Below are 72089 nucleotides of genomic sequence, written 5' to 3' on the forward strand. Positions count from 1 at the left end.
AACAATAGTTATATCTTTCATTAAGTCTATAAAATTATTTTACAAAGTTTCAAAACTTGGTTTAAGTCAAACATCAAAATTCAAGTATCTCATGTTTTCATGTTTTGGACATATTTGTAAAATGATGATAATTTATAAATGGGAGATGATTTTTAAAAACCATTTTTTGTAACATGTGTATTATCATGTCTACAATCATTTCCCAAAGTTTTATATTTTTCTGATTTTATTTGCTATTTTTAAAAGAGGTTTAAAAATCGGTTTTACTATTTAAATTAAGCTGATATAGTGTTATCAGTCGACTGATGAATGTGTTCAGTCAACAGAAGAAATCGTCTAGAATAACAAAAAGTTTCTGTTTCAATTTGGTCGACTGACCAGTCGACTGATGATCCATCAATCGACTAATAAATGTCGTCAGTCGACTGATGAACTGTAAAATGCCTCTAACGGTCAGCTCATCAGTCGACTGATGAAAGCCGTCAGTCGACTGATGCTGTAACGGCTAGTTTTTTCCAGCCTTGTCCTGTTTTTGGGTTTTTGATCTTTTTTGCTTTGTTTTTCTTGTGTTTTGGGGTCTCTATAAATACCCTTCATACTTCAGACCAAAAACTATCCAAGAAGTGTTTAAAACAAGTTTTACAATGGTTCTAAGTTTGTTTTAGTGTTTGTTTCAAGTTTAGTTTGTGAAGCAATTTTCACAAGAGCAAAGTGGAGATCATCCTTTGGTGTTTGAGCATTCACTCTTCTCCCTCTCTCTTGTTATCTATAGAGAAGTTTCCTTAAACTTAATTCTAGCTATTTTATTGTTATGATTCTAATTTCCATAAGCTAGAGTTCATTATTGAGTTTAAATTATTGATACTCTTTGTTTACACACACAACCATTGAGCTTATTGTATTTCATACATAGTATAATTTGAGTTGTGGGGAGTGTGACATTGAGAGTGAGCTTATATTGTGTTCTCACATTATTTAGAGAACAAATCATTTGTTGTTAGCGAGCTTAATTATGAGGTTCACTTTGTATTACACTAGTACACCGAGAGGAGTGTGTGGTGAGAGACGGGGTCTTCCCAAGAGGAGTGGGGTAGGTGGTAATGCCTAGAGAGAGGTTGTAATTCCTAACGCTTGAGGGAGACACAAGCTAGAGACCAACACTTGATGTGGTAGTTAGTATGTTTATATTGTGAGTGATTGTAAAGTTTTCGTTGAGCTAGAAAACCGAGTGTGAAGTATAAACGTTATTCGGGTGAGCGTAGAAAACCCAATTGTGATACTGGAGATCTCCTCGAGGTGAGGAGCGGAGACGTAGGTCGTGGGGACCGAACTCCGTGATCATATCGCTTGTTTGAGTTTGCATTGACGCACTTATTTTTGTGTTCATCTTATACCGTCTTTGTTAATTGCTCATTGTTTATATTGCTTACTATCTTATTTTATGTTTATTTCACCATTGTGTTTACTAGTATATCTTTGCATATATATTGTCATATCTCATTTGCTAGGATATATTTGTTAATAAGTTTTAATTTGACATAAATCGGATTAGATTAGCATAAACCCAATTCACCCTCCTCTAGAGTTACGTCCTAGTGATATGAGGTTGTTTTCACAATGTGGGAGTCAGTTTTGGGAGTCGGTCTTAGGAGTGGGATAGGATAAGAGAGAGTTGTGAGAGAAGGGGAAGAGGAGGAGGGGGGAGGAGGAGATTACGGGGAAATCTTTGGGGAGAGTTCGCCCACCAAGTTTTTCATAGTGGGTTCAAAAAATATCCTTCACTGGCCGCTTGTCAAGGACATGACTAGCCTGTCAAGGAAGCAAAACATCCTTGACTATAATTATACTAGTGTATTCTCGTATTCTGTTTCTTTTTTTTTTTCACTATCATTATCAGTTCTCCCTAATTCTACTATTGATACACCTCAAAATTCATATCTAATCAAACAAAAATTGAAAAGATTCATTCATGCAATTTATAAACTATATCCATTCCAAATAAAACAAGACTTTGTAAGTAATTTTCGAAATGCAATTCGCAGACCAACGGTCATTACGTGATTTTTTTTTCATTTATTGCCACCTCATAAGCAACCGATGATGACACGTTCCCAACTCTATAAACACCCACATTAACGAGATCCTATCCTACAGTTAAAAAAGACCGATATTCACCAGCTCCCCTTTCTAAACAGCCTACGGTACTCTAAACACTTGTCATCAGCTTAATAGCGGGTATAATCGCTAATTAACTGAAAAATCAACACCTGTTAAACCAAGTCATTAAATTAAACAATCGTAATTAGGCCTAAAGATATTTGTCAAGGGACAACAACGAGGCTAGAGCATAAATCCGCCACGTATACAGCTACACTTATTTAATTGCACATTCCAGAAGATCTCATTTTTTTATTCGCTGCTAAGAATTAGGTCAAGTAACCAGATCTCGTATCTCCCTCAATTATATGATCTCTGTTTTTGCTCAATTTTGATCTCAATTCTCTTCTTTCTTCTCGATTTGTTATTCGATTGTGATGCTGAAGAGGCCATGCTTGCGATCTGAGTTCTGAAAGGTGAGTGAAATTTTATAGAATTCTGCTTCGATTGCGGCTTTTTACGTATGATCGCTTGCACTTTTTTTTGTCGATTGAGGAGCATGTATAATTTTGATGGGTTTGCTTGAATCTAATTCACTAGCGCTACGAACCCTAATTTGGGATGATTAGGTATTGAAAGATCGTGTATTTTTAATTAAATTTGATATTTTGTTAAAGTGAGATGAATGCACCTTGTATTAGTTGTAGTAGACTGATAACCTCACTTTGAAGTAATTTGAGGTTGCTCCATAACTATTGTGACTTGGAAGTGTCAGAACCAGTGGCCTGATTGTGTCCACGCCTTCAACCTTCCAATGTCAAGGATATCAGGAAAAGGGTTAGAAGGAAGAGAGATGGAGGAGAAGCATTGGGGAAGAGAGAAGAAATAGAGATTTGATTGCTTACTTCCAAGTTCGTTACATCCTCTCGCATACCCTCTGCTGGAAATGCTGGAAATTCGTGCTAAATACATGCAAAATACGCAACGGAAGACTGTATGTATAATAATGCTAAGCATGTAGAGAGCATGAAAAAACAAGCTAGGACCATCCTAATTAAATCTAACTTGATCCCTATATTAAAGAGCATATAAGAATTAGAAAGTTATACTTTCGAAGCGTGATTTGGTGCAAGATCGAACAACCCGTAGCCCTTGATCCTTGTTGTTGTGAACCTCATTATAGTGGATCTCTAAGTCTTCAAGTGAGCTTGATAAAATCAGAGTTTTCTTGAGACACAAGACAAGATATCCACCCCAGGGTACTATAAAATCCTACTACTTACTCTTACTCAAAGATTGAGTTTAGGAAGAGGTAGAGCTTTCTTTTTTATTCTCTTATGAAAAAAATCAATTAGCCAATTTTTCATTAATTTTTTCATAAGAGAGAACGCTCATATATATAGAGTGAGATATGTCATGACCCATCTCATGAGTCATGCCATGAGTCATCTAAATGTAATGATTCCTTTCATGAGTCATGTAATGACTCATCTCATGAGTCATGCAAAGAGTCATGAAGAATCAAAACTATATGCTTAAAACCATGTTCCCAAACCATACCACCTTAATGACTCATCTCATGACTCATTAATCAAGGTATAATAAAGTGTGTATTTTATAAATAAAAATACCACATTAATACGGTATTTCATAAATACGATATTTCGTAATTTTCCAATCATTGACTAATAAGTCATCATGTGACCAAAAAGTCAATGAGTTGACCAAAAGTCAACTGTTGACAAAAAAATCAACTAGTTTACTAAAAGTTAACTTTATGGAAAATACTGGAATTCATTTCCTAAGCACATAGCACTTTGATTTTACCGATATACATAACCGTTTGTGTATCCGGTAAAATCATATATGCGTATCAATCATACGCGTTACTCTATAAATTGTGTTTCATAGGATTCAAGTACGCACTTGGTGTGACTCTAGGGCCCAACTTAAAAACTTGACAGTGGATGATATCCACAAGTACAACAGAGGTGCTAGCTACACATGAAGACTACCCGGGTATAAGTTGTGATAAATGTCTGCAAAATGCTAACACAATTTTATCAGGATCACTCAGTGATAATATTATACAGTCCGGTCTTTTCGTCAAATCATGTCAAACTATCGAGCCGAGGATATGAAAAACTGTCTAACCCTAATAGCTCGATTAATGTTTGTTGATATTAAACTCATAACCTATAAGATCAAACTGACACTCAGTTTATCTTATTTACGTCGACCAATGATTTCCTGGTTATAGTTATATCAAACAATCTTATAACATCAACCCCTTATACTGGAAAAGACGAATCTCATCTTAGCATCTCAATATCTACTTATGTCTCGGGATGCATCCAACAAGAACCGTTATGCACAACTCAATGATAATTGTGGTTAGGTAAAAGTCTAAGTACACCTATACTGACATGTAAGATATTACACTCATGTCTCAGGTCAAGAGACTACTATGTACTATATCACTTGAGAACTTCTATTTGACAGTTAAGTTTAATTACCAACTAGATGTTCTCAGTGAGTCATTCAGTCAACTCATTCACTAATGAGTCACCTGTATACTATATCTTGATGTCTCACATCAATAATCCAAGAGATGGATCATCATCCTATCAAATGAGAAATAGAGTATACACTAGTCTTTCTAAAGTGATGATGTCCTATTTCAACACTTCATCGATTAGGAACATTTTAGAATATACGTTAGCGATAAATCAAATATCTTCATTACGATCATATACGAAATATCTGATAGTATAGTATCATTCTAAGGACTTTATCTGTATTAAAATACCAGATAAATCTGACCAAAATAGCATACTATCTTTTTAAACATGGATGTTATATTCATATAGGTCCTGTTACAATATACAATTATTACCTGCAGGGCACCTATATCTAACAAACTCCCATTTGTACTAAGGCCAATCATTGTAGTATCTAATACCCAATAGCTCAAAAAGTTTTTCAAATTGTATACGAGCAATTGCTTTTGTGAATGGATCTGCTATATTACCTTTTGTGTTAACTCTTTCAATCTTGATCTCTTGGCGATCAACTATCTCACTGATCAAGTGATACTTCCTCTGAATGTGTCTGGACTTATGGTGAGGTCGGGGTTCTTTTGTCAGAGCTATTGCAACATTACTATCACAGTATAAAGGTACTGGATCTTTAGCGGTGGGAATAACGTCCAGCTCTGAAAGAAACTTCCTCATCCAGACAGCTCATTGGCTGTATTATTTGCCCAATGTATTCGGCTTTCATAGTAGAGTCTGCTATTGTGTCCTGTTTGGAACTTTTTCAACTGACAGCCCCTCTATTGAGGGTAAAAACATATCCTAAAACAGATTTACTATCATCGATATCGCTCTGAAAGCTAGAGTCGGAAAAAACCTCCATTTGGAGGTCACATTTACTATCATCGATATCGCTCTGAAAGCTAGAGTCGGAAAAAACCTCCATTTGGAGGTCACTTTTACCGTATATCAAAAATAACTCTTTAGTCCTTTTTAGGTACTTAAGTATATTTTTGATTGCTTTTCAGTGCTCTTCTTCATGATTAGATTGATATCTACTTACCAAACTGAGTGAATAAGCGATATCCGATCTAGTACATAACATGACATACATGATTGATCCTACTATCGAGGCATAAGGAATTAGACTCATGCGTTTCCTCTATTCATCAGTCTGGGGAGATATCTTTTTAGAGAGGAAGATTCTAGGAGATGCAGGTACAAAAACCTTTCTTAGAATTTTTCATGCTAAACCGTTTTAGCACTTTGCCAATGTATCTAGATTAGGATAATCCTAATATCCTTCTAGATCTATCTCTATAGATCTGAATACCCAGTATACAGGATGCTTCACCCAAATCTTTCATGAAAAATCTTTTTGATAGCCAAATTTTAAATGCTTATAATGATGGTATATCATTACCGATTAAGAGTATATCGTATACATACAAAATAAGAAACGATACTATACTCCCAATTATCCTTTTATACACACATGGTTCATCTGGATTTTTGATGAAACCAAACTCTTTGATAGCATCATCAAAACAGATGTTTCATCTCCGTGATGCTTGCTTCGGTCCATAAATGGTTTTAAGCAACTTACATGCTTTTTCACTGCTCCCACTGACTATAAATCCTTCTGGTTGAAACATATATATGCACTCTTCTAAATCACCATTTAGAAATGCAGTTTTGACGTTCATTTGCTAGATCTCGTAGTCATAGTGAGCAGTTATAGCAAGTAAGATCTGAATAGATTTTAGTATAGCCATTGGAGAAAAGGTTTCATCGTAGTCCAAACCAGGTCTTTGACGAAAACCTTTAGCTACTAGTCTAGCTTTAAAAGTCTTTACTTTTCCATCTACACCCAATTTTTTCTTAAACAACCATTTACAACCTATGAGTATCAACCCTGTAGGAGCATTGTCTAAGATCTATACTTTGTTGGTGTACATAGAGTCTATTTCGGATTTCATTACATCATGCCAAGCAACAAAGTTCCTACTCTTAGATGCTTGCTGATAACTCAAAGGTTCGTCATCATCTATGACGTGATCTAACATGCTACCTTTAACGAGAAAATCATATTGTCTCTTAGGTGCATGAGATCGCCTTGGATATCTGCGGAGTGGTTGAGGTTCTAGGTGCATGAGATCGCCTTGGATATCTGCGGAGTGGTTGAGGTTCTTCTGGTACAACTGAATTTTCTGGTTCTACTAAATTATCAGTAAGTGGTTGAGGTTCTTCTGGTACAACTGAATTTTCTGGTTCTACTAAATTATCAGTATTGATTTGTATCTTTGAAATTTCTTCCAGTTCTATCATGCTCCCACTAATTTCTTTTTTAAAAAATTCCTTCTCCAAGATGTAGCATACCGAGAAACAATTATATTTTGTTCATCGATATGGTAGAATTGATATCCCTGAGAATTCCTTGGATATCCTATAAATTTACACAATACTGAGCGTGCCTCTAACTTTTTGGGATCTTGTTTTTTTACATAAGCATGACATCCCCAAATCTTAATATAATTAAGATGTGGTTTCATCACATATTATATCTCATATGGAGGTTTAGGCACTGCTTTAGTTGGAATCCTATTCAGTAAGTGTGCTGCTGTTTCCAACGATACCCCAGAATGAAAAAGATAACTCAACGTTACTCATCATGGAACATACCATATCTAATAGGGTACGATTCCTCCTTTCAGACACGCCGTTAAGCTGTGGTGTAAATGGTGGAGTAACCTGAGAGAGAATCCAATTCTTTTTTAAAAATCCTAAGAATTCTGAGCTCAAGTATTCGCCTCCTCGATCTGATCGAAGAATTTTAACTTTCTTGCTCGTTGATTCTCTATTTCATTTTTATACTCGATAAATTTCTCAAATGTTTCAGACTTGTGTTTCTTCAAAAACACATGTTCGAATCTTAAAAAATCATCAGTAAAAGTAATAAAGTAGGAGTAGCCACCTTTGACCATTGTAGACATAGGATCACATACATCACTATGTATCAGTCCTAAGAGTTCTGTAACTCTTGCTCCAGTTCCCGTAAATGGAGTCTAGAGTTCTGTAACTCTTGCTCCAGTTCCCGTAAATGGAGTCTTGGTCATTTTACCTTTAAGACAAGACTTACAAGTATCATAAGACTCAAACAGTTCCCGTAAATGGAGTCTTGGTCATTTTACCTTTAAGACAAGACTTACAAGTATCATAAGACTCAAAATCAAATGGATCTAAATATCCATGCTTATGTAGCTCGCTAAGTCTTTCTTTATTAATATGACCAAGTCTATAATACCATAAGAAAGCGTCGTTCATAACTGAGTGTTTTCTTTTATTAGTGTGATGAGTATTCAAAATTGTGTTTTGATTAAGAATATAGATGCCGTTACACAATGTTCCATAAGCAATCAACTTTTGATTATATACGATATTCATAACATTGTTCTCCAACTTGAACATATATCCATCTTTATCAAATAAAGATATGGATATTATATTACACATCATAGTTGGTACAAAATAGCAGCTATTTAAAATCAAAATATTTTTATTTGGTAAAGCTAGATGAAAATCCCGAACCGTAACTGCTGCAACTATTACTCAATTACCAACTTGTAGGGCCATCTCTCCAGCACCAAGCTTTCTATAACTTCTCAGTCCCTGTAACAAATTACAGTTGTGAGATCCTGATCCGGTATCTAATACCAAATATGTAGGATTTATAGAAAAACAATTCTAAGTAACCAACGCACCTGAAGATGAAGCAACAACTTGCTTCTTCTTGTTAAGTGAGGCTAGGAATTCAGGACAGTTCCTTTTTCAGTGTCCTGACTTGTGATAATGGAAGCATTCTGCAGTCTTTTTGCCTTCCATTTGTCCTTCTTGATAGCCTTCTTAACACATTTTTTTACTTTAGTAGTTTTCTTCATTCCCTTTTTCTTGACAACCAGTTTGCTAGAAGTGGAAGAAGATTTCCCTATAACCAAGGCTGGTGTTTGTCATTTTTCATAGAACTTTCCTCCTGTCTTAACAAATTAAGTAGGACAGGAAGAGTGGGCTCCAGATCCATCATCAAGAACTGTGATATGAATCGGTGATAGGCTGGCGTTAAGGACTGCAGAACGATATCTGTATATCTATTTGCATCTAGACCTGTGTTCAAAAGTTCAAGCTCATTGACATAGGCGATCAATTTGAGGACGTGGTCCCCAACAGAAGATCCCACAGTCATTTTCGTCTGGAATAAATTCCTAGATGCCGCATACTTCATTTGTCACGATTGCTCGTCATACAGTTCTTCTGTATTACTAAATATAGATCTGACATCCATATTCTCATGTTGCTTCTGATGGACCAAATTCTTGGAGGCAATTGTGAGGCATTGAGCAAGTGAACAATCTCTATCCTATTTTATACGGATTTTATTGTCCTCTACAGTGGGTTCTGGGCTTAGAACGGGTTCCGATGTTATGAGGACATATGCTATTTTGTCATAAGTTAGGATAATTTTAACATTCCTCAACCAATCTTTGTAGTTAGGACCGGTTAACTTGTTCTATTCTAGTATGAGTTTTAAGCCAGACATGATGGCCTGAAAGAGAGAAAAAATATTTTAGCAGATGTTCAATACATAAAATAGATTTGATTCATTTTTTTTTATCTAAGTTATGTCTCCTACTATTTTTCGAGTCCCTCAAAACCTTAATAAGAGGTGATCGGAAAACAACTCCTTATTTTCAAGTGGGATCAAGATCCAATTATCATTGAATGTATCAACCTTGACAATGGCCAACAAATTGATATACTTCATAATTGGTAGATAATTTTTATCTTTTACATTCTTGTAATCTTGATTTAATTTTAACCCTAGTCTTTTATGACCTTGACGATGACCAACAAATCATAAAAAGCTAGTCTAGTTTAGACCCATCATTTTTTGACTGGCTTAACTTTAACTGATGCATACTCTTGACGAATGCCAACAAAGTTACATAACCAACTTAAGCTATCCTTATATCTTATATACAAATGAATACTACTTAGCCATAGAATAGTATTGCCTTGACGATGGTCAACAAACAAAGTATTTATAAGCCTAGTAGTATTCAACTGAAATGATGGAGGGTTACGGACGATTTCATAAATCTTTTACCGTAATCAAACTTGATATTGTTTAAAGATGCTCTATATTTATACTTGCACTAAATAAACTAGCCAGGTAAGTACAAGATTGGTGGGAGGGTTCCGAGATATTCACCGGGAATATTCATCGAACCTTAATTAAGTAACCACCGTTCTTTAAGACTATAGCGCGAAAGATTGAGCATCACCCCTAATCTTAAGTTGAGCATCACTCCATGAGTTATATCTCATAATTACTTTCCTTGACACTAGTTAAAAGTTCGTTCTAAATACATTTCTTTTAACTGCTTTAGGTTTATTTATCTTTCACACTAACGCTATGTTAATGTCGGTCTCACCACTCTATGTTAATGTCGGTCTCACCACTCTATGGTCAATAAACTCTTATTGCCATGTCTCATAAAGTTTAAAATGAGTTTTTTATAATAATAATAAAAAATTATTTCTCTAGTGAGATAGTGATATTAACTTTGCAGAATATAACACCCAATTGTATTGACATCTACAATTAGGGCACAACCAACATTGATATATATGTAAAAGAAATATGGAATGGTAGTGGACAACTTAAGGAATACAATGCAACTACACTAATTACATTTTGGTAAGCAATTTGCAACTCATTACAGTGCAAGCTCCCTTACAAATCCTGTGTTATTACAATCACATATTCATAGGATGTGCAAACCCCATTTATTATGGAAAAACCATCTCGTAGGATAGGTAATAATATTGCATTGAATGTAAAATAAAAACTATAAATGAAATAACTTAACTAAACAACCATACCCCCCACCCGAACAAGGGCCTATACCCGTAGGCGTAGCCCATGATCGGTGAGCAAGTGCCTTAACCCGTAGGCGTAGCCCATGCTCGAGGAGGGAAGATTTCATAAATAATATTACATTTCTAGTTATATTACATCAATACAATAAATGCAAGAGAATCATTGTCCACTACCATCCATAAACATAACATCCACGCAAGATAATATAAAATATATAACTTAATCAACATTAAGAAATATGCATCTATCTAGTTATGTAACAAATTGGAAAACTAGATAACATAGAGATTATTCTAACTCAAATAGAACTATCATGCTTCTAACATACAACTACACTAGTTGTAAATAAGTGTTTTGCAATTTATACAAGTGTTTTTACTCTTAAAAACTTATGAGCCAAAAATAATATTTTTGAATCAACAACTAGTATAACTAATTACAAAGCAACTTGTATTAATTAACTAGTTTCATTAAAACATCTTTTAATTAAACTAGTAATTAGAAGCAAGTACATTGTATTAATTAACTAGTTTCATTAAAACATCTTTTAATTAAACTAGTAATTAGAAGCAAGTACAAAGTCGTCTATGAGTTAGATATGCATGTAAAGATTCAATTAGATGGAATCATGGCTCTGATACCATGTTGAAAATTCGTGCTAAATACATGCAAAATACGTAACGGAAAACTGTATGTATAATAATATTAAGCATGTAGAGAGCATGAAAAACAAGCTAGGACCATTCTAATTAAATCTAACATGATCCCTATATTAAAGAGAGCATACAAGAATTAGAAAATCATACTTTCGAAGCGTGATTCGGTGACAACCCCTAGCTCTTGCTCCTTGTTGTTGTAAACCTCCTTGTAGTGGATCTCCAAGTCTTCAAGTGAGACACAAGGCAAGATATCCATCCCGTGGTATTATAAAATCCTACTACTTACTCTTACTCAAAGATTGCTAGAGTTTAGTAAGAGGTAGAGCTCTCTTTTTTATTCTCTTATGGAAAAAATCACTTAGCTAATTTTTCATTAATTTTTTCATAAGAGAGAGAGCTCATATATATAGAGTGAGATATGTCATGACTCATCTCATGAGTCATGCCATGAGTCATCTAAATGTAATGATTCCTTTCATGAGTCATGCAATGACTCATCTCATAAGTCATGCAAAGAGTCATTAAGAATCAAAACTATGTGCTAAAACCATGTTCCCAAACCATACCACCTTAATGACTCATCTCATGACTCATTAATCAAGGTATAATAAAGTGTGTATTTTATAAATAAAAATACCACATTAATACGGTATTTCATAAATACGATATTTCGTAATTTTTTAATCATTGACTAATAAGTCATCATATGATCAAAAAATTAATTAGTTGACCAAAAGTCAACTGTTGACAAAAAAGTCAACTAGTTGACTAAAAGTTAACTTTATGGAAAAATACCGGAATTCATTTCCTAAGCACATAGCACTTCGATTTTACTGATATACATAATTGTTTATGTGTATCCGGTAAAATCATATATGCGTATTAATCATACGCGTTACTCTATAAATTGTGTTTCATAGGATTTAAGTACGCACTTGGTGTGACTCTAGGGCCTAACTTAAGAACTCTACAGTGGATGATATCCACAAGTACAATAGAGGTGCTAGCTACACATGAAGATTACCTGGGTATAAGTTGTGATAAATGTCTGCAATATGCTAACATAATTTTATCAGGACCATTCAGTGATAATATTGTATAGTCTGGTCTCTTCGTCAAACAATGTCAAACTATCGAGGCTAGGGTATGAAAAACTGTCAAATCCTAATAGCTCGATTAGTGTTTGTTGATATTAAAGTCATAACTTATAAGATCAAACTGACACTCAGTTTATCTTATTTACCTCGATCAAGGATTTTCTGGCTATAGTTATATCAAACAATCTTATGACATCAACCCCTTATACTGGGAGAGACGAATCTCATCTTGGCATCTTAATATCTACTTATGTCTCGGGATGCACCCAACAAGAACCGTTATGCACAACTCAATGAGAATTGTGGTTAGGTAAAAGTCTAAGTACACCTATACTGACATGTAAGATATTACACTCATGCCTCAGGTCAAGAGACTACTATGTACTATATCACTTGAGAACTTTTATTTGACAGTTAAGTATAATTATCAACTAGATGTTCTCAGTGAGTCATTCAGTCAACTCATTCACTAATGAGTCACCTGTATACTATATCTTGATGTCTCACATCAATAATCTAAGAGATAGATCATCATCCTATTAAAGGAAAAATAAAGTATACACTAGTCTTCCCAAAGTGATGATGTCCCATTTCAACACTTCATCGACTAGGAACATTTTAGAATATATGTTAGCGACAAATCAGATCTCTTCATTACGATCATATACGAAATGTCTGATAGTCTAGTATCATTCTAAGGACTTTATCTGTATTAAAATACCAGATAAATTTCTAAGGACTTTATCTGTATTAAAATACCAGATAAATCTGACCAAAATAGCATACTATCATTTTGAACATGAATGTTATATTCATATAAGTCCTGTTATAATATACAATTATTGCCTGCAGGGCACCTATATCTAACACCCTCATAATCTCATTATAAACAAACCGAGTAACTAACTGACTAATTCTTCACAAGCCTTAAGAATGCTCGTTATTTCGAACAGCCCTTGCTGTAAAACTAATGAAGGATTGCTACAATGTAAATTGAATTACACTTTTAAGGAGAAGGAGCTTTCATGGTGTGATTGAGACTACCAATACGCCATAGTTAAGAGTAGATCACATCCATTGGAGAATATTTCTTTGTGCAACATTATGATGCCAGCTACTTTCAGAGTCAACAATTGTTAGCCCCTACGAGAGTGCTCTTACAATGCACAGCCTCGTCTGAGTATTCGTGAATACTCTAGAAAACATGTCCATGTTCTTACAGGAAGCGGCTCAACATATCACCCGATAATGGCTGTGGTATCCATTAAGAACTAATGCTTAACCTTTGCAGAGTGCAATTTAGCAACTTAGACCTTAGAAAGGAATTTCTTAATAATAACAGGCATCATAGTGCATCACCTAGGAACTAATTATTTATTTTAACTCATATGAACCTACTCTTGTCCTAGATGCTTCCAGCGCTCCAACTAAATTGAGAATATATATTTCATTTTTAGATTGTTGATTGACAGAATAAAAATACTCTTTTGTCTCTACTTTCAGTTTTAGTTCTTCTTTTACATTGTCTCACATCATACTTTTGCATAGTTTAAAGGCATTTTAAATTTCCCTTTATTTTTTGCGTGCTTCTTAAGTTGGTGATTTTTCTTTTTTTTGAATTTTTATGCCTATTTAAAAAAAAAAGGAATTTGACTTGGTGGTTTTTTTTCTTAAGACCCACTTAAGCACAAAAAAAACCTTAATAGTACCTTATTGCTTCGGTTTGCTTTCTACTTTCCACAACCTTGACCTTTTATACATTGTTTTAAATATCCCCGACATGGCCGCCCAATATATCCCCCGATATATCCTTTCACAGGGCTTGCTGCAACCGATATGATCTTTAAATATCATTTACCGTTTTTTGGCTATTTTGAGTGATAAATCCCCGATATGACCGATATATTTGCCGATATGTGGACCAATATATCTTTTTATATAGCTTGTTGCAAAATAATATAATGTGTTTGGAATTTTTGGGCGAGATATCAAGATTACCCCATTATATCAAATAACATTTTGCCCTAAAAAAAGCAGGTTGGATGTTGTAACGTTGCTTTGTACTTTTGTTGTTTTAGAAGGTTGATTAGTGATCCTAAACATATATTATTCATATTTTGTATGCTTAAATTTCATTACATATGTTTAGATTACATTTTAATGCATTATACTATGTATGCAAATATTTATTATGGCATTCCGATATTTACCACATATCCATGATATTTCTTCGATATCCGCAATCCGATATGAATTTTGGCCATCCGATATTTTCCCGATATCCGATATTTAAAACCTTGCTTTTATGTGAATTAGTATTATTTTAGTTCGAATTAGTCACCCTAGTTAGTTGCAATCTGAAAGTAAGGAGAATATTCCGTTAAACTTTTAGGGTGGATTGACAGTTATACCCCTTTTGTTGCTGTAGACATCATAATGGTCTATGAACATGTTCTTTAAGAAAAATTAAAATCCATCATAGGAGATATTATATTTGGATAGGCTAATCTCCTCTTGACAAAGTTGTGTCACCAATCTCAAAAGAGAGTAGAGCAATCCTTAAATATTTATTGTTTAGATATATATTAGTATTCATCACAAGAAAAATTATATTTAGGCAGACTAATATCCTCCTGACCATGTCGCGTCACACCAATCTCAAAGAGGGTATAACAATCCCTCAAAATTCACTTCGATTATAAAATGGCAGGTTGCATGCTTCTAGGAATCAATTTCTTCTTGTTAATTACTCATATTAAAAGACATCCCTAGTTAGTAGAAAGCAAAGATTAAACAAATATGAAAAGAAAATGCATAAGAGTGTATTGATTGATTTTATTATCTTTCTAATGTATTACAAAATTTTAAGGAAAGGGAGAAAGGGATGGGATCTTAGGTCTCCAGGCTATGTTCTGAAGCCCTTCTATTTCTAAAAAGAAGTACCGAGAATCTTGTTGTCTTCTCTTGCACACTTGTAACTTTCTCTTTCTTTTAAATTTCTCTCAGTATCTCTCTATTTCGTGTCCCCTTGAACGGCAAAAGGCGGCATCTATTTGTAGGGAAGACTAGGGCGAAGTTGTCGCCAAATGTTGAAAAGGAGTTGACGGAGGAGTTATGGTGACTCCCTATGGTAACTCCTTTATCAAAACCATCTCTTGCAATTGCTTATCACAACAAACTTGCCTTTCCTTGCCTTTCATATCACTTGTGCTCATCATATTTGTCTTTTTCTAATTATAAGTGGAGATCTATGTACCCCTCTCAGGTAGAAATTTAATTTGGCTTTTGTGAGGGGTGAATATCTTCAAGTTACATGTTCTTGCCAATGCCTATGATCATACTAATATATTGATTAGATTAATCGAGATGGTTCATATGCCCTCAGAGGAGTTTAAATTATGTGAGGAGTAGTGTTCTCAAGTCAATTTCACTTTCAAGACTTAACTGAGCCAGTGGCAACACCATCAAATTGGAAGACTTTTTAATTAACTTGACTTGTGGCTGGCTGAGGCGTGAATTTTTTGTGTGTCTATAGTTACAAACCCAAACCCACAACTCATTTAACTTGTAGCTGTTAACACCATATAACCATGTCATTAAAGATCAAAGCCAATTAAAACCTTATTTTCTCCGAACCTTTACTAAATCACCACCCTTGCTTCATCACTGTTGGCTACGACAACAATTCTCTCTATCTCCCACCAGTGCCATCGTTGCTTCTTGATTTATTGGCCATCCATCTCTTTTCTCTCTCCGCTCTCTCATTGTGCTCTTGAATGACATCTTTAAGGCATCAACTCCTCATTTTAAATAATGTTTAGGATAAAGGTTAGAGTAAACGTAGGCAAGCAAATCTTTGAAGATGGGTGCAAATAGGGTTGCATGATTCTTGGATCGCTTCCATTGGCTAGTTCCTTATAAAAATCCACTCTTGTAATAGTTGGTCACTTATTGAACGATATAAAGTCCTATTAGTGAGCATATTTTGGTAATTAACCACCCAGGTTAAGCATCAATCTGACCATGTTTAACTTTTTGGATGTTTATCTTGATAGAAAGACTAATTTCAAAACATTTATAAGATTTAAGGGGGCCTGATAGCAATTTAAATGATTTAGGGGACTAATATCAAATTATAAAAAATTCAAAGACAGATATCGAAATGACCTTATTTAAAATTCTGTAACAATCTTACAGTCATATACTAACTATTAAATATAAATTGATAACTTTAAAATTTCATATTAGGCAATACATATGCAAACAAGTATCTTATCGTTGATGAGGTCAACGGCTTTACCATATTGCCTTGCCTAGCAAAAGTCACCTTCAAAAATTGATCTTGAAAAATGCATGATCTAGAAGTGAACTATTCTAAAAAAATAACAATAGAATTACATTAGTACAACTACTCAATAAGTAATCCATCGACTTCCTAAATCCTAAGTTTGTAGAAAACACAATTACAAAATTAGTGAAAACAGCCTAAATCTTTTAATCCAAATAGAAGATGGCTCAAAGAGTAATCATGCAATTAATATAATCAATATAAAATTAATTTAATGTTTACTGTCTATAACCAAAATAACTAAGTTCTAGGTCAAAATCAGATTTACAATAGATCAATGCCAATCAGTTTTATCAAAATACTTCAGTTATTATAGTAAATCATGTAATCCATTGTCTTCTATTGTTATTTTAATAGGTATTATTATGTTATATTAGCCAAGTGTCTAGTAATCCCTGATGGTGTTACCCAACAAATACAGTAGCAGTTCAGTAATGATTCAGTAAATCACATGAGTTTAATAATCTTCACGGACTTCCCAACAAAACCCCTTTGAGCGCCTCCACAGGGTCTTGATAAAACTTCATTGAACTTCACTAAGAGGTCCAAATAAGTAATCCACATTCATATCAATAACCCACTAGTTTCCTGCTTGAGTTCAATGAGTGTAACAACAATCCCTAGTGGCTAGATGTTTTGGTCACACTTATATTTCAATAATATTTATAAATTCCTTTAAATCAATAGAAGCGCCGACATAAACCTTCTAAAATAGTGCCATATTGTTGGTAATTAAATTCCTATAAATAATTGTCATTCATATCTTTGAGAGAAAACCTTATCTAAAATGCTGACATCTACTTGTTATAAAATATTTGATGTACAATTATACTTCAATTATTATTAATTAGAAAGGGTATATAGCAATAATTATCACACAAATTGTCAATTGAATCCATAGTTATTTTCATATAAAGATATCAATAAGAATAATAATAAGCAAATAGTTATTTGATGTATTCTTATTTTGAACAATAAGGTTTATTTCGTACAATCCTAGTTATACTCATCGATTTATTTCATATAAAAATATTTCGTACAAAACTAGTTATACTCATCGATTTATTTCATATAAAAATATTGTGTAACCGTGTTGATTTAATATTTGTAAGAAAACAGTGGAAATTATTTTCTAAGAATTTATCTAGTACTTGAAATCAATATAAACTCATATAGTTAACAAGTACCAAATAAATAAAATTTCTCTACAATATAACAAGGGATGAGAATATTTACCTAAAATGTGAAGTTTTTAAATTGTATGTTTGTCTCTTTTTTGCTTGTCAATGGAGGTATATAAGAATGGAGGTTTATAAGAAGCGACTCAGTAGATAAGCAGAGCACTGCTTCTTACTATCAACCACACTCTTAAATATTATTTTATGAACTCTCTACCCTTTAAATGAAACTCAGTACCACCCTTTCAACAATTTGAAATTCTCACTTTCTAATCACCCTTGCACTATTTAATTCAATACTATTCTCTAAGAACAACTCAAATGACCAAAGTCCAGATGCTAGATAAAATTTAGGTATTCATTTGACTTATTTTTCAAGTATATAACCACTCACCCACTTACAAATTGACACATCGATGTCAGGTGGCTACTGATCTCCTAGAACAGACATCACCTATCCCCTTGAGAAACTTGAGAACTGATTCCGCGAATTGGTTTATTAAGTTGGTAGAACTTAATTTGTCTACATTGGTTATTAAATCAGTGGGAACTAATGTTAGTTGCTAGGCACAATAAAATGCAAGTCGTGTATTATATTGCTACCATTTGATTGGTTGGATATGGCCTACAAGGCTAAAGTTATTGAGATTGAATCAGACGAAGCCCATTAGACATTTCTTTCACAAATTAGTAATCACTATCTATAAAAAGGCCCTAAGAGCTCGTTGATTTTGTGTAAATTGTTGTTTGGACAATTATGCCCCTCCTTTATTCTTTGTTTGCTAACCTTGGAATGAAGTGATGAAGGGGGGTCAGTAATATCCTTGTAATTACATAATGCCCTTGCACTTTGATAAGTAGTCAATGTTGCTTTGGTAGCTTTTGAAGCTAGGTTACCCACACACTTTGTTTTGGATGACTATTCATATTAGGCATGTATCAGACGCAGATTCATGACAGACACATCATGGACTAGCGTGGTTCAAAGAAAAACTCGATTTGCCTATTACCTATAACTTAAACTAGTTTCTTGGATATATCTAGCTCAAAACCAATAGGTCCTTGAACCCGAAAATCAAAACCGTTACTTAAATATTTGAAAAATACCCATTGTATCCCATGCGATCAAAACGAAAGTTTTGTTGTTAAACCTTAATTCTAAGTTTGATTTAAGTTGATTCTTAATTGTTATAGATAGTGAAAGAAAAATATAAATATTTTGGATATTTTAATTCAATATATGATCTAATGTAAATATTGTATATATACATATGTGTGTATCCATGTGGTCGTATCTTGCCTTTTATAAATTTGTCGTGTCCTGTGTTCGCATCCGCACCTGCACCCGTATTCTTGCAACCTAGTTCTGAATAACCATTGTAAAGATACATGGCAATTTCTTCTCACCTCTCTCTCACCCCTCTTTATCTCTCTTCTTTGTAAAAAAAAGGTAAAATTGCTGACAGTGCCTAAATATAGTTACTTGAATGATTTGGGCTAATCCTGCAATCACCTAACTAACAATACAATGTGTATTCTTTTTTGTTCTTTCTTGATTTTATAATCAATGATAGAAACATGAAAATATCTTGTTAAAGGAATCTTCTGTTAAGAAGTACTTTATGCCATTTATTTGGTTGACTAACATTAGTTTCGTTTGGAGAATGATGTAGTAGGATTTAGTACATTTTTGGAAAGAGAATAAGATAGAATTAGATGGTTACATTACTTGATCTAATGTGATTTGGTCGAACATGGGTTAGAGCTCCCTTGGGTGCACATGTTGTCATATATATGGAAGGCATGAACACTATCTCCATTAGCAACCACCTAGTAGGGGCTTAGTTTGGACTTGGCTAGATCTAAGCCAAGGTGGAGATTTGTAGAAAGTGGCTCACATCCATTGAATTAAGTGTGAGTTTGGTTTTAAAAAGGACATGATGTAGGACTTAGTATCACATCTGAAGTAAGATGTAGTAGTTAAATATGCTTGGACTCATGGCTTAAAGTAGGATTGATCCATTTGAATCAATTAGGCCCAAGTAGATTAATCTAGTCCATCTCCGGTATTAGGCCTTACCCGCCCTAAAATTATAATTTTATGCTCTAAAATGTCCAAGTATGTTGAAAGTCCTTTTCACGAATTGAAAATTTGGACTTTGAAATATCTTTTTTAATCTGCCTTCTAAATATGTGCCTAGTGGTGAGCAACTGAAGTGTTCCGATTTCATAATAAAAGACCCTTTCCCGACAATAAAGCTCTGAAGTTTGGTACCATGCATGACAAAGAGTTCTTCCACCACACCAAGATTCCAAAGTTATGATGAGGGTTATAATCTCATTTAATTTCTAACATTTTTATTGAGATGAGCTTAGTGATTAATAAGACGGAAATGCAGTAAGGAGGCAGTAGTAATTCTAATAATAGCAATCATATTCACATTTTTTTTAGTATATACATACCTTGGATGCTTAGAATGTCCTATCGTCTTCTGTCCATATTTCCTCCATTGACAGCCCTCACCAAAGGGAGAATTAGTTACTACAACATTCTTCAAATTTTGTCCCCTTCTATTTTCAAGTAAAATTGAAAAGTAAAAATATAAAACAATTTTATTTCTAGCATAATTTCACTCTAAAATCTCCATATATTTTTATCATTTGGGTTCGGTTCCTCTATCCGCAACTGCTTCGGCCTCTTATTGGGTTTCTGATCCGTATTCATATGACTCCTTTGAAATGTACTCTTCATTCTTTGCATTGTTAGTAAGGAGATTCCAGCCTCAAAAGCTTTCACTACTTCTTCACTCAACTCCATTACACTCTTACACTCTGACAAATCCCTATTAAACTGATTTATCAACTTTTGAGCTTTTGTGAGCTCTTTAACTGTGAACTTCATGAAATTATATGCACTCTTAATTTTTATAACTGCTTTCATTTAATAATCTTAGAACATTTTGAGTTATACACAGGTGTGGAGAAAGATTCTTGGGATTGAAGAGTGCCTGTGTATAGAAAATGACATGATGAAAAAGTAATTGGAACTTTTTATGTAAATACTGAGAGAGATCATTTGTTACTTCCATGTATATACATTGTAATCTCCAGGTGTGTTATTGACTTATTCTTACCATCTGCTTAAGCCCATTTAGTTCTAAGTAACTTGCAAACATTTTGGAGCTCGTACAGATGGAACTACAATGAACAAATATTTTCTAGTAGCTGTTTAGCAGAATATGAGTCCAAAACTCCCAAGTTATAAATATTATGTTTAAATAATCGAATTAGTCCACATTTTTATTCCTAGAAAATGTCAAAAAAATCAAGCATCTTATTAAAAACTTAAATGTTTTGCTACTCATTCCTAATTTTCTGTTACATAATGACTGTAGAAGTGTCAAAATGGTGTAGCAGTTAAACAAAAGAATGCTAATATTGGTTATATTTTATTTTTAATTTTGGTGGTCAAATCTTTATGTTGGATTGTTGGTTCTTGTAATATAGTTTACTGACCTTGTAATAGTGTGGTGGGCTAGAAGTTAAATATTAAGGCTAGGCATGAATCAGGCAGAGTTCGGTCTTCTTACATGTGCTTCAGCCCTGACTTTTGCTCTTAAACTGATCAGTTACCCCTCTATAAAAACTCACGAACCTGCGCCCACACACACACAAGATAACAAGACAACTGTATTGTCAAACAAGGTCACTCCAGATTAGTTAGAATATAATTGTCTTAGGTAATGAAAGAAGGATTTGAATAAGTCACTATCGTTAATAGTTTACATCAAATGTCCATAACTATCGTGAATCGTTTTTCCTTGAAGCATTATTATTGGGAGTTACATAGTCTAGATATTTAACATACTGATATCGAGTACATATTTGATACTTCCAACACTACTCGTGATGGATTACATGTCAGATACTCCTGTTGAGCAGCCAAAGACTGGGCATGTGTCATATATATACCAAAAGTGTATCTTAAATATATTCAATAATCAAAGTTTTAGAAATTACAAATATAGTGATAATGGAATTCTATTCAATTTGCAAATGCATTAAGTTTATGTATTTTTCCAATTTATTAAAAAGGATATGATTGTCCATATTACTAGTTATTTATATTACTTGAGAATATTTCACAACATGGAAGAAATTGTGCTCTTTTAAGAAATTCATGTTACATAAAATGAAAAGTAACTCATAACAAATATGTGAAGTTTATTATAGAGTATGCATAATGCATCTGTATTTGAAAATATTGGTATGTCTGAAATAGTTTTCCCATACATACCAGGTCGAATCCTATTTTTTGAAAGTTACCATATCATCTTGTCTCTGTCTTGTTTTACCTGTACCCTCATTTCTTTTGCCTTGTAGATTGAACTTGTGTAGGGAGTTAATAATGCTCATTTCTTTTGCCTTGTAGTTTGAGTTTAGGAATGAGTGGGCTTTTATCGATCGTGAGGGGGTTAATAATTCTTGTCCGTTGTCTATTCTATCTTCTAAGGATAGTAAGCTACCTTGTGATATCATAATTGTGGTTTGAGTTCGTGGATCAAGCTGCATGGATTTTCGTGGCTATTCCTAGTAGCAAGACATTATATAGTCTAGACATCTTTACAAATTTCCTACAGAGAGGAGTTTTGAGTTTACTTCTCTCGAGGAGAGATTCCATTATAATTTGTAGTTACCTTGTGACTACCAGTTCACGTTGTTTTTATGTTCATTTTCCAGGACTAATTGTCTTTTCAACAATCTGAATAACATATCCTGTTAAGGAGAATTTAGTAATTTGAATAGCTGGCTTCAGCCTGGTGCACGATGTATGAATACTTATATCATAAAAATAAAAGATCTTTTCTTTTAAAATTGCATTTGTATAAAATTTGCACCGTTAAAATAGGCAATTAGAGAAGTAGATCACCTAATGATATTGTGATTAGGTGTCTAAACTGACTGGACTTCTGGTGCAAGGGTCATGATCTTTGATAAAAAAAATAATTGTTTGGATATATAGTATCTCTCACCATTCATCTGCCCCCCCCCCCCCCTCCTCTTTTTGCATGCCAGGTGTTCATGTTTGTGCTTTTTTTGGTGGGTTGGGGGAGGTGGAATGGCAAATGTTGATGCTTTTGCTGCAAATAGAAGATATTGTTCTTTTCTTTGAACAATATAAAATTAGTAACTGACTGGAATGGCAAATGGTGATGCTTTTGCTGCAAATAGAAGATTTTTCTTTTCTCTGAACAATATAAAATTAGTAACAGTCATATTTTTTTCTCCACTTACCAAATAATTATCTGATGTGCATATGTACAATTTCCTTAACCATCAATATTGCACTGCAACATAAATTTCCACTATATAGTTTAGTTTGTCTTTATCGAACCATATTTTAGCTGTTGACTATGTTTCCTGCTCCTGCTCATACATCACATAATGATCAAGTATCATGATTTTGCATTCTTCCAACCTATAGTGCTACTGGAAATCATGAGTGAGCACATGGAATTCGTGAATCATCAGCTTACAATTGAAGTCTGCTGCAATTAAAATTTCATGATGAGAATATGGGATGCAATTACCTATAATGTATGATTTGCAAAACATTACCCTAGTTCTGGAGCTTCTGCTTGTGGCTTTTGTGATTGCTGCTTTGGTGGGCTCAGTTCATGCTGGACTGGCGCTTCCCCGTTCTCAGTGGTGCTAGCATCATTCATAACATGTGAGCTAATAAGAGCTCTTCCATTCAAACCTCTTCGTCCATAAACCTGGATTAACCAAGATTCTATTCTTAGGCCTGATCATTCTTTCAAGTAAGGGTCTGATCTTTTTTTTCCGCCTTTTTCCTTTTTAGGAGTTCTTCATATATGCTAGGATTCTTATGTCTTACCTTATGTAACTCCATATTTTCTTCATGAAGGCACTTAACCTTCTTGTAAAGTTCCAGGTTTTCTTGGTGAATGTGGTTTCCCTGTGATGAAACAGGGTGATGTTAGACGTATTAAGAGTATCTTGGCACGTAGAGTAGGAGCACTGTTTTTGTTCAGACCTTCTGATTTAGTTCCTTAATTTCATCCATGAAAATTTGTTCCTGCAAAATTGAAGTTATATTTAGTAATAGAAAGTGTTTAAGTAAAGAACCACTTCATAGCTCTATGCCAATATACCTTTTTTGTTCGTATACTGCGTAAACTCAGTTCTAGTTTATTCTCTAAAATTTGCAGATCTTTGACACTTAAACTGGATAGCTCTTGTCCCATCAACTGCCTATCATTGTGAAAGCAAGGGTTTATTACACAAATATGCATGATATAAAAAACATGTGAATAGTATTGTTTGTTATCATTTCCCTAATGTTTTCACTGCTTTTAACTGTTATACATTTTATTACACAGAAAGCTAACAGATCTATTCATAGCATGTATTGTTTTAAGTTCCCACTGTTTCATAATTACTGCTTGACAATGAAATACCACACATAGCTGAATTCACAAATTATCATTAACCTGAGCATCACAAAAGATATAGGCTAAAACTATACAATAACCTTGCAGAAGTTTTACTGACACTTAAAATATATGTTATACTATGAAGTTTATATGACTTCACATGTTTATATCTATTGATCATTCAGTCTCAGATTCACATGTCCTTGCATGTGGTTGACATGGGAGCAATTTCACTCTCCAAGCAAGAAACAACCTCCTGATTTAAATTTTTTCCCCTCCTAATTCTTCCATCAGCTCTTACGGAATCCTCAACCTATCAAATTTGTGCATTACTGCTGCTACTTTCACCTAGCCACCTTTTCCTCTTTTATGGCTGTCACTCCGTGTTTTTCCATCTTCCACATTTGATCACCTCCTCCCTCCCGCCACCACCACTATTTACTACCACATCCTTGACTATCTATTGTTTTCCTATTCTCAGCACGTACATAGCTGTTCTCTCTTTGCCACAATTACTTTCTATATTTTTAATAGTATTAGATAAATATATAAATTTTCTATGAGTAATCAGGGATTGTGTGTGACTGATGTGACACATAATACCTATGAAGCACGGACACAGACACGGCAACACGGACACGGACACGGCAAAACCCAAAAAAATAGGACACGACGACACAACTAGATTTTTTTAATATTATTATTATATATAGATCAATATTGAATTAAATTCCTATTACATTTTCATATTTTTTGTTATGTAAAGTGAGGATTATAAATAAGAAACTAATGGAAAGTGTGTCTGTGTGTGTTGCAGGTGTGAATTAAGATGTCGGGATGACAACAGTTAACATTCAAATTAAACAACCCTAGTTAAACAATCCTAGTTAAAACAGTAAACAAAAATTATCACCCTAATTAACACACAAAAGTAAAGCAGTAAACAGAAATTATCACCCTAATTAACTCACAACAGCAAAACATTAAACAAAAAATACAACAGTAAAAAATTACTAACCCAACTAGCATTCAACAGTAACGAGAATACCACCCCAACCAGCAACCAACAGTAAACGTGACCATCTCTAGTAACATTCAACAGTAAAACAGTAAACAAAAATTAATAATTTTAAAATATTAAATTATCGTGGTGGGGGGAAGCGGGACTTTGAAATTTGTGGGGGTGTGTGTGATTTTTGAGAGAGAGAGAGAACAGTGATTTGTCGGGTGAGTGGAGAGTTCGTGGGGTTTTTTTTTGTGAAGTGGAAAGTTCGCGGGGGTTTTGTGCGGTGAGAGAGAGAAAGAGATAAAAGAGGGAGAGAAAGAGATAAGAGAGAGAAAAAGAGAGAGAGATTGATTGGAGAGAGAGAGAGAGAGAGCGACTGAGAGAGAGATCGGAGAGACTGACCTTGGATGATCGATGACGACGAAGCTGACGGGGATGATCGACGAGGACGAGGACGAGAGAGAGAGCTGGCGGCTGTTCTTCGGGTAAGTTTGGGTTTGAGAGCTGACGAGTGACGACTAGGGTTAGGGTTTCAAGTTTGAGTTTGGGTTTCGGGTTTGGGTTTCAGATCTTATTTTTAGGGTTCATTCTCAGCCGTGTCGGGAAAGAAATCGTGTGTTTGGCCCGTGTCTGCGACGAGTCGAAGCGTTGACCCGTGTCGGCGCCGTTGACCGCGTGTCCGAGGCGTGTTGAACGCATGTCGAACGCGTGTCCGCGTCCGACGCGCGTCGGAGACGGACTCGCCAGCGGTTTTGAAGAGTCGGTGCTTCATAGCATAATACGACCGTCAGTTACGGTGTGGGTGGGTTTGGCTATGTGGATGTATGGATGAGTGCTGCATCAGTAACATGCCAGCTAAGTGTGTGGAGGGATGCACTGACCCCGTTTACTCGTTTCTTGTAGAGGGTACCTATTATTAATCAAAGTGATGTACGCTACATATGTGGAAGTGATGGGTGAATGGAAAGAATTTAGAGGATTAAATATGACCATTGTTGATCATGCAAATCAGTTCTTGCTCTGATTGGTGGATGTGGTTGTGGCAGGAGGATAAACACAAACTGGCGTAGAAGAAAAAGAAGAGATCCATTTAAAAACGTGATTGTTATTGGAAGAAACTAGAATTATGGTCTAATAACGAGTGAGTTACTCTAGTACTTATGATAATAGTAAACCAATGGGATATATCTACTGTATGCTGTTGGTTGGAAGGGTCACTGATTATGGATGTACAGAAATCAAAATGTCCTTGCAGAAAAGAGTGTTTACATGGACTACATTTTAGTCATTCTCCCATGCAGCAGTCTAGTGAGTGATGGGAAGAACTTATGTTTCATGTGTGGGTATGGGAAGGATATCTGAATAATTACATCTTACAATGTTAGGTGGATGACATATACTTTATTGTGTTTGGAGTTATGGACAATTTTTGTGCTAATGCTTGAAGTTTGCAGGTTTTATGCTGTTTTTTGGAATGTATAACATACTGGTTCACCTCATGCGAATATGTCGTAAGCATTTATATTCATTGTGTTTATTGTAGTCAAATTATTGTGTCATATCATATGATTGATGGCTTTATGCCTGAATCAAATAGTTCATTCTTGGATCAATGACTTCAGGCCAATTATGGTCTTACAGCTTTAAATATGACAACTTCACACCCAAGTTTGCATCACATAATCCAAACAAATCTAATTAACATGAATATTTCCATTCCTTTTATGAGGTTAAGTAGCCTTTTACATGCTCAAAAACTGCGAACATACAAACCTAATTCTTAATAAGAGAATTCTAAATCATACTGGGTGTTCGTAAAACTTATTTTTAGAAGCTTATAAGGTACGTTAACTTTTGGTGGCTTTTGGCTTTTACTTGGTAAAACCTAGCTTATTCTAGTGAGCTTATACGCTAGTCTTTCAAAAGTGGTGAACGCCAACTTTTCTAAATTGGAGATAAAAGCTAGCTTATTGGGGATTTTAACAAACATGTAGATATGAAAAAGTTAGCTTAAAAGCGCCTTTCACCAAAAAATAAGCTCCCTCAAACATCCTCAAAGTAAAACTTTCCTGACAATTAGATCTGAATGATCTTAAATTAATTAAAATTTCTGATTAAGTATTTGTGTTCTATAGATAAGGCTACAAGAGAAATTTTACTAAAATCAACATTTAATATTAAAAGAAAATTTAGCTTTCTTTTTTTCCACTTTGTTCTTATCTGTTTTGTGATTTTCCAATAGAAAGTTGTCCTACATCAGTATGGGTATGGAACCGTATGTCCTATACATATCCAAATCCTGGAGAAAATGTAAACGCTTTCACTATCTTTATACCCTTTCAGATGTGTAAACAATTTCGATGTTTGATTAAGTTTGATGTTGGATTTTTTCTTTCTGTCGACACTTCTATATCCTTGTGTCTGCAAATGTTTCCCACCACCTTTTTATAGGTTCCACATTTCAGTCTTATCCATATTCCATCCTTGAACTTGTTAGTTTTTTTAAATAAATTTTTTGTTTGTAAGTGCATTAGGTTCTGCGTTGAACGTCCACTAGCTCTGCTATTTTCAGTTTCCACAGATCTATGCCACTACTGCTTAAAAGTTGAAATTAGTTACTTGGTTATTATCTTAAAGTTACAATTGTGACGCCAATACAATTAAAGCAGGGTTAAAATAGCTGAACATTACAAACTGGTAAGCATACTAATTTTAATCCTTCATCTGTAGTCTACTTTCTATGTGAAGACATTTCCCAACACTTCAATGATAGCTATTCTGTATTTTCATAAATCATGGTACCTGGTACGAAAATAATGTATCCTACCACCACTGGAGTAACTTCCATGATCTTGATATCTATGTTTTTTGCACTTCCTTTTCAGAATCACATGTAATATATATCTGACACTATACTATTTTACATAATAGGGAGAAGAATGATACCGGTGATGGTCTTTTAAGCTTTGAAGTTGCTGTCTCAAGCTAGATGCCTCCCCCTGCCAGAACTAGTGAGTATAGAGAAAACCATTTAGTTTATACAATATACGTACATATTATGCTAGCTAATTAATTTCAAGTAAGATTTTGAACTAAACCTGAAAAGAATAGTAGTGGAACATTCTTTAATGATTACTATTATCAGAAGTATCAAGCACTTGTAAGGCTAATGCTTTAGCTACAGACCTCAGTTATGAAATTTCAGTTATGTTGAACCTCCAGGCGATCACAAATGAAGTCAAGATCCAGTGGGATAAGTATGTATACAAATATACAGACTGGTCTAGGTTTTTAATATGACATACTTCTTGTCAAGCCTTTTTATTTCTCTCTGGTATATTGGATCAGTTTTTCGTAAATGTATCAGGTATATTGGGACCTTCCTTCTGGTATAGAAACTGGTGTATTTAAGGCCTTCAGGAAATAAAAAATGCATGTTATTGGTATATGGAAGTACCTTCATAAATTTATACACAGCGTTTCTAATAACCAAGCTTGGCTTCTTGACCTGTTATTATTTGCACGGTGAAACAAATGTTAAGAGAAAAGGATAACCATTAGCATTTTCATTGTATACTCGCGATCATGGTTTTATCTGACATAATCGAGACTAGCACATTGTGAAGAGTATCTAGGTATGTATCTCTTATTTGTAAAAGAGTTTAATTTCTTCCCGTAGTATTTCATTTCCTGTTCTGAAACTATTTCCTAGTTAAAACTTATAATGTGTGATAGGGTCGTGAGCTTCCTGTTGTTTCCTTTGTTTTATATCCTATAGATAATTTATTAAGATATATAACATAGCTTGAGTTTGTCGAGTAGTAAAAATTCAATGCTTTGCATAAAGCATAACCAGTGGTGCTGTAAACATTGTCCAAAATCTGAATATAAATTATATACCTTAACCTCTGAGTTGGCATTCACTGATTGTTGTTGCTGCTCGTCCTTCATGTTGCTGTATCTATCCATCACTGACTTCATACTGAAATTACAAATATGAAAAAAAACAAGAATAAACATATGGTTTTTATACATTAGAGGTATCCATATTCATCCATGATTGTGTGTCTGCATGCATGCACTTATCTTATATGTACACTGTCTGTGTGGATGCCTTTGTGTGCATTTGTGTGTGCATGTGTTATATGCATGCATGAGATTTTACATGTTGAAAATGTTATAAAAAAGATTAATTCAGAACACATCTAGTTTTGATTCAGAAGAACAGGATGTAACAACAATTGTATGATGGAAAACTTTAACCTCTCCTTCTTTATCAAATATTATATAATGCATGTGGAAATCCTAGTTCACCAATCACAAGAGAAGGAGCTGATACCTATATAAACCAATCAGAAACATAAACCTGTATTTGGCTTTGTAAAGAGTCGAATATCAGAAAATTCTCATCAGAATTTTAGAAAGGTTCATTAGCATTTATACAAGTCAATTAACAGATAAAACAAAAAGATCTTAAAGATGCAGATTTGCTAAATGTCATACACCGCCTATAGTTGTAGTTATCTAATGAGAGATGCTCATTACGTAGAGCTTCTACCTTCATGAGATTATACCATTCTTTTACAGCTAAATAGCACTTAAACACCTTCATGACGTTGCCCTTACATAGCCTAAGTTTTTTTTTTTACATATAAATGCCCTATTTTTTAAGTTGACGGGTCAAGCAGTTGACGGGTCGCTTTGAGCATGCGACCTCGCTGCCTCATCGATCGGCTCGTGTTGGCGAACCTCGTCGACGCCTTCTCCATCATCAGCAAGTTACCGGTGATAGTCCCGGCCCAAGTCACCCTGGAGATCGTACGAGGAGAGTGGTCTCTAAGACCCACGCCTACCATCATGCCTCTCCAACTCTCTCCCACTGTAGGAGCTTCTGGGTACGATCGGGTGTACAAACCGATTGTAGAAGCCATCGGGGGGAACACCCCTCTCTCAGATGATCTTATGAGAGCTCAATGTGAGAAGTTCAAGATGCCTCATATGTAGAAGTATAATGACAAGGGAGATCCCTCCGAGCATGTTCAGATCTACTATGACGTAATGAGCATGCTCCAAGCATCGAAAGCAGTCATTTGTTGATGCTTCCCCATCACTCTTTCAGGGAGTGCCAAGCTTTGGTGAATCGCTCTTGAGAAGAAGTTCATCAGTAGTTTCCAACAACTCAGACGGAAGTTCACCCACCACTTCCTGGCTGACACTAAGCAGAACCTGCCCCCTCATTTGTTGATTTAGATGAGGCAGGGGCCCAGAGAGAGCCTTCGAGCCTACTTGAAAAGATTCCAGGCGAAGAGGCAGGAGGTCAACGAGCCTAGGAGTGTAGTTTCCATGTCCGCCCTCGTGGTCGGCTTACAGAGTAATGAGTTGGCTGACTCGCTTTCTAAGAAGCCTGTCGCCAACTATGAGCAACTAATGGCCAAAGCTCATATGTATATGGACATGGAGGATGCCTGAGCTTACAAGGCGTCATCCAAGGCTGAAGAGACTTCCATAGCCACAGCTTCGACAGCGTTAGCCGCCGAGCACATAGCACCCAGCTCGGGACAGGTCTGGAGCCCAGGCAGCACCAGCGGTGGCACCGACACCAGAGTCGGCCAGAGGCCTCCTTGCAAGGCAGTAGTGGCTAAGAGACCCACCGAGAGTTGACTCCTGTTCCAATCGGTCCAACAGGAGAGACCGACAGGGGGACCAACCGCCAAGACCAGCTCTCACAGTCCTCAATACCTCCCTCGCAACAGCTCTCACCATGGTTTAGAAGGAGGGACACCTCAAGGAGCCTACTCCTAAGATGACGTCGAATCCCAAGAACCGCAAGGATCACGGCTATCTCACCAATGAAAGCCATATCCTTAAAAGGGATATCGATGATTTGATTGACAGAGGGTACTTGAAGAACCTCATCTCTCGCCTCTAGCTTATGATCGAGAGACAACTTTATCGAAGGTTATACTTCAGCAACGGTATAAGACCCTATCTGCGGTGCCTTCGGCCACCAAAGGCTAACTATGTGCTCAGGGAGATTCATGAGGGCACATGTGAAAACCATCCAGGGGCCCGAACCCTTGCACAGAAAGTCATTCGAAAATGGTACTATTGGCCTACTATATTGGCTGAGTCAAAGCGACTCGTCTCTCAATGCAAGAAGTGTCAGTTTTACTCAACCATCCCACGAGCAGCGGCTATCGAGCTCACTTTCCTCTCGAATCCCATACCATTTGCTCAATGGGGGTTAGATCTACTGGGTCCTCTCCCCTAGTTTCGGGATAGAGGAAGTTTCTTATTGTGGCGATCGACTACTTCACCAAATGAATCGAAGCCGAACCATGAGCTAAGATTGGTGAGAGTAACGTCACAAGAATTGTATGGAAGTCCATTGTCTGCCGTTTTGGCGTGCCCTGGTCCTTTGTGACTGACAATGGCACCCAGTTCGATAGCGGAGGTTTCCACAACTTTTGCGAGGCATAGAACATTCACCTCAAGTTCTTCTCCGTCGCCTAGCCCAAATCCAACAGACTTACAGAGGCTGCCAACAAGTGCATCCTCCAAACATTGAAGAAGAAGGAGGACGCCGTAGTAGGGAACTGGGTTGAAGAGTTGCCTAGTATCATCTGGTCGTACCACACGACCGACAAGAACTCAACCTGGGAGACTCCATTTTAGTTTAGCTTATGACGCCGAGGCAGTCACTCTAGTTGAAGTAGGTCTGCCGACCATTCGACTATAACACTTTGACGAGGATGTGAACTCAGTAGGGCTTCGGATCGGACTTGATCTCCTAGATGAGACCCGAGAGAAAGCGTCCCGGGCCCAGGTCACCAATTAGCAACGAATCGCCCGTTACTACAACAACAAAATCTAACTTAGGAGATTCAACGTTGGCAACCTAGTCCTCCGCAAAGCTTCTTCTGAAAAGCACCCAAAGAGGCAAGCTAGCCCCAAATTTAGAAGACCCATACACAGTTCTTGAAGAGCTGCGACCAGACACCTATCGACGAAGGGCCCTACACGGGTGAGTCCTCCAACATCCCTGGAATATTGAGCACCTAGGGAGATATTTTCAATAAATTATGTAAATTGCATTCAATATTAATGGAATTATTATCGAAACTGACTTGACTCATGTTTCGCACTCCCGTAGTGCCAAATCTATGCAAGAACTTTTAAGCCATTGGTACCTTTTCAGGGTAAACCCAAGGCACACTCGTCATTCAGTTGGCTCTAGCACTAACCATTTTGCCATTAGGGCGGCCCTCAGTAGGGCGAAAGAACAAGACGTCCCTCAGTAGGACCTAGGCATTCAACCTCGGTTGAATTTTAAGCCCTTGGTGTCTTCTCAGGATAAACTCAAGGCACTCACCATATGGTCGAATCTCACATTCACCTCTCGATCATTATGGCAGTCTAAAAGCCCCCGGCGTCTACTTAAGTCCTGGGCACTCAACCTCAGGGTTGTCATTTTGTCATTTTGCCATCAGGACGGTCCTTAGTAGGGCGAAATACCTAGAAGTCCTCAGGAGGACCTAGGCATTCAAGGAGGACCTAGGCATTCAACCTCGGTTGAATTTTAAGCCCTTGGTGCCTTCTCAGGATAAACCCAATGCACTCACCATATGGTTGACTCCTATATTCACCTCTCGACCATTATGGCAGTCCAAAAGCCCTAGGCGTCTACATAAGTCTTGAGCACCCAACCTCAGGATTGCCAATCTACCAAAGCTCCAGGCATCTACGTAAGTCCTGGGCACCCAACCTCAATGTTATTATAAATAAACCCAAGGCATGAAGTTCAATCGTTCGGTCATCTTCGACAAAAAGACTTGGACGCTTCAATTTGCCAGTCTTTGTCGACAGAAGACCAAACACTTCGCCAACATGAGGCGCAAAATGAGCCAATCATCTCGACCCACTCAACAATTGGGTTGTCCTAATACGACCGATTCACTACAAGCAACACTTGGTTCTCTCAATCAGAACCAAGCTACAAGCTAGTAAAGCAAAAATAAGGAATAAATGAAGGCACACTCCAGAATAAGGGAACAAAGACCGGACACTTCGCCAACATGAGGCGCAAAATGAGCCAGTCGTCTCGACCCACTCAACAATTGGGTCGTCCTAATACGACCGATTCACTACAAGCAACACTTGGTTCTCTCAATCAGAACAAAGCTACAAGCTAGTAAAGAAAAAATAAGGAATAAATGAAGGCACACTCCAGAATAAGGGAAAAGTCAATCTTTATTCCAAGTCTCAAAGTTTGTAATAAACTTCATTACAAAGCTCATTACAATATCCATGTCATTGTTTACAAAAGGCATGTCGATATTTACAAAAGAAAAAAAGATACAAGCTATCAGATCTTTCAGCCAGATCCGAGAGTAGGGCTTAGGAGGTCGTTAACAGGGGCTTCGGGAGCGGGAGCAACAGAAGTAGAAGTGGCAGGGTCCCCTCCAAGGGCGTTTTCCGACTCATCATCCCTATCATCCAAAGCCAATTCCAACCCTCCACTCACCTCAATCTCCTTTAGAAAGTCAAGGAAACAAGAGACTCGGGGAGGGTAAAGGCGATCAGGTGGGGGAAAAGAGCCAGGAGGGAGTAGCGAGGCTAGGTATTCAACACCAGCCTTGTAAGCTAAAGCTACCTCAGTTTTACCCAAGGGGCCCTAACACCAATTGTCAATCACCTCCACCCTATGCTGCTCCGAGTCCAGGTGAGCTAGCCGGTCCTCAAGGTTCTTGACAATTGTCGCAGACGCCTGACGAGCCGATCGCTCCTTGAGGTCTAGCCTAAGTTTCTTAGCCGAGAGACGACTCGATCGAGCGTCCTCCTCAACCGCCTCCTTGAGGCGCCTCTTAGACTCTACCTCCCCTTCCAAAGAAGTTAGTTGGCTGTCCCGCTCTGTGATTCCAAGCTCGAGGCGGCTGACTTTCCCCTTTAGCTGGGCTACTTCGCCTCAAATCTTCTCAATCAAAGTCACTTGCTTGGTGCCATGGGATTGGATCCCTTTGAGGAGCCTTTCCCTTACATCCACTTCTCGGCACCAGTGAGCCTCGATGTCGTTAAGCTCAGCCTCCAAGGCGGCGATCTTCTTCTTCGCTTCCTCCCTGACCGACTTTTCCTTAGCCACGTCCTCCTGCTACCTCGTAGGAGCGTTGTACATATGAGCGAGCTGGTTGAATAACTCCTATTCCACCAAGGCCCATCGAACCAAGTAGACCTGGAGGGCCATATGCACGCCGAAGCTTGGCGCCTCCCGCAAGAACCCCTTGTCCATCGGGAGGGCGAACTGTTGAACAGTTTGGATTGGAGCCGTAGAGGACCCCAAGATCGAGGCTTCTATGTCAAGAGATGTCTTCACAACGAACCTGTCGCCCTCCGGGAGTTCCCTCCTGGGCGAACATGGGCCTAGCGGAACTCCTAGCAACATATGCTTCGCCTTCTCCCAGTAATAGGGGTCAATCTCTGAAATCCAGTGGCGAAAAGGCCAAACCTCCTCTGGCTCCTCATTGGCCTCAGCCGCCTCAAATTCTGGAGGGGGTGCTACTTGCTCTTCAGCACCCCCGAAAGTCTCGACAGGCTCCTTCTTCTCTATTGGTTAGGGTTTTGTTTGGAGAGAATTAGAGATTTGTTGGTGAGATTAATTGGTGAGTTTGAGTGATTTGTAATCTCAGTTTGTACTCTTCTTCTCTATTAGAGTATTAGTGAAAAACCCTATCCTCTTCTTGCCATGTGGACGTAGGCAACTTACCGAACCACGTTAAAATTGGTTGTTTGTGTTTGTGGCATTGGTTTAGTTCATTTGGCCTTCTCTCGACGTTCGTTTGATTTGATTTCTCGTAGCATGTTGGTTAGGTGGTTTGGCTTCCTCCGTGTTCAACAAGTGGTATTAGAGCTCTGGCTACGCTTGGGCTATTTGGAGGAGTAGGTCATTTTGGAGGCTCGCCTAGGATTTCGTTTGGTGATAAATGTGAGATTTTTTTGGTAAAGACTATCTTTTTTAGTTTTGGATCTATTCTTCATTTGTTCCGCATTTGTTTTGGTGCTTTGAGAAAGATGGTCAGGAAAGAAGGAGTTGTGGAGGGTACTTCCGTCGCGAAGACCGTCCAAAGTTTGAATATCCACTCTATGAAGATAGATGTGGAGAAGTTTAATAACACAAATAATTTGGAGAAGTTTAATGGCACAAATAATTTTAGTCTTTGGAGATGTGAAGTCTTGAATGCGCTCAATGCGCAAAATTTGGAAGATACTTTAGAGTTGGACGGGAAACCGGACCACATTGAGGAGAAGGTTTGGAAAAAGATGAATAGAACGGCGTGTGGTGTGATTAGATCTTGTTTGACTCAAGATTTAAAATATGATGTGATCAATGAGACTTCGGCTAAGAAGATTTGGGAGATCCTAGAGGGCAAGTATTTGACCAAAAGTGTAAAGAACCGCTTGTATTTGAAGAGGAGGCTTTATCGCTTTTAATTGAAGAAGGGGACCTCCATAGGTGATCACTAAACCACTACACGAAGCTTTTTGCGGATTTGGCGAATGTAGATGTGATGATTGAAGATGAGGACAATGCGTTGTTGTTGTTGAGTTCCTTGTCTGACGAGGAATATGAGACATTCGTTCTTATTCTTATTAATGGGAAGACATCTCTTTCTTATAGTGAGGTCATCACTGTACTTGTGAATTATCAGCTTCGAAAGAAGAATAAAGAGACTTCAGTTGAGCCGGTAACGGGGGCATTGGTCGCAAGAGCAAAGAGTCCAAACCGTGATAGGAGGTTACAGTCTAGAGGGGTACATCTTAGAGTTCGTAGGAATCAGTGTGTCTTTTGTAAAGAGGATGGATATTGAAAAGTCGAATTCCCAAAGTTGGTTGATCGAGCCGGGAAGAATAAGGGGAAAGCTTTTCAATCTTCAGAGGTGAATGTTGTCAATGTTAGTGGCAATAATTCAGATTCGGATTATTCGGGCTACTCGTTATCTGCACTACCGTCAGTTTGTGTTGCCGATTCTACAGAGTGGATGTTAAATTCGGGTGCTTCTTATCATATTTTCCCTAGGAGGGATTTGTTCTCCAGCTTTTAGGAGTTGGAAAGAGGGTAGGTCGTGCTCATGGGTAATGATCATGAATGTCCTATTGGTGGTATCGGTACCGTTTGGATTAGGATGAGTGACGAAGTGATTCGGGAGTTGGTTGGAGTAAGGTTTGTTCCTCAGTTGAAGAAAAATATTATTTCACTTGGAGTTTTGAAGGCAGCAGGCTATAGGGTGACCTTGGTCGATCCACGTTTGAAGGTTACATTAGGGTCCATGATTGTGATGACGGGCGTCAGGAGGAATAATTTATATTATTTGATTGGGAGCACGGTGTTTGATACAGAGATGACGACTTCTTTGGATTTGGCTAGACTGTGGTATTTGTTGAGGCTGGGTTATTTGATTGGTTATGTCGTGCATGGTTTGTTGAGGAGTGCTTTGACCTGTAGATTGAAGTCCTTTGAGCACATTGGTATGAGCAAGAAGACCGAGGTAGAGTTTGACACTTCTATCCATCGATCGAGGGATCTTTTAGGTGGTGTTCAGTTAGGCATTTGGGGGCCTTTCAAGGAGTCATCATTAGGAGGTAATCGGTATTTGGTTTTCGCAGTTGGGGATTGTTCTAGGTATTAGTGAGTTGCAACCAGGTCACGTTGGTGTGAAGTCCTAGAAGTCAACAACAATTGGAAGAAATGTATTGGTAGAAAGGTAAACCGTCGTTCTAGCTTTGGTAGGGGTTCTTTCTTACATTTTTGCCGAGCTCATGGCAGTTTGAGATACTTCATTGATGTGGAGACATTGGTACGACGAGATAAGATGATATTTTTTATGGGTCGTTCCTTACTGGAGGGGGATCAATGTTGGTTGTCGAGCATTGGTTTTGATTTTGGAGCTTCGACATATTTGGGTCATCTTAGTCATAGGTTGTCGACTGCTGTGTGTGGAGATTTTGGATCTGATGGAGCTGTTTCAGATTTTGGGTTGCATTGGATATTTGGTTGTCCAGTATTTGGTCACATTGAGGATGTGAGATTTGATCCGATTGCACGTTTGGGATTCAGAGGTTCGTTTGATTATCAGTTAGGAGCTTCTGATTTTGTTCTGAGAAGGTATGTCACATTTGACTTTCGGCAGGTGGAGAGTGTTGATCAGATCATTGAGATATCGCAACGGGTGGAGGGTGATGCTACTTCACATTGGGTGGAGATTACTCCACATACTCCAGATCATATTGCATCGTTTGGGATTCTAGCTGAGGTGACACAGTTTGGAGATCATTTGGATTTGGATGCAGATGATGAGTTGGTGGATTCAAGTGCAGCTGGTGGACATAATTCGCATTTGGTTACGGCCATTGGTTCATCTCAGGTGGAGGTGTTTGATTTGTTTCAATTTGGTATCATTGGGAGCGCTATCAGTTGTAGATCCGTTGGTGATATTGGTGAAGAGTTGCAAACTTTTCTATTTGATTGAGGGCCTTTGGAGGCCGTTTGGGTGAACTACATGAAGGCTTGATTCCTTGGGCAAGAGGATACGTAGGCAGTCATTTATGATGCAGCCGGTTTGGTGAGTTGCTTGATTCCTTGGGCAAGAGGATACGTAGGCAGTCATTTATGATGCAGCCGGTTTGGTGAGTTGATACAGTCATTTGGAGTTTGCTCTCATTCTCGTTTGGGTTCTCGACTTGTTGTGGATTGAGTCCGTTGTTGTGGATTTGTTCCACTTCGTATTGGACGCAACAAGTGAGATGTTTGATTGGTATTGATGTCGGCTTAGTTTTGAAAAAACTTCACCGAGGTGGAGGATTGTTGGATAGCAAGTTCCTAATATGTTTCCTAATTTGTTTTGGTAACAGGTTATTGGGATTCCTAATTTATTTTGGTAACATGATTCCAAATCTGTTTTGGTAACAGGTTATTAGGATTCCTAATCTGTTTTGTTTTTTGTTTTAGAATTCCTAGTATGTTTATGATTTTAGGATTTCCATATATATGGAACAATTGGAAGAGAGAATTGAGAAAAAAATTGGGGATATTTAGAGCACAGAAAAAAGATATTTTATGAGCTATTGGTTAGGGTTTTGTTTGGAGAGAATTAGAGATTTGTTGGTGAGATTAATTGGTGAGTTTGAGTGATTTGTAATCGCAGTTTGTACTCTTCTTCTCTATTAATGAAAAACCCTATCATCTTCTTGCCGCGTGGACGTAGGCAACTTGCCGAACCACGTTAAAATTGGTTGTTTGTGTTTGTGGCATTGATTTGGTTCGTTTGGCCTTCTCTCGACGTTCGTTTGATTTGATTTCTCGTAGCACATTGGTTTGGTTGTTTGTCTTCCGCAACGCTCAACACAATGATATAATTAGATGTTCCCTGCTTCAATAAAAAGAGCAAAGAAGAATCATCAGCTTATCCACATCTTTAAGACTTGACCCCGTCGCTACTAACTCAATACAATCCACTTGAAGTTGCTCAGGTGACCTAACACCATTGTACCATCCTTCATGTGCAAGCCTTGCAACCCCAAATTTCCAATGCAAGTTGAATGATAGACTTTTGGCAATGTGTATAGATTTGAATTTATTTCATAACCCGAGGACTGTCACCTCCATAATCACATTGTACATCACTTTTGCCAAATAAAGAGAGTAGAACCCAACTGTACGGCTTTCAATCCATCTTCACCCAATCGTCATATTTCATCTTCTCCAGCTTCTTGCCAACTTCTGATAATGCAAGATCTAAATCGTGTTGAATCAACAAAGCCGACATTCTTTTCTACTAAAGTCCAAATTCTCATTTGCCATTTAACTTCTCAAACATGAGCTCCTCTATCGAACATCCTCCATTTGACATGCTGCTAGAACGATTCCTTTCTAAAGTAGAATCTAGTGCTAATTGATCTAAAATTGATATCAATCGTTGTATTAGAAATTAACATGTAAGCTACGTCCATTTCTCTTAATTAGATCATCTTTGTCTTACTAGTGCAGTTGATTAACTCGGAATAAGGAAATATCAAGGAAAAAAATGGAAACAAACAGGAAAAAAAAAAAAAAGACATGAAAAGTAATCCAGATGTAAGACTCGAGATTTACATGGTTTAGCAGTTGCATACGTTCATGGGTAGAGGTTTGAGTCCTTTTATTCCAAAGATTGTACGAGATTTGTTCTTTGTTGCATTTCTCCAGGAATGCACAAGAAACTCTCTCAGTGTCATCAAAAGATCTTCATTACAGCCCTAGACTTAAAAGAGCTGTATTAATGAGGGTAAGATTGAATATAATAGCGAATAAGAATTCTAACGCGAATAGGATTCCAAAATTATTAAATAGCCTGAAAGGGAGGTCTGGACGGCGGTCCGACCGACTGGTGCGTTGCCAAAGCCCACCCGACTGGTTCGACCATGCGGTGCACAGCTGGACTCTTCACCACTTTCTCTTTTTCTTCGCTTTTGACTGCTCCTTTGTCCCATGGGGTGAAATAAAAGGCTAATCCTAACACTTTCAACTCGTTTCCCATTCGGATCCTCAACCCAGCTCTCTTTTGCTCTCTAGGCTTTGTACCCTTTTGTTACTGATCAACTCCGTTTTCTTTTGGTTTCTTTGTAGTCTCGCTTAACTTTTCAATTTTGTTCTGTGTAGGTTTGTCGCGGTTATGAATGATTCTTCATTGCCCGTTTCAAACGACGTCGAAACTTTTTTTTTTTTTACGACTGAACATTTTTAATTTATTTTGATGCTTAATTATTATCCATGCTCTTAGTAGTTCATCCACCATCTGTTTGGGATGTTAAACATAATATCTTCTTTTTTAGGATTTTATTTATTGAAGACTTTTTCTTGAGGACTTTTCTTATCATATGTTGCTTTATTTCCTTTTCTGACTAGAGATTTCTTTTTGTTTTTAGATTTTTTTTTTAATCCTATAGGATTTTGTGTAATTGTTCTATAATGTTTATATGTGTATGATGTATTACCCTCTTGTTCATTATGAACGAGATACGCACAAGAATAATCTCTCTCTCTCTCTCTCTCTCTCTCTCTCTCTCTCTCTCTCATTTTTGAATGTCAGGTGATTATATGTATGAATCCCTCTTGAATAGACGAGTTCTTCTCGAAATGGATACGTTTCCTTTTATGTAAAATGATCAGGACATAATGAATATAATGTATACATAATCATGTATGCAACAGAGATGATTAATGGAAAAAAATGGATTAGAAATGTGATTAGTTTCCCATGAAAACATATATAATAGGTCTACTATCAACAGAAATATTTTCACATGACAGAATTGGAAAAAAAAATATATAGAAAACAAAATAGAATTAGGGGCCGTGATTATTAACCTGGTGCTAGCAAAATCAAAGAGCCTGCCGGTACTGGAGAAGATCATGAGCCCAACTTCAGCATCGCAAAGTATCGCCAGCTCCTTGGCCTTTTTCAGCAGTCCGTTCCTCCTCTTAGAGAAGGTCACTTGTCTGCTCGTCGAGTTGTCGATTCGTTGAATAACGATCTTCCCTCTCCCCATACTAACTCAAGAACAAGCCGATCGATTCGATCGGTAACGTTTGTTTTAGATCTACAAGTGAAGGAAATTAATGTAGAAGATGGAAGGATAAGAACTGCACCTGAAACTTTTTTTTCTCGGTAGGTGGCGTTTCTTCCTCTTTCAGATCTCAAAGCTAGAAAGTGTATGAGTATTTGTTTAAGATTATTAAGCGGGTATCCAATCCAATAATAGGAAATATCAGATGAATTTACTCTCCGGAGTTTTTGTTGAAGTACAAACGCCGACCGAATCTGGGAGTACTCTTTTCTTTCTTCTTTTCCCTTTTTTTTTCACGCCCCCCCCCACCTTTCTAATCTAATTTGATAAAAGGAGGAGCACGTTTCCCACTTGCTGTATGAATCGAAGTAGTGACCGAGGTCATTTTAATCATTCAACTGCCCTGACTGCTGACGCGTGTTTTTGAGGGAAATTAGTGCTGTACGATAAACAGTTCTATCCTGAGGACATAGAAATTACCACTTTTGGTATGTAGGCATAGGCCTACTTCGGCCCTTTTTGTTTGTGCGAGTCATTCGTGCTTTTTTTTTCCTAAAATTTTAGGGAAAATTATGTTAATGCCTCAAAAAATAATATCTTTATGTGTTGTAGCCCTTTCATTTTTTTCCCATGTGGTTTAGCCCCAAGAAATGTGACATTTTGTGTTGTGATCCTCTTTTAGCAATTATTACCAGCTAGCTAAACATAAAGAGAATAAAAAGTTTAAAATCTTAAAATGCACTTATCTACTCTATTTTTTCATGTTAAGTCTAATTTAATTTATTTTAAGTTTAATTTAAATTTGTTTATGTTTAATTCAACTTGTTTCAAGTCTAATTTAATTCATGTTAAGTCTACTTTAACTTGTTTTAAGTCTAATTTCTTTTTAAGTCCAATTTAATTCATATTAAGCCTAATTTAATTTATTTTAAGTCTAATTTAAATTATGTTATGTCTAATTTAGCTTGTTTTAAGTCTAATTTAATTGGACTTAACATGAAATTAGACTTAAAAAAAGTTGAATTAGACTTAACATGATTTAAATTAGACATAAAAGGAATTTATCATAATTAAAATTAGACTTAAAATTTTGTGTTAGGTCTAATAAACGTTCCTGTTAAGTCTAATTTCATGTTAGGTCTAATAAAAATTTGTGTTAAGTCTAATTTCATATTAGGTCTAATAAAAGTTCATGTTAGGTCTAATTGGAGTTCATGTTAGTTCTATTTCCTGTTCGTGTTAGTTCTAACTCATGTTAGGTCTAATTGTTGTTCATTTTAGTTCTATTTCGTGTTTGTGTTAGTTCCAACTCAGTTCGTGTTAGTTCTAATTCATGAATTAGAACTAACACGAACACGAAATAGAACTAATACGAACTAAGTTAGAACTAACATGAACACGAAATAGAGCTAGCATTAACATCAATTAGACTTAAAATTTCGTGTTAGGTCTAATAAACGTTCGTGTTAAGTCTAATAAACGTTCGGTTTAAGTCTAATTTCATGTTAGGTCTAATAAAAGTTTGTGTTGGGTGTAATAAAAGTTCGTGTTAAGTCTAATTTCATGTTAGGTCTAATAAAAGTTCATGTTAGGTCTAATTAGAGTTTATGTTAGTTCTATTTCGTGTTCGTGTTAGTTCTAACTCATGTTAGGTCTAATTAGTATTCATGTTAGTTCTATTTCGTGTTCTGTTTTCGTCAAAAGTTGTCGTTTTCATTGTTGTCAAACCTGTTACACCGTTCATCGATTACAAGTTCAAACTAAAAGAAAAGTTGATCTTTTTATAAGATCTTCTTACAATGAAAATTAAAGATTAGAACTTTATCCAACAAAACGTAGCAGTAGTTTATCTCCTGTTATTTTGCGTTGGATCTTTGCCTGTGCCGGGGACACGTTAGTCCGTGGACCGTCGTGGATCAGATCCGATTGACAAGTTTAATTATGCTCTTGTTTCACGAAGGAAACAATTGCAGTAATGATAATCACGACCAAGCGAGATTGTGGCTCTTCTCGAGATCAAAACAAAGTTTGATCCGAAGGAAAGAGGGAGAGAGAATCTCAAATCTTTTGAAGGCTTTTTCTTTATGAAAAAGTTCAACAAGATCTGCCAATTCTCCTCTAAAGTTCGTGGTTTACTGCTCAATTTGGCAGCACCTCGCCCTCAGATTTCAGATGATCTCCAATGAAGACCCTGAGCTTCTATTTATAGGCTTTTGTCGTTGTGTTTTCTGATAAGATTAAGTGTTTTGACGTCATCTGCAGTTGATAACCGCTCAACCGCACATAGGAATAGCTTCAAAATAGTTAGGGAGTTCCTGGAACGAAAGAATCCTTAAAACATCGAAATTCGCGTTTTGGGAGGTTTGGGAGGCCAAAATAATCGTGGTGGCTCGCATGGGTACGAGCCTCCTGGCCTGTTGTCGTGTATTTTTGACCATTTTAGCTATTTGTATCTCCTTTGTTCCGCTTGGTTCCCCCTTTACACGTGTTTTGTCACTTCGTTGACTTGTGCGCTTTGCTTTATACGTTTATCGGCGTCGGATAATCTTCTTTAATTCGGATAATGACATTCATCGTCTTCTCTCCATTTTGAACCGTGTTCGGGGACCTATAAGCAATTTTTAAAGCCTACAGATACCTCATCCAAAGTGTTTCAGTCTCGTTTCTTTTATAGAAGAGTTTGAAATACGTTGGATGTGATAGGCCCAACCTTCAATCGGTGTGACAGGACCTGTAATTGGCTTTAGCTCTTGATTTATTCAGTCTTCAATCCACTCAGTATTTTGTCAAGTAGATAAAGTTCTTCCGGCACTGTGTTTATCAACTGACCGTTGTTGAAATCTTGAACTGAAATTTGTGTGTAAGTTTCTGAACTTAGTTTGTATCATTGAGTTGACTTTGAACTATCATCTTCGTCGGGAATTCATATCTGAATGTGATTGAACTCCTTAGAATCGTCCCTTAACCCAAAATTTTCCTTAGCCTTATTTTGGCGAGGCTATCGACGCGTTGACTGGCGTGAACACAGTTCCTACTCATATGTAAACTGGAGTCTACATAGTTTAAACTCTTAAGGCGTTAGAGCTGAGAGGACCAGTTTATACTCGTCTACTCTTGGGAGTTTCGGGAATTAGTTTAGTCTCATATACCTGTCGGAGGTTGTCGGGTTATCCTTAAGAATATTTTGAGTGATATTCTCCAGAAACTTCCCGTCAAGGGTGAGAAATAGTTTAGACTCGTATACCCATTGGAGTAGGAACACGGGTGTCAAACATGTCGAAAAATGCTCGAAAACGGGTCAAAATACCTGTAAATTGGCCAAACAGCTCACCACACATGCGAGCCAGCAAGTGGTGGCTCGCATGCGTGTGAGCCAGCAAGTGGTGGCTCGCACGTGAGCCAGTAATAGTGACTTCGCACGTGTGGAGTCAGCGAAGCGTGTAGCAAAATGGGGTTTGGGTCTTGTTCGGTCCGACTTGACTTGGTTCAGGCGTTTCGAACTGGGTTTGGTTCGGTTCAAGGCCCTTTAAACCCCGACTTCTTCATCTTCTTCTCTTCTTCGTCGTTTCAAATTTTTTCTCCGAGCTATTTCCTCAAGAACTCATTTCAAACACTTTCTCAATCCGCCTTACCATTTGTCTCTTTGAATCTTGTCTTCGAATCCCTTTGATCTCAGCGGATTTAATATTGAGGGCTAGGGTTTTGGATAGTCTCAAGCTCGAGTACTTCATCAATTCCTCCCCACCGAGCCTATTCTTCGTCAAGTTCAGGTAGTAATTAAACCCCATATCCCTAATTTCTATTTTCTTTCTCGATTTGATTTGATTTTGGTCATAAATTCTCCCAATTCTCTCATAGGGTTTCGGTCTCTTCCCCCTTCTTTGGGTTCGAGGGTTTGGGTTCAGCACTTCTCCTTCTCCCGAGCTCAGTTCTTCTTACAGTTCTTGGTAAGCTTCATCATTCATGAGTCGAGCTAGTTTAAGGGTATAGCCGAAACCCTAATTTGGTCGAAGCCTCAAAATCTTGGTTGCATGTAGATCAAATCAAACTCCTTAATTTTGGACTTTCGTCGACGCTGTAATCTTGAACTGTTTGATTGTGTATACTTTGCATTTCAATCGAGTCCAAGTCCTTGGATTGTTTGAACTTGGTTAGGACTCGTTGGATTGAGTGGAAATTGAGTTCTCAATTTGTGGAAAATATCGTGGCTCTCAACTCCTGAATTTGTGCATGGGTAAAACCCTTGTATGCATTAATTTGGTAAAGGATAAATTCTGGTTGTAACCCCCTTAAATCCCCATGTTCGACTTGGTTAGGTGTATGTGAGGTATTTAACTTGACCCTATACAAACGCCGTGTTCTTGAGTCTGAGAGATGATCTGCCTTGGCTGCTACCTTCTCATTTCGCACGTGTAATCGTGCATGAGAACTGATCTCATATGAACCGAATCCTTAGTTTTGTATTTGGATGTGACTAAAATTCCTGGGCCTCGATTTTCATCACGAACAGTTACGTAATTTGAATCTGAAACCCTGCATGTTAACTGCCATATCGGGCTTTTAGTTCACACGATAGCATGATTGTAGGCACGTTGTGCTTCTTGTTTGGCCACGTTCATGTCTTGAACCAAAACCCCGAGATATTTGGCTTGATTTGTTGCCTGGTCTTTTTATATTCATTTCTCGACATAACTGAATCATTGATTTTCTTTGCAGATTAGTCATCTCGCCAAAGAGATCACGTGTCCCGAGGGGCCGTTCGGCGACTCAGTCGCCTGAGCCGGCGCCTTTCAGTTACACAGGTAAATTTTCATCGCCTCTTCATGAATTCACTATTAATACATTATACTGCATATCGCATCCCTGCTTTGTTCTCCTTAGTGAGGTAATTAGGAAGAGCCGCCACTCTCCTTCGTGGGAGTGGACGCTTCACAAGACGTGTTTTTCTTGGTCAAGGCATGTCTGAATTAATCTTGGGGCGATTTCTTGCTTGACTGTATTCCAAAGGACGGGTATATTATCACATTATTCGCGTGTCTATATATCCCGTGTTTCGTGTGTATAGTGCGGCTTTAATTGTCTCGCCTAGTTAATTCATCATGAATATGTATCCGGTGTGATATCCTCGCTTTGCTCTCTTTTTTGAGGCAATTGGGAAGAGCCGTCACCCTCTTTCGTGGGGGTGGATGCTTTACATGACGTGTTTTGCTTGGTTAAAACATGTTTTAAGGCCACATGGGGCGATCTTATGTCATGTCATATCACGCGGACTCGGGTATGTTATCGTGTTGTTCGCACGTTAATATGCATAGTCCCTTACATGTGTGATATAGTTGAGATCGTCTCGCCATTTATTAGGCCGTGACTCTATCTCACAGCTTGTGAGTCGAGTTCGACGCCTATACTGCCTTAACATAAGTGTTTATGATTGTATCTAACAATTATGCATTGTTTTACCTCAGTTGAATTTCTCTCAAGGGGGTTTAATGCTCATGCGGTGGAAGGTCGCTGCAGTGAGGCTTATGCCTCTACTGATGAGCCCATCCCTGTACCGGTGGTTCCCCAATTCGCTCCGGGTGCACCGGAAGAGCTCCCGCAGCTAATACAGAAGGGAGAGTGCGTAGTTTAAGGCAACTTATCATGGATGCGCCTCTAGTGAAGGATCCAAGTTCTACGCATCCGTTAAGGAAGCCAGACTACTTATTTGGCGACTCTGTGGAAGATCTAACTGCTGCATCTCTTTGAACCGAGCAATGGCTGCATCATGATGACGATGGTCATTTATACCTTCCTCCGATTCCTTATCACCGTTCGCTGACAGAGCTACGGTGTCAAGCCGTTCCACGGGAAATGTCGTGGAGGTTAACAGAGGAACATGATCGTATTCATTGCGGCTATATTACCCATGGAACGACTCCTGGGTCAAGTGATCGGAATCGGATAACAGGGTTACATCTGGAGATCGTGGGATTGAATGACCCACCCAAAGGTGAAATCTTTACTGTTGCTAACACTGTGAAGAACCGGCTCGTGATTTTGGGTCAAGAGATGCCAGCAACCGATCACCGATGCTATGGATGGGTGCATTCGTCGGTTAAGCTTTGGTGGGCTCGCTTGAGCAATTATATCTTTGACCGGTTTAGTAAGGAGTTGAAGCCTAGTGGTTTGTACGCAGCTATCCGCGCCACCACCTATGGGCTGACGATCAGTGTCCCTCACTTCCTTGCGCTATTGGAACTTTACAATCCCGACACCAACACATTTTTGACCAATTATGGTGAGTTAGGATTGGCGTTGCACGAGATGCATAAGGTCTCCGGTCTCCTAATGGGTAACATGATTTACCAAGAATACTTCCCTTCTAGCCGGGAGCTGCAACCGTTGAAGTCGTGGACGCCCAACCGCTACAATACTCTATGGGATCTCACCTGCCACTACTATATAGCTCTGACAGGTGCTGATCCATTATCAAAAATAGCCACGGTCGCAGATAAGTTTGAAGAAATTTGCGGATTATCTATTTAGGAACACAGACAACGGCTTCAGCGAGGCAATCCATGAGTTGACGCCGTTGAGTCCTTCCGAAGTCAACGAATTAATCAAAAAGTCCAATGCCAGTCTTACACTACAGGTGGCGTTGAGGATGGTTTTGCTGCTGGAACCAAGTTCCAAACATTTTTGTGGCAAGGGGTAAAGCCGATCCGGCCTATGACATTGCTTGCCGGGTACCTCGCCATTTGGTTAAAGAAGTGTGTGGTACCATATCAATCTACCGACGCGCTACCTCTGGAAGTTCTTTACCTCGCAGTTCTGTTTACTCATCGGAAGAATCTGTCTCTTCTTCCAGCGATGACCGTGGATATTCACAGAGGGCTTCGCTAAATCGTGAGTGCGTTCACTCAAAGGGAGGATAAGCCGTCAGCTCAGATTCCTCTCACAAAGGTAGAACTTCCCTATACTTACTTGATGGCTTGGTTGGTCCTTCACCGTTCGGACATGATGTCAGCCCCAACTTCTGTAGATCCCTCTATTCCTTTTCTCCAATTAATAGAAAACTACAAATGGAAAGGACGAGGGTTCGCGGAGATTAAAAGGCAGTTTCAGAACCAAAGGTGTTGGGTCTTCCCTACTTGTTTCCTGCGGTTTTCGTGTCAATATGACAACTCACTGATTGATATGGAGAAGCCGAGTACGGGTATGACTTCCCTCGATTCCGGTTGCTTTGATTGGTTGATTAATATTCGGCCAGGCTACATGATCTTTCATTTACAGAATCACTGTTATATTGAGTCGTACTTACCGTGTTGGTTCGCCCATCAGTTCGGGTACGATCAGATTTATATCGGGAACCCGAACTGACAGCTCCGGACTCGTGGTGGTCTAATAGATGGGGCCCGGGCATGGCTATGGAATATCACCGGCTGTACTGGTGCTGAGTTTAGCCTTCCTGGTGTTGAGCATAAATTGGAGCTGACTTTTCTGCAGTGCTGGTGGCTTTTGGCAGCCAATGAGTCTGTGCCCATAAGGCCGATCGCAGAGTTGGTGGACGAAGAAGCTGCTCGGATTGCCACTCGGATGGTGCATGATTTTGAGTTTCAGAAGAGGAGAAGGAGGGAGCCGATGGGTCCTACTGGTCACAAAACGCAGAGGGAGTCTGTCTTTCCCTCTGGTGAAGAGGCCTCAGAACCTTATGCTACAGGTGGTGAAGAGATTGGAGCCAATGGCGAGGAAGAGGAGCTGGAAACAGGTCTGTCGGATCCTCTCTCTTTAGAATTATTTGAGTTAGTGTTGGCTGATCATGCTCGCCGCTCTAGCTTGCCTAAGCCTTCGCCGGCTCCGAGGAAGCTAAGAATGCGAGTTTTATGTACTTATCCTAACAAGACGTGGGTTGAAATCCCAGGTGCAGCTTCTGAGGAGGAGGGAGAAGAAGAAAGGCCTCATCTCATACGTCGAACGAGCTCTCAGCCTACAACTCAAGTCGCTTCGAGGCTAGAGTCGCGTTCTAAGTTTGCTTATGAACGATTTATCGATCCGGAGGGGGCGCGTCCTACTAAGCGTAAGAAGTTAGCCTTTAAGCGACAGAGCAAACCTCGGACTTGCGAGAAGGAGCCAGTAGGTCAAGCACCGGCTGTTGAAAGGGGTGAGTACTTCTTTGCACAGTTTTATTCTTGTATATGTTGAGCCTTTAGACTTAAATGATTTCGCATTTCGCAGGAGGACATTATGCAAGCGGACCTATCTTTGACACTTCTTCTCCCGAGATTGGTTCTTCAGAACCAATTCCTGAGACCAGACCCGAGGAGACAGTAGGTGCTGAAACGGGTGCATCTGCTGAGACTAGCACATATCCCGGTGTCGAGCCAGGCTTAACCGAACAGGTCGAGAGTCCAGGTATATCTAAAAGCAGTAACACATCTTCAGGTGGCGGGAACTGTACGATGGAGAATTCGTATCCCCGCTAATCGTTTCCATGCTTCTTACTCTGTTAGAAAAGCTGCAAGAGGTGGGTCTAAGCAATAGGGTCTCATTTGACTTTTGTCGTGAATTTTTTATTTTTGACAACTTATATTTTAACACTTGATTTTTCTGTAGATGTGATAATGGAGGATCTCAGTGACGAGGGAGCTTTCCGGGACGCATCTCTCGGAGAGACATGTGCACCCTTATTTGATCCGACATTAGCCCCTCTAGACTCTGAGGATAGTCTGTTTGATGACATGTTGTTTGAACATGCTCAACATGAGGTCGTCGAACCAACGTTGGTTCGCCTACAAGTATGATTCTTATTCCCATGTTGCACTTATTCATTTGTCAGTTTTCACTTAACCATCAGAGGGTTCTGATCGTAGCTCTGAGACCAGAATATTGTTGGAAGAAAGTAAAGTTTCTTTTCATTAACTGCAATCACACTGGACAGAGGCATCACTGAAACGCCTTCCAATCAAACGTTTTGCATCCAGCCATTAAGATTGATACAACTACTCTTAATGGAAAGTCTGATGAATTTGAGGGTCTCAATTTCTTGCTTTTGGCAGGGATTGTTATCGACGCTCGGTCATCAACTTCCGAGCGACAACTCCCGATTCCTTCGGAAATGCCAACTATAGTACCTGCTGCAACTATTGGCGAGAGTTTGACTAAACAAGCCATGAGACCAACTGAAGAAGTTAGTACTTTAACGTAACTCTGGGACGCGGTTAAGGCTTTATTATCTGATGATGATCCGGAGAAGCTCATCCTTTGCTTAGAGGTCAGCCACTTCTTTAATTTTGCGGGGTCGCTGATCGACAAACTTTTGCAAAAGGGGCTCCCTTTCGACCAATTTCGACCATTCCTCAAATGTAAGATAGCCTTAATAAAGGACGCTGGCTCTCTGGACATTGCCGATGCCTTGATCGATGACCTGAGACGATTAGAGCGTGAGTTTGAAAAGCTGCAAGAGCTCCGATCCGTTGGTGCTCCTGGTTATGTTGCTGCTCAGATAGAGACTCGTCTACAATCATGGCGTGAAGCTCAAGCATCTATCGGGCTCGGGATTCAGACACAAAGAAAATGGGTCAACCAGGTGAAGGAGGTTCTCTCTGAGAGATTGGCCCATCTACACGAGCTTGATTCTTCCATAGCTTCTACCGACGCCGAGATAGCAGAACTTAAGTAAAAGCTTGCAGAGGAGGAAGGGCGAAGGGCTATTTTGGAGGTGGCCAGGGCCGGGGAGGAACATGGTAGGCTCGTGATATCCAGCAAGGTGGCGCTCTCATAGGAGAAGTTAGCCAAAATGGAGGAAGAAGCTACTAGAATTTTATTTGCCTGAAGACTCTTTCAAGGCGGAGCTGCAGTGTGAGCTTGAACGTGCTTATGTCGAGGAACTATCGAAATTAGAGCAACAAATTCTTAGTCATAAGCTTAATGTAGAGTGATGGCAACTATTGTATCTGAACACTTTATTTCATTAATGATACGTATTTTTGTTCAGTATACTTTCATCCTTATTATAATTTTTCATTCTACTTAGAATAATTAACTATAATACTTATAGGATTTTTGGCAAATCCTCAACCCTCAACGGATTTGATGAGCATTTACCGACTGCCATTTGAGTCGGGCTAGCATGTGAATTGTCTATGTCCATTTCACATGTAATATTGCACTAACGGAATGAACCCCCTTAGACTTAGTGCTACGAATTTGAATACGTAGACTTGGTCATTTTTACGGGAATGGACTACCCGACAACATGTATTAGATACAGACTTTAGGATTTTTGGCAAACCCTTAGCCATCAACGGATTTGTTGAGCCTTTACCGACTACTGTTTGAGTCGGGCTAGCATGTGAATTGTCTAGGTCCGTTTCACATGTAACATTGCGCTAACGGAATGAACTTCTTTAGACTTAGCGCTACGAATTTGAATACGTAGACTTGGTCATTTTTACGGGAATGGACCACCCGGCAAAACGTGTTAGGCGCTGACTTATCCTTACTTAGGATTCGGGATAAAATTCCCCGCGCGTGTAATGTGCGGATTTTGGGAGTTGAAAAATAGTGTCTTCTCTTGGGACAAAGACAAACCTGATGCTGGAGAGGAAGAATTTTATATTCTATTTCTAGTTGTAAAGAAAACTCAAAGTGGGATCTCCACTCTGAGAATCCGGATATGTGAAACTAAGAATGAGATCTCCACTTCGAGAATCGAATAGATTTAGATAATCCTAACTTTTATATGATTGGTTACCTGATCTGAAAATAAAATTTCGACTTCAGTCCTAACTTTTATAGGTTTGACCGAAGGGGAAAGGGTGAAAGCCTTTCGTTTATCGAAAGGGAATTCTGATTTTGGCCTAATTGTTGACAGGTTTGACTGAATGGGGGTTTGAGACAATCCTAACTTTTATAGGTTTGATAGCTCGACTTGAAAATAGACCTCTCGTTCATGGAAAGAATTGAGAGGAGATTTTGGTTGTGACCCTAACTGTAGGAAGGTATGACCGAGTGTGAGTTAAAGTGAGAGTACAAATCATAGTGAGAGTGTTAACTTATACCGATCACTCAGTTGGGGTTCTTGGTATTAAGTGATAAGCACTTAACACGAAGGGGTTTGATAATCGTCAAGGATTGGCAGATTAAAATTCCAAGCATTATGCCCTGACTCTTAACAATGGGAGTGTTGAGTGCACATACACAGTGTAAGTTTGAATGGATTAAATCAGGAAGAATTTTAGTAGACCTACTACAGATTAATTTAATCAGTGAGGGATTTTGTGGTAGAAGATTGTAAATCGTCAACAACAGTGAAAGTTTCATGAGGGAATATTATGGCCAATCCAGCTAATCTTGGGTTATCCTTAAAAACACCCTGTACAGTATTCTCTAGGAACTTCCCATTTAACGAATTATCCTGAGCGTGCTAAGGATAGTACTTTTTCAGGAACTTTCCATTTATTAACATTATGATTTTGTCACCATTTATTAACAAAGGAAGTTCTTAAGGAAGCACACGAAGGAGAATGTGGTGCGCATCAGCCCGGTCCTAAACTGTATGATCGCATCAGGAGGATGGGATATTTCTGGCCAACGATGGTTCATGACGCAATCGAATACGCACGAGAATGCCACGCTTGCCAGATACATGCGAATTATATGCATCAACCGCCAGAGCAGTTGCACACGTCAACCACGTCTTGGCCGTTCGAGACTTGGGGCATGGACATAGTCGGTCCTATTTTTCCCCCTTCAGTCAAAGGTGATCGGTTCATCCTCGCGATCACAGATTATTTCTCAAAGTGGGCTGAAGCGATTCCGCTTAGAGAAGTGAAGACGAACAACGTCATCAATTTCATCAAGCATCATGTCATTTACCGACACGGCGTGCCAAGAAGGATCATTCATGACAACGGTCCACAGTTCATAAGCAATGCCTTCGTCAGATTCTACGACAAGTTCAAAATTGAAGATGTTTCATCAACACCTTATTATCCCGCCGCGAATGGATTAGCGGAGGCGTTTAACAAGACGATCATCAAGATCTTGTCAAAGCTCGTGAAGACCAATAAACGAGACTGGGACGATAAACTCGGTGAAGCACTCTGGGCTTATCGCACCACCATACGCACGCCTACGGGAGCTACCCCGTATTCGCTGGTATACGGATGTGAAGCTGTGCTACCGCTGGAAATTCAGATTCCGTCCCTTCGGATCGCCCTCGCAACGGAGATGACGACGGAGGAACAACATCAGAAGCGTCTCGAAGAGCTCGAGAGGCTGGATGAAAAGCGTTTGGAGGCTCAACAACACATCGAGTTTTACCAAGCCAGGATGTCAAGGGCTTTTAACAAAAGAGTCCGACAGAGAAGCTTCAAGGAAGGAGATCTGGTCCTCGCTGCTCGCCGACCAATAATTCTCACCTCCAAGAAGAAAGGTAAATTCGAACCCAAATGGGAATGACCGTTTGTAATAGACACAGTCTATTCAAACGGCGCATATCGCCTGATCACTCAAGAGGGCGCCAGGCAATTAATGCCAATAAATGGGAAGTTCCTGAAAAAGTACTATCCTTAGTACATAGAGGATAACCCATTTACCGGGAAGTTCCTCGAAGAATATTACACTTAATATTCCAGAGGATAACCCAAAATCATTTTCAGTCTGTGACTTAAAATGATATCACATTTTCAGTCTGTGACTTAAAATGATAGATATGTTGGTTCGGTATTCCCATGCCATCAAAAGCTCGTAGTTTCAGGACTTCAAACTTTGGAGGATAAGGGGTTATATCCCATTCGGCAGGATAGAGCCTAACAACTCCTTAATCTTGAAGCTTGTTTCTGTGAGCTATGGCATTGAGACGGGCTTTTAGTTCTTTTATTTTTTCAGACTGGAGATTCTGCTCGTTCTCAGTCTCTCTTCCATCTTCAGAGGGTGATTTGAGGTTGTGGGCTTCTTGGTCAAAAGCAGTATCATCAACCACTTTTTCCTTCTCTTTTCTTGTGTGAGGTCGAGATGAAGACGATTTTCCTTTTTGGGAAAATTCTTGCTTGGGTGGCGAATCTGTTCTGAGTTTTGGCATTGTCTGTGACGATTTGAGTCATCAGGGCCAGGAGTTCATTGATGGCCTCCTACTGAGATTTGATCATGGCTTGCTGTTCATCAACTCTTTTCACCAAATCATAATGGTTTCCCGCCTTATAAGCAGGGCTCTTATGTTATTCGAAAGAACTAGAGGATTGGGATTTCGCGATGGCTAAATGTTCATCATTGGATCCAATTCCTTTAGCCAGCTTTCAATAATCGACGGGTGGTATGACCCACTTCCGAGTCCAAGTATATTGATAGATTCCATCAGACTTACTCCGGATCTCTTTCAAGCTAGAGGACTGATCCGTCTCTGCCTCATCAGAGCTAGGGATTGATGATCGCCCTATACTCACCATGTTAGCAGTGACTCCAAAGTACTCTTCTTTCGAAGTTGTCTTCTTGTGGGAATGTCATCGTTTGTACTGGTTTGGCAAGGCGATGTTCATCTATCGGCTGAATACTGTCGGTTTGGCTGCATGTGAGCAGCATTGATATACCGAGAGGACCGTAGAAATCAGTCGTTCGCATTGGCATAAACGAGTGACTCGTATCGGTCTTTCTCTTGATATGAACTCTCTCAAGTTTGTTGCAGAGGCTTGAGATGAGTTACTCACTAATCGTGAGGTTTGAAGTAGAACCATCAGTCTATGATTGGACGGGACTGGCTCATTGTGAACATGGATCTTCTTGAAATGCCTTGAATTCGTAGAATTTTTATGTCCACCTATCAATGTAGTCGCGCTCTGAATAACCCAGTACGGGGGTCTCACGGTATACATCAGATTCTGTATTGGGTTTTTTTTATTTGGGCACAAATCTGTTGTTTGAAGTCCATGTCGGTCATCCTGAACGCAACTTGACACATCGTGCAAGAAACGCGAGGGTCAAGTTTAGTTTGAGTAACGCAGGACTGAGGTCCGTATTTTGCTGATGAAATGCGCCCTTGAGGGTTGCATTCTGGTGGATCCATGCAGTCTAGAGACTTGCATTTAAATTCTAGAACGCTTTCTTGAGAACTGCATTTAGGCTGATTAACGCGGTCTGGAGACCTGCGTTTTGGTTTGGGAACGCGTCCCTGAGGACTGCGTTTTGATTTTGGAATGTTCCCTTGAGGGTTGTGTTCTAGTTGGATCACGTGGTGTTCGTATTTGGGCTCATCAAAGTGGGGCTCGTTCTGAAGCAGGAATGCAGACTTTGCTGAGGCTCACTAACGTGGGGCTTGCATTGATTGAGAGATCGGCTATCTCAGAGATAAGCTCGTCGTAAGGATCTTCTCCTTCATTGAGCGACATTCTTCTTGGTCTGTTTCAACATTTTTGTGGCGATGTCAGCTGTGTTGATCGAGCTTGTCGCCACAATGGGACTTTTGTGACCCGATACCCATCGTTTTTGGCATGGGTGTAGAACCTTCAACTCGGTTGATGAGTTTTTTTTGTGGCTAGCCTACTCCTTCAGAGGAGAGTCTGTCCGAGAGATCTGGTCCAAATGAGAGGACTTCTTTTGGTGGTTTGGTAGAGGTTTGAGCTTTAGTCTCCTTGAAGATTTTATGGATCTTGCGCATAACCTTGGGGTTAAGGGATCTGAAGGAGAGTAACTCCTCATACTTGGCTTGATCAAACTCCACAACGAGAGTTTTAACTGTTGTTCTAACGAGGTTGACATCGGATTAGGCCACCACTTCTTCGTCAGTGAAGCTAGTCCCCAGCGGAGTCGCCATCTTTTGTTTGGTGGAAAAAAATGTAAGAAGAAAATTGAGAATTGAATTTGTATTATTCTCTCTAATAGACTTAGAAAAAGAATGAATTACAATTTATCTTTGCAATCTCTCTCTAACAAGCTTAGAAAAAGAAATTACAATTTCTCTCAATCGGTTTTCCGAATTACAAAAGAGAGAAGGGATCGATGGAGATCCTTCCCTTTGTTTAACCTGGGTTGGTGTCGATGGAATGCATCCTTCGATATTCGTGTCGAGTTTGCTTTTCGTTGACGATCCGAACGCTTCACCTCATTAGAACACGGTATTTTCCTCTTAACTTGATGTTGAGGAGAACTTGCGTGGCAAGTTTATGAATAACTCTAAACGAGTTTAAGAACTCAGTGCGAGTTTGAAACTCTATGAAAGAGTTGATCCGAGAAAAGGAAATTAATCCTTTTTAATTAGACTGAAAATAATCCATAAGACAATAAAAGCTCCCAGAATGGCTCTTGATGATGCTCTAGAAATTCCCCTCCAAAGAGATAATTGTCGATCTCAATTCTCCAGAAATTCCCCTCCAAAGAACTGGTTCCAATTAAGCTAAAGTTTTAGCTATTTATAGGAGATTAAGGGGTGTAACCGCCCTCTTGATTTGCTCCTTAATGAGGGTTTATAGGGTGTAACCGCCCCATTAAGTGGAAAAACGGTTTTGAAACCATTCAGGTTCTGTTTGAACCAATCAAACACGAAGTTCGTGTTCTGGAATGAACTCTGCATCTTGATCCTAGGACGTAAAGTTAGGCTCTGCATTTTGAGCGAAAAACACAACAATGATCTTAGAGTTTGGACCTGGAACATAGCGATGAACCTTGCGTTTCGGGCTGAAAACGCAGCAATGAACCCTGCGTTTTGGGCTGAAAACGCAGCAATGAGCTCTGTGTTTGGATCTGGAACGCAGCGATGAACCCTACGTTTTTTTGTTAGGACGCAAAGATAAACCCTGCATTTTGACTCTGGAACGCAGAGGCGAGCCTCAGGCGAGCTTGGTGAGCTTTAGGCGAAGTCCAATGTTTAGATGAATTTCAGTCTTGTAGACGGACTTCAGAACATAACTTGCTGAGAAGAACATGTCATAACTTTCAAACCGTAAATTGGAATCGGACGAATTATATATGAAAATTGACTATATTGACGACACCGAGCCAACCAAACCGACCCTAAAGGTTTGGTTTGCTCCCGTCCGTTTCACCAAATTCCTTACGATTTGAGAGATATCTGCGTTTTGATTTGAAGAGACCGTCAATTTGTAGTCTCTTTTGTTAGAGTGTTACAAACATTGACATCTTGTAACCTTTGTCTTGACTCCTTGAAAATATGAGAGTCATCATATTATAACTCCTGATATTGATTTTGAAGGCTGTTGAATCAGAGCTTTCATCGGTTGTCGTGAAGGTCGTTAGATTGTAACCTTCATTGATCTAAATGAAAGTTTTTAAATTGTAGCTTTCTGAAAGCCATCAAATTGTAACTTCTATTATCGGTGTTTGATGAGCATCAGCTATCTCCAATAATTTTTAGACAGCCCACAATTACTAGTAAGATTTTAGATATGACACCTCTTGTCTCTAGTGTAGTTGCATCCTAGATATATAGTACAGGTGCATGATGATGGTGTTGATGCTGCTGATCAGATACTCGAGTAGGGAGATGATTAGGATCATGAGCAGTAGACTCCTCAGTAGAGGGCATCACTGCTAGCAGGAGATTGTAGAGCCACAAGTTACGAGATAAGCTAGAGAGCATTGACCATCCACGAGATATCCTCCATCAGAGTATTCTTTATTAACAGAAGAGGGGGCGCCAGAGAGCTTTCAGGAAGCACAGACTCATTAAGATAAGGTCAGATGGTTCCAGACTATGCAGGCAGCGGTGAGGTCTCTCCAGAAGAATGATACTTATGAGTTGGTGGAGTTACCGAAGGATAAAAAAGTTTTAAAGAACAAGTGGATGTTTAAGTTGAATAAAGATGGCTATAAGAAGATTCAGAAATACAAAGCCAGATTAGTGATGTGAGGCTTTAGTGAGAAAAATGGTATTGATTTTGATGAAATATTCTCACTGTTTGTGAAGATGACGTCCATTAGAGTGATCTTGGGGATAGCAGCTAGTTTAGACCTCGAGATTGAGTAACTTAATGTGAAGACTGCATTCCTTTATGGTGATTTAGAGGAGGAGATATACATGGAGTAGTCTAAGAGTTTTGAATTAAAAGGGGAAAATACATAGTTTGCAGGTTGAAGCAGAGCCTCTATAGTTTAAAACAAGCAACTAGGTAGTGGTACAAAAAATTTGACTCTCATGTTGAATCATGGCTACTAGAGGACAATTATGGATTTTTGTGTCTATTTCAGGTGATTTTTAGATTCTAACTTCATTATCCTACTGCTTTATATGCACGATATGTTGATAGTTGGTTAGGGCAGTCAGATGGTCGGTGGACTATAGTGTTGGCCTTCTTGTTTTGATGATGTTTAACAAACAATTTATAACTAATGTTGTTTGTCTTAGTGCTTGTTATCTATTCATTGTAGACAACAACGTAGTTGGAGGATGGATGGAATAGAGCTTCAACGATCATATCCAAAGGAGGTTGGCGGAATGTCGGTGAAGGCCTTGCTATTTAAAGTTCAGATCCAAGTTAAAGCTTCATCCGCGAGATTACCATAGAAGAGCTTATTGAAGATCAAGATCTAGCTTGGTAATTTAGTTTAAGATTTATATTATGGTGTTATATACTCTAAGCCAATTATCTATACACACACATTTATTGGTTTCTTCGTATATATATATATATATATATATATATATATATATATATATATATATATATATATTATATATATATATATATATATATATAGTCATATATATATATATATAAGTTTTGGTTTCTATGGCATATATATAGTTATATATATACATACATATGTTTTGAGTTTTTATGGTTATATATATGAAATTCTATATTTCATTATTTTCTATTATGTTTTGAAACATTGCATAGAATATGCAATTTTGTGAAATATTGTATTCTTAGTTTATAGACTTCAATATCAGTTTATACATGTTTTACTAAGCTACAAAAACATTTCACAAAGTTTAAAAGTTGGTTTTGTCAAAACATCAAAAATTCAAGTATCGCATATTTTCATGTTTTGGACTAGTTTGAAAAATGATGATATTTTTCATTTGGAAGTCTTTTCTCGGAAACCAAAAAAAAAAAATCGTTGTACATGTTTATATCATTCTACAATCATTCTCTAAAGTTTTATATTTTTGGGAATTTAATCTTGATATTTTTAAACCAGCGTTTTAAAATGCAAGCAAATCATGGTTTTGAAGGTGTATCAGATTTCGGATCGACCGTACCGGTCGACCAAACCTGAGGTCAAAAGTTCTACTGGGCGAAGAAAGCCGTCGGTCCGCCGGTCGGTCGGACGACGATGAAAAATTTCGTCGACCGACGATTTTCCGCGATCGAGCGACGAGTGTCCTTCAGTTCCAACGGCTAGTTTTGTGACGCTTCCTGGGGCCTGTTTTGTCTTTTTGCTCAGGTTTTTTTTTGGCTGAGTTGTGAGAGGTATAAATAGCCCATTGTCTTCAACTCTCAAGCCATCTAAGAGATTGTTTTAAAATAGTTTAACAAGGGTTTAAACTTGTTAATGTTTGTTTAAGTTTGGTTTAAAAAGCTTTTAAGCAATTGAGGGGTTTAGATTTGTGAAGCAAATTTCACAAGAGCAAAAGAGGACATCATCTTTGTGTTGGGCATTCAACTCATCTCTCTCTCACTCTTGATCTATAGAGAAGTTTTCCTTAAACTCAATTCTAGCTATTTATTGTTTTGATCTTAATTTCCATAACTAGATTTCTATATTGAGTTAAATTGTTTTATTGATACTCTCTGTTCACACACAACCTATTGAGCTTATTGTATTTACATTCATAGTATGATTTGTTGGTTGTGAGATTAGCTGACTTAGAGTTGTGCTTAATTGAGTTCTCACCTTGTTTAGAGAAACAAATCATTTGATTTATATTGTGCTTATGTGAGGATTCACTTATAATACACTTGTACACGAGAAAAGTGTGTGTGAGAGACGGGGTCGAATCAAAGGAGTGCGTCGGTTGACATGCCTAGGGAGAGTTGTAACGCGCAGACTTGAGGAGGAGGACACCGGGCCTAGGACCACACTAGTGTGTGAGGTGTGATTACATAGTGATTGTATTGTGAGGTGTAAACGTTGTTCGGGTGAACGTAGAAAACCCCGTTGTTGGATAGTGGAGATCTCCTCAGAGGTGAGGAGCGGGACGTAGGTCGTGGGCGACCGAACCTCGTAAACATATCGTTTTTGTTTGTGATTGCATGTGCGGTTCTTATTCTTGTTTTCATATCTATATTATCGCCCTTTTGTATTGCTCATCATATTACCCTATCACTTGTGTAGATTGTTTATTTTACCCTTGTGTTATCATATATCCTTGCTCATATATTTGTAATATCTCATTGATAGGATATATTCATTTGTTCATATTGCTATCCTACTTACGTATCTTGTTGTATTTTTATACTTGCTAGATAACTTATTAATTAGTTTGTTAATTGCATTTAATCGGATTAGATTAGCATAAGACCCCTAATCACCCCCCCCCCCCCTCTTAGCGGTCTAACAATTGGTATCAGAGCTTGGTGCTCTTTGATTTAAGGTCTAACCGCCTTGAGTTAAAGATCCAATTATCTTTTTGTGCTAATCTAGTTATGATTGCATTGTCTTCTGCTTGCAATATTCATATAATATATCTTTGAATATGAATATATTTCGTTTAGCCTATGAATCCAATGTTGCTCCTAAATTCATGTGATTTTCGCCTATGCCACAACGGCTTCAAGATTTAAACTATTTGTTGAACTAGAAATATAACTTATGGGAAGTTATTGACTGTGCTTATATTGTGCCCACATTGGAGAAATCCAAGTGGAGCAATCATGATAAAAAATGTTTACAATGAACAGCTTTTGTTAGAGTTTTTGCTTAATGCTTTTGACTCATCATTTTCTAACAAATTTGTTCATTTTGATAGTGCTTATAAACTTGGAACTTATAATTGAAGCACATCAAGGGCGACTTCGAGGCAATCCAACAAGCTTTGGAGGATTCTTCTTCAAGTTCATGTGGAGCATCATGCACACGGCCACAAGAGGATAACTCTTGTGTAGTAAGCGATTCCGATTCGATAATGATTTATCTATTGATGAACTCGCTTGTGCATATGAAGGATTATCTGCACTATACAAAATTACAAAATAAACTTTATGATCTTAAAAAGAAGCATGTAGAATTAAAATCCGACATGAGTTGTTAGCTGTCCAAATTTGATGTCATTGTAAAAGAAAATACTATGCTTAAAGAAAACAATGATTTATTAAATTTGGAAAATAAAAAATTGACCTCATCCTTGTTTAGCTTATCTCATGCTAAAGATAATGCCTTTTTAGAAGTAGAAAGCTTTAGAAATAAAATTGATAATCATACATGTTCTACTTCTAGTCAAATGCATATGTGCCTAATGATGAGTTGAAACATTGTTTAAAAATCGCATTTCATCTTTAGATTCAACTCTTAAAACATGCATTGTTAATAATAAGAAACTTATGGACTTATGTGCAAAGTCTCGTGTTAATTCCTTTAAATCTAACACTCACTATGCACATATTTATAGCAAAGTTTACAAGTGTTCAATTTGTGGTCGTAAAGGCCACTTATCAAAATTTTGCTATGATGCACATAAATATAAGAATACTAAAGCTCATTGTGCATCTCATCAAGTTTCTTCATCACATACACATGCACATACTCATCATGTTCATCATAAGCATGCTCATGTGTTTAATGTGATGTTTGTGGTCGTTTTGGTCATTTGGCCAAATATTGTTTGATTTGAAAAATAAGTCTCATTTGCCAAATGTTTCTAGTAGACCACATGTTTACAAATGTAATGTTTGTGGTAGATTTGGCCACTTAGGAAAGTTTTGTTTTGATAATGTTTTACATTTGCAAAAAGCTTCAAATAATTTACCTTTGTTTGCAAATGTTTCACGTGCACCTTTTAATGGTCAACATAAGCAAATGCTTCCTTTCCATTGTACATATTGCAATCGGAATGGTCATTTGAGTGATTATTGCTATGACTGATCCCGTGCACCACATATGCCCAAGAGGGTTCATAACCCTAGCGCTTTGAGCTTTATTGATAGGGTCATGTCCCTAAACAATCCGGCACCAAGAATGCTTGGGTGTGAAAATAATTTTTAAACCAAGAATCTTTAGGTTTTTATTTTTCTCTTTCTTGGTTTTGAAAAATGCATTTTAAACTTTTATGAAAACAATTTAGTTGATATGGCAGGTGATCTTAATCACATGAAGTCTACTTTAGGTTAGTTGATCACTTTTGTAGGGAGAGTTGTATCTTGACAGTCTAGGTTGCAGAAGTGTGTTGCCTTATCTACAACTGACGTGAAATATATTACATCTGTAGAAGCCGATAAGAAGGTGGTTTGGTTGAGAAGATTTCTATAAGATTTAGGCTTGCAGGAGGATAATTATCTGGTTCTTATTAATAGTCAAAGTGCTCTTGATTCGAGCAAGAACTCTACATTTCATTCCAAGAAGAAACACATTGATGTGAGATATCTTTGGCTTAGAAATGCTATTGAGAACGGGGAGCTAAAGCTACAGGAAACTCACATTGATGAGAATCTAGCAGATTTATTGACCAAGATTGTTCCCAGAGAGAAGACCGAGTTATGTCGACGATTGGCCTATATGGACTCCTGGTGAGGAGTTATAGATTGACATATCTCCTCATTGGGCTGGAGGGGAAGATTATTGTAGGTCCAACACAAAACAAGGCCCACATGTAGTCCATGTGAATAAATCCTAGCTAGAGAGGGATTTGGAGGACCTATGTCTAATAGGTATAGACTTCAAGGACCAAATGAAAGTTTTTCCTATTACAAGGTTTTTTATTACGCGTGGGTGATTTCAAAAAAACAGAGAGGACTTTGCGCGGATTTTGGGGCTGACAGAGAAAAAGAGGGAAAAATTTAGATTTCGAATCGCTCGGTTGTCTGATTATAGTAATTTAAAAGCCGTTTTTTCAGAACGGTGATGTCGTTAAGGCTATAGTGTTAGTTTCTCTGCAGGCATTGGAGATTTGTTGTGAGACGGGTTTTAACGTTTTGATATCCTTGAGATAACACTGTATTTTTCTTTGAATTGCTCTTTGGACATAGGCTCGATTTGCCGAACCATGTTAAATCTTGGCGTTTGTTTATGTGTGATATTTTTATTAGTTCTGTTATTTATTTTAGTGTCTAATTCCGCAGATTAATCTCTATAAAATAGTACTAATTTCACTTAGCTGATTGGAAAAGCAAATTATATACAATAAAATTGGATCAGTTCAAAAATAAAAGGGAACTAGATTTTGAATAATTCAACATAAAAGTGTAATAACAAGGAAGTTTACATAAACCCAAAACTGGAGAAAGATCTGATATCACCTTAAGAAATTTATTATACTAACAGAAGCAAAGGATAGAAAACACATGAAAAGGAAAATTCGAGATGTTGACAGTGCTTTTGTGGGAGTGAGAGAAGGATTTTCGTGAGTTTCTTGTGGAACACAGGGGAGATGAATACCTTGTAATATCTAATAATAAACTCGACTCTTTGCTTTTCCTTCGGATGTGGCAAAAGTGCCATGTTATTTTTTCATCTTTGGGATTGGTGATTTTATATCTACTAAATTATCAATTACTTTTTGCTTGAGCACATATTTCTCTTAAATCTTCAATTTACCATGATTGATATAGTTTAATTTATTTCATTAATATAGTTCTAATACTCCATGTTAGATTTAGAGGATAATCATCGAATCGAAAATGCAGAATTAAGAATGTTACCGATTCGAAGCATTCTAGGATCTTTATGGCCGCTGTCTAAATTCACATGCTCCATGAACTTCGCAGTTGAACCCTAAATTACCATGAGTTAACAAGGATATAATCCACAACTCACAAGTTTTGATGACTACAGTTTTTATTCTTTACTGTGCACTCTCGTAGGCATTCTTTAGAGTTCTAGGCACACTGTTCACGAGATAGGAAGAGAAACTTTTGTAGGTATTGGTTTGGGCATGGTTAGTTGTTATAACCACCCATGATGGAGGAGTTATGCAGTTGTGATTGTAACTATACTCCCCTAGGTCCTACATCTCCCACTCGCACATGAGGGGCATAACCAATATCTGTCATGTTGAAATAGCCAAACTTTGAGTCAAGTTCATATAGACAAATGAGTCGTGCGACCAGCAAATACACATACCCTTGGGAGCTCCAATCTAGAAACTTGTTAGTGTGAAGATGGAGACATCAACTTGAAAACAAGAAAGCAATTAAATAATGGTGCATTGTAGCACCCCAGAGTTATTTGGTTGCATAGAATTGGTTGCATAGAAGCATATCTAAATCCCTCACTAGATCCACGTTTAGTTCTCTCTAAATTTCACATGTATCCATAGTCGTGTCCGCTCGCATTAAACTAACCCAACTGGCTAGCCCATGAATATAAGTGATGTGTGTAATTCCAAATTAATCTTCCTTTTGCCTTCATGCCACTTAGTCTGCCACTTAGTCTTGAACTAACTGCTTGCCCAGTATTGTCCAGTTAGGCTGAATCTATCATGACCATATGTAGCACACTAGAGTAGCTATCATTAACTCTCCACTTTATGACATTGTCAAAAGTCACATAGGGTACAAATGAGATCATTTTGACCTATAGGACTCACACAGTGAGGAAGCATTGACCCATTCATTCACTTCCTTATTTGGTCGCTAAGCAAATGCAGTATGAGATGCATGCTACGGGGGAGAATTCTACCAATTTAGAGTGCATATCTAAAACTTTAAGCATCGTATAGGTCTTAATTCAATCGCGTTATAAGTGCCTAACTTGAGATACGCATTTGCTCACTTTCAATAGTGCCAAATAAATTTCTCGTACCTGGCCTTATATATAGGTTTCATGAATGGTGGGGAAATATTCATGTCAACTCTTTATTCTCTTAAAAGCTTCATCTTGGTCCTTACCAAGACAACGTTAAATTTGAGTTATACTCGCTTTCCTCGTACTATAACTTTAAAAGTCTCATCTTTGCTCACTTCATCAATGTCAAAAGGCGATTGCTCATGTGAGAGAGCCAATCTTAACCTATCGACATACTTCTTAGGATTTGCTAGTTGCCAAATGATACTTTGTGCCACAAATATATGTGAACATATATACTCAACTTAGTCAATCATACAAGTGCAACAAATGTATCATCTCATAATACAAATCATATAGTAGTCTACAAATCAAAAGTACAATAATATTTTATGCAGTCCTAGGGATTTTACACGTGAAACAAAAAAATTCCTAGTAATAAGGTTGGTAAATGGATCCACAATCATCTGACTCATAGAAATACATTGTAAGACCACCTCCATCTATGACATAATGTCTCTGATAAAGTGATATCTTAGTTTTATGTGCTTGTGGTTTTCCCATGATACTTGGGATCCTTGGAGTAAGCAAGTGCAGCCATATTGTCACAGTTGTTTGTCACAGGATCAGATGCATCTGTGACAATCTCTAAGTGCTGCATCAATCTTCTCAACCAAACAGCTTCCTGCACTACTGCAGAACATGTTATGTACTAAACTTTCATGGTAGATAAGGCTACACAAGATTGCTTTTTACTGCTCTAAGATATAGTGCCATTGTTGAGCAGAAAAGCATATCATGATGTTGATTTGTGCTCATCTAGATTATCTCCCCAATCAACATCACTGTAACCTACTAAGTTCAAATCCCTACCATAGTAGCACAATATGTAACCTGATATTCCTCTAAGATATCTCAAAATCCTCTTAACCGCCTTCCAATGAGCAGCTCTTGGATTTGCCTAAAATCGGCTGACAAGTCCAGCAGTATAACATATGTCAGGTCTTGTAACACATCTTAGCGTACATGAGACTTCTGACAATGCTAGAATAGGGAACTCTTGACATCTTTTACTTTTCCTTTGGAGTCTTAGGGCCCCTATAAAGACTTAGGCTCAAATTTCTCTCCATGGGAGTATCATTGGGTTTGCAGTTATACATTTGATATCACTCAAGCACCTTCCTAATGTTAAGTCTCTCGAGATGAACCAAATAGTATTTTGGAGTGATCTCTAATAATATTTACTCCAAGGACATAACTAGCCTCACCCATATCTTTCATCTCAAATCTGGACGATGGCCAAATTTTAGTGGCATCAATTAACTCGCTTTTATTTTCAGCCAAAAATATATAGTCCACATACAAAGATAGTATCACAAAACTATCTTTGGACCTCTTGATGTACACAAAATGTTACTCCTCCATCATCATAAACCATATGCTGAAATGGCTTGATGAAATTTGAGGTTTCACTGTATTGAAGCTTGTTTTAGGCCATAGATAGATCGACACAGCTTACAAATTTTGCACTCTTGACCTAGGGCCACGAAGCTATCAGGTTGGTCTATATAGGTGTCTTCATCCAATTCTCTATTAAGAAATATAGTTTTTACATCCATTTGATAGAGATCTCGATCTAGTGTGACAATGGCTAGAATGAGACGAATCGAGGCAAACCTAACAACTAGTTTCCTCATAATAAATTCACTCCTTTTGAATATAGCCTTTAGCCATAAGACGGGCCTTATACTTATCAATAGATCCATCTACCTTGCAATTGTTTTTGAGAAACCACTTGTTTCCATTTATTTTACACCCAGGTGAAAGTTCAACCAAGTCTCAAACATGATTGTTGTTCGTAGACTCCATTTCTTCGTTCATTGCATTGATCCATTCCCTAGCAACAAGGGATACAAGAGCTTCCTAAACAATTTTAGGCTCTTCATCATCCATTGGAGCTATCACGAAGGCTCCCCCTCAATCTCAAAATTACAACGAGGAATCCTACCTCTAGCACTTTTACGTGGTTGAGGTTCCACTTGATTTCACTTCAATGCAGTTTGGCTACTAGATGTGCTGCTCCCACTAGCCACATGAGGACGAGGAATTTGGTCTATTCCCTCAATTAATTTCTCACAAGTGACAAAATCTAAAACTTCCAATTCGTAAAATGGAATTCCTTAGATACCTCACCTCTGCTAGAAAAATCCTCTCCTAGGAAGGTGGCATCTTGTGACACAATTTCTATCACAGTTCTATCAACTTCTTCACCAATAAAAATATAGTCCTTGGAATACTTAGGATAACTAATAATGATACATTTCTTTCCTCTTGGACCTAACTTCCCATACCAATGAGAAGTTTGGTGAACAAAAGCTATTGATCCACATGGCCGCAAATTACCTAAATCATGTTTTTCACTAGTCCATAGTGGAGTGGAAGGTATAGAATTAGAAGGCATACAGTGAGGATGTAGGCTGCAATCAATAATGCATCTCCCCAATAAGAGATAGGAAAATAACTTGTGCTATCATTGATCTAACCATATCAAGAAGGGTTTTATTCCTTCTCTCTGCAAACCATTATGTTACAAAGTTCTAGGAATAGCTAGTAGTCTTGCTATCCCTTTTTCAACACACAATTTCTTAAATTGCTCAGATAGATATTCACAACCATGGTCAGTTCTAAGAGCTTTAACTCTGCTGTCTAATTAACTTTCAACCAATCTAATGTAGTGTTGGGAGCAATCTAATGCTTCTGACTTGTGGGAGATCAAATAGTCATGACCATATCAAGTAAAATCATCAATGAACGTGATAAAATATGATGCACCATGTCTTGCCTTCACATTCATTAGGAGATGTCTGAATAAATAAGCTGTAGGGGTATTGTGGCTCTACAGATTTGCCAAATGGTTTTCTAATTGTTTTTCTAGGCAAACAATGCTCATAAGTAGGCAAGTCGACTTTAGCGAGTGGGCCAAGAAGACCCTATCAAGCTAGTTGTTTCATTCTCTCTTGCCCAATATGTCCTAATCTAGCATAGCCATTTTAAATAATCACGGACAATATTGCTAGAAGAGGCAATAAAAGAAAAACAACTACTTTTATTATAACAAATAGAAATAGTGTCCAACACTATAAAACCATCCGACGAATATCCACAACCATAATAACTAGTTCCCAAATACAACATAGCACAACCATTTTCAAACACACATTTGAAGCCTAAATCTAGAAGGACTAAAACTAAAACACGATTTCACCGGATGTCAGGTGCATACAGTACATCATGAGGATACAATTTGCATCCACCTCGCAAATCTAATTTTTAGGTGCTAATCCCAAGGAGCTTTGTGCTAGAGTTGTTTCCCATGTAAATATGTCTACTTCTAACTAGAATCTGACAAAACTTCATGTATGATGTCCGATCTCTCGCTATGTTGTCGGTTGCTGCTGAGTCTAAAGTCCAAATAGGAATAATTTTAGAAAGCATCAAACAACTACTAATAAATATAGTAGAGTCGAATGTTGTATCACATACCTTTGGCTCAGTGCACTCATGAGCGATGTGACCTAACTTGTTGCAATTGTGACAGGACATGTTTGTCTTATCTTTCTTGCCACCACACTATCCACATTTGTGCTTGGCATATCTAGCCTTCTTAGGATTCGATCCAGCATCTCTACCCCATTTAGATGCTCCACCTCTACTTCTTCTGCACTTAGAGCCAAATGCTCTGTGCGAGCTAGTCTCAGCTATGTATGCCTCCCTATTGTGTTTCTTGGTCAGAAGACAATCCTCCTCGAGCACCACATGGCAAACAACATCATCATAAGTCTTGATGTTATCAATATGGGTGAGGTTAACTCACAGGTGCTCCCATGAGCCAGGTAGAGAATGGATGATAGCCCGACCTGTTGTTCATCAGAAAGCTCATGTCTTGCCACTCCCAACTCGCTAATCATGTTTAACATAACAGTAAAATGCTGTCTCATCGAATGATCATGGTGCTCCTTATAACTGTCAGAGTAGCTGGCTCTGTCTAGTAGTGGAAATCTCACCATTCAGAAGCTTAACAGCATCCCAAACTGTCATAGCAGAACGGTACCTCTCAAAACACAGCATGATATCGTCTCTCATGCTGCTAAGCATTAATATGCGAGCAACATGGTCCTTCCTCTTCCAAGATTTGAAGGCTTCTTGATCGCGCCTATGTTGCACAGTGTTGCCCGGCTCAGGCTCAATCACTGATTGTGTTGTGGTTTCTAGCATATCTTGCTCCTCGAGAAGATACTGAATCTTGTGATGCCAAACATCATAATTCTTCTCATTCATTTTATCCCCCTTATTGAGGCCAGTAATGATGCTCTTGGTAGCATCCATAATCAACTAGAAACATAATAAATGGCACATAATTAATAATTAGCACAATTCATAAATATTTTGTTGCATTATCTTGAATAATTTAATAACAATCTAACTAATAATGGAATCAAAAGAAATGTAATACATCCAATCATCTCCCGTTAACAAAGCTTTAACATTATTAAATTACTCAATTGTGTGCAAAACCTAGAAATAAGGTGAGAAATTTTCTTAAAAAATTATTCTACCAACCTAAAGCCTCCCACTCAAATATATATCATGACATGTTATTAAGCATGCTAATTAACAAAAATAATTAATCATGTTAATTAATTTATAGAAAAATTACAACTAATTTTATGCAAAACATGCCATGAAATAACAATAACTTATAGAGGCTTCCAAAGGGTCAACCTGTAGTTAATTAACATTTCTAGATAAAACTATAATTTTATAGAAAACTAGGCCAAACTATAATTTTCTAGAAACTGCGTCTATTGGAAAAAACAGAAATATGTTTAGACTAAACTGTGAGTTTGCACAAAACTTGGTCTATTTGCAAGTTTTCATAAACTCTAGGTTTTACTGTAATTTTATATAAAACAGTTTCCGATTCTATTTATAATTTTTTTATAAAATAGCGGCTTATGTGTAATTTTGTAAAAATTGCCATTATACCAGGTCTGTAAAAAAACTTTCAAGTGTCGAATTGCAAAACCACATATCATCTTCAACCTTAAGCCATAAACTATGTTGCATCATTTCAACTTAGAATGAACAAAATTTTTCAACCCGTAATCTAAAAAATATAACTGATATGTCTATAGAAAGCTCTCATTTAGATCTATGGAAAGCTCTCATTTAGATCTACACATAGGGATTTATAACTGATTGCATAACTTAATAATCAGAGAGATATATGACTGCAAACATCAAGTTATTCAAAACGTATTAAAAATGCAAATTTTAATATCTCTTAAACCACATAATGGTTTCAAGCGAAATTTTGTAGAGATGATCAACATTGTATAATCTATTATTTGTGCCAATATAAGATCATAATAACAAGTATATTAAAAGTTGTCATTAAACATCTAGTAAGCTTTCTTTAATGGGCATATACAATACTAAGCAATATGAATGATCTTACTTATCCAAGAGCATGAAATCTAGCCTTATGGATCTAATACCAATGTTAAATTTAGAGGATAATCATCGAATCAGAAATGTAGAATTAAGAATGTTCTTGAGTCAAATCATTCTAGGATCTTTATGGCCACCAGCTAGATTCACGTGCTCCACGACCATCACTATTGAACCCTTAATTACCAAGAGGAAACAAGGATATGATCCACAACTCAAATGTCTTTATAAATCACAAGTTTTGATGGCTATAGTTTTTATTCTTTATTGTGCACCCTCGTAAGAATTCTTTAGAGTTTTAGGCACACTGTTAACGAGAGAAGAGAGAAACTTTTGTAGGCTTTGGTTTGGCCATGTTTAGTTGGTATAAACACCCATGATAGAGTTATGTCATTGTGGGTGTAACTATGCCCCTCACATCCTACACTCCATTCTCACTTTTGCGTCTATGGTTAAATCTTTCTCTCTTTATCTGTAGTTTAATTAATTAAAGAAAGCTAAGTTTAGGAGTAATTAGTAGTAGAAGAAGGTCAATTAGAATTAGAACACATCTTGGTTAGGGATTAATCTAGTTTCATGGCAAAGTGAGAGTCTTCTACGATGAAAATTGAAGTTAAGAAATTATGGAAAGAGAAACTTTCACATAAAAGAACAGAGGCTTCTTTAATTCAATACGATCTATTCTAAACATACTATGTGTTAATGCAAAGTCAAAAAAGATGAGCGAGGAGTGGTTAAGATTGGATAAGAAGACCCGCGGTTCAATTTAGTTAGCTCTGTCTAATGAGTTAGGTGTCATATGATAGATGAGAAGACAACCAAGTGTCTTTGGATAAAAGATTAGAAACTATACATTAAGAAGAGACTATCGACAAAATTATACTAGAAAAGATTATTACATAGGTTGCACATTGCTGGATTCGGATAACTACACGCATGTAATAGAGATAATCTACAATTAGATTTTTCACAGCTTAAAAAAACCTATAACGCATCTACTAAACATAAATACAAGTTTAGGATTTACTGAATGGATCATTTCAAGAAGAATCACCCATCCATCCTGATCAATTAATGACCGAAGAACAACCACACGGTGCAAATGGCGAGAAGCCCTGCATAGTGCTCCACGACTACCGCATTAAGCATGAACTCTATTAGAAAAGGAGAAGATGGCTATTTTAAGTGTCTTTATGTTTTCTCCATATTATTCATGAAGTGGAGATGGATTAGGTAGGGGTGTCTCTGAATCACTTGTGCTCCATCTACCTCGTACGAAGTCCCCATGTATGAACCCAGTGACCCTCCTATCCTTGGATAGCTCTTAGGATGGACTTTTTGTTTTAAGCTACAGTGGGCAATCTCCAAATCTCTAACAAGGAACGATTTCCAGTTTGATCACCCTTAAGATGGCATAGTCGACTGTGAGAACTCTCTTCTCTCTTTGTATTTCCTTCTTTCATTCATCCCTTCTTCCAGGAGTGGAATTCAAGTTTCTCAGATGTGGATGAAAACTCATTTTTCTAGGTGCACTCTAGAAGGATTCTTGGATGATGCACCTAATTGGATTCTTCCTTTTAGTGTGACTAGAGAGCTCCCTAGTGAATTCAGTGGAAGCTCTATATCTTTATATAAGGGCTTAGAGGTATAATCCTACACTCATTAGGATTATGAATACCATATAACTAAAGATATTATCCACCTGCTTACTTTGGTATCTATCTCATAACCGTAACCAACATACTCTCACTCACACAAATAATGGTGTGCCATTCATTACTCCCTAAGCCAA

General features: G+C 37.9%; 1 protein-coding gene and 1 long non-coding RNA gene across 5 annotated transcripts; one reads left to right on the forward strand and one right to left on the reverse strand.

Moving 5' to 3' along the window:
• On the forward strand, positions 2370 to 28804 carry LOC109834049. Of its 4 annotated transcripts, none has more exons than XR_002245441.1 (4): positions 2370 to 2573; positions 15332 to 15455; positions 23306 to 23673; positions 28247 to 28804. It is a non-coding gene; the product is annotated as an uncharacterized LOC109834049 (long non-coding RNA). The 4 variants fall into 4 exon arrangements; XR_002245440.1 differs by having other exon boundaries at positions 23337 to 23673; XR_002245442.1 differs by having other exon boundaries at positions 23476 to 23673.
• LOC109834048 (MADS-box transcription factor 23-like) lies at positions 23074 to 41197 on the reverse strand. The gene is made up of 9 exons (XM_020401940.1): positions 40995 to 41197; positions 40713 to 40895; positions 29216 to 29297; positions 28262 to 28323; positions 24028 to 24127; positions 23910 to 23951; positions 23751 to 23831; positions 23471 to 23628; positions 23074 to 23397 (listed from the first exon to the last, which is right to left on the reverse strand). The coding sequence occupies exons 2-9, from the start codon at positions 40892 to 40894 to the stop codon at positions 23385 to 23387; spliced, it is 720 nt and encodes a 239-aa protein (XP_020257529.1). The 5' UTR covers position 40895; positions 40995 to 41197; the 3' UTR covers positions 23074 to 23384.

Source organism: Asparagus officinalis, chromosome 3 (assembly GCF_001876935.1).
Source record: "Asparagus officinalis chromosome 3, Aspof.V1, whole genome shotgun sequence".
NCBI classification, from domain to species: domain Eukaryota; kingdom Viridiplantae; phylum Streptophyta; class Magnoliopsida; order Asparagales; family Asparagaceae; genus Asparagus; species Asparagus officinalis.

What these genes read in the sequence shown, in the direction of transcription:
- LOC109834048 (XM_020401940.1), bottom strand. Translation starts at nt 40,894, where the DNA reads ATGGGGAGAGGGAAGATCGTTATTCAACGAATCGACAACTCGACGAGC. An exon ending in ATGCCAACTCAGAGGTTAAG is followed by an intron (nt 28,324 to 29,215) that starts GTATATAATTTA and finishes TATACTCACTAG; the next exon opens with TTCTGGCAGGGGGAGGCATC. An exon ending in GCAGTATACGAACAAAAAAG is followed by an intron (nt 23,952 to 24,027) that starts GTATATTGGCAT and finishes TCAATTTTGCAG; the next exon opens with GAACAAATTTTCATGGATGA.